The sequence below is a fragment of the Netta rufina genome (assembly GCF_964035555.1).
Source record: "Netta rufina genome assembly, chromosome: 13".
In the NCBI taxonomy this organism is placed as follows: domain Eukaryota; kingdom Metazoa; phylum Chordata; class Aves; order Anseriformes; family Anatidae; genus Netta; species Netta rufina.
The window spans coordinates 14091550-14152497 of NC_140136.1; the positions used below are offsets into that span (position 1 = coordinate 14091550).

The window sequence follows — 60948 nt, forward strand, 5'->3', positions numbered from 1 at the left end:
TTACAGCCTGCAGTGTTGACATCAAAATCTGTGATATTTATCTTCAGAGTGTTGGATTCTGAACTGCAGCATTACAGATACTGCCCCACAAGCTCTCTACTTTCATAACTGTTTTTTTTTTTTTTCGTAAGCAAATAATGACATTTTATATATTCCAAAGTAACTAGTAAGTAAACAAATCAGTTGAATTTGTCCACTAAAGGACAAGATCCTTATTCTTTTAGCGATATGTGGGGATCAACACATCCTCAAGCAGTGCAGAAGAAAATGTAAAGGCTGTCCTTGAACCTGAAGCCCTGCTGTCCATGACCCTTGCTTTTTTTGCTCTTCGGTGGAAAAACTTAGTGGGAAAAATTGAGTCATATTAATGTATATCTGTCTATCTGTCACACAATAATCAAGTGTCGTGGTTTTGTGAGTTTCAGAACCCAAAATTTCTTTGTAAACATGAAGTCCTTATATTAGATTACCAACTTAATATAACAAAAAGATTACCAGGTTTATATAAGGAAACATAAACAATGGCAACAACTAAAAGGTCATTATAATTAATTTTGTGATTATACACAATGGCAACAATTAAATGGTAAATTTATAATTATATTTTTACATGATTCATATATATTAATACATTTTATGTGTTGAATGTATTTTGTAAATGATTAACTGTGTTTTATAAAGTGTGTGACTTTTATACAAGGCACTAATTGAAATCCCTGTCTTTCTGAAGTGATTATTTATCTAGCTACAGTTGAAGTCTTTCTTTGTAGTTAAAGTAACATAGATATATTTGGCACCTTGACTGTAAACACGTTTGAAGCTTTCCCTCCACTCCAGTCATTGATGAAGGTCCAATTCACTTTATTAAGTAATTCTTTTCATGCACCAAAATTTGTTATTTTGAAGTACGAAGTTTTATTTCAATTATTGATTTCTAATAATGATTTTTCATTGCCAGAAGAAATTCTCTGTTGAACTGGAGAAGGCTAAAGAAAGTCTTTCAAGTCTTTTCAATATTCCTAGGCAAGATGTCTCTTTCAGAGCATTTCTGTGGTCTCTTGCTCTATTAAGCTATGTGATGACAAAGGTAAAAAGGCAGACATTGTTAAATGCATCAGCTCCTTCAGACCCCAAGTTATCTCTCACAGTGAGGCCAGCAAAATTCTTATATTGTTTCTGTATGTCAAATATGTCACGAACCACCAATTGCTGTGTTTACTAGAGTGGTGTTGAAAGTTCACAAATTGTAGACATTTTTTTTGCAGTTGTGAATGTCATCTCCTTGTGTTGTGACAATCTTCTCCTAGAAGACTGTCATTAAAATGTGAGGTATCTTGGAAATCTTGCACCTATTTAGCATGTGAAATTTGTAGCATCTTTTAAGAACAGCTACATAAAGTACAAGATAAATCACTGTAAGAAACATCCCTGAATATAGTGCACTTGGGACAAATCAGGCATCCTGTGATTATTGCTTCTCTTTCTTCACTTTGATTGTATGTAGTTCCTTTAAGTCACTACCCCAATGTAAATATTTCAGGGTCAAATCAACTTGTGTGGCACAGAGCTGAATAATATTGTCTTATCTTTCTACTGTATTTTTCATCCGTGTTCATAGACCAGCATGTAACTACATCATCCTGGAAAGAGCATCCTGGAAAGCTCTGTGCAAGGTATGAGCAGGTATGTGCTGCAGCTACAGCTCACGAAGATACAGCCTTTGGTTAACTGCTGTGGCGAACCGCTAGAGGCTGCTAAATAAACGCAGCCCACAGCCTCAGACTTTAAGGAAGACGGATGAGATCATGGGTGCAACTGAGGAAAAAAATATTACTAGAGCAGTTGCCTGAAAGACAATGCATTCTTCCCATTGGGACAGTAAGGGGTTACAGGAATAGAAGAAGAAAAAAAAAAGAAAAAGTGGAGATTTCCTTTTCTGATTTCTGGGTTATTTTATTTGCTAGCTATGAGCTTTAAAAGCTGAAGACAAGATCTTGCTGACTAATGCTATTTCTATTACTCATAGGCTACTCTGCTTAATTAAATTTGGGGAGAAAAAAAAAAAAGCCTGAATCCCTGAACTTAAAAAAAATATATATATATATATATATCAGAAAAACATCTAAAACAATGTAGACATGAGTTCTGTTAACCAGAATGGATCAGATAATAGGAGTAAGTTGCATGTACCAGAATCTAGAGACAGATACAATGGAAGAACAAAGAAAGTATCAGAGGCAAATGTGGGCTCTAAAATGGCCTCCCAAAACGGTGGTAATCTGAATATCCCGAAATACACATCAGCAAATTTAGTACCGTGGAGTCAAAAGAACGGTGAAGTCAGAAGCTTACTAGTAGCACAGTGCTGATTCATCTGGGGTGTTAAATGTTGCATCAGTTAAGCAACAATTGAGAAAGAAGCTGTTTCCTGGAGATTAACGGGTGATGGGGAAGGCTTAATGGCCTGAGGCCGCTTTTGTTATTAAAAGGTGGGATGGGGAAGAAAAATCCTGGCTGCATGGTATTTATTCATGAGCAAAGCTTGCTACCAAATAGGGACAGGATGTTCCTAAAATGACTATAGCAGTCGTCAGATTGGAGCCCCTTCTCAAAAACCTGAATTTCTTTATAGCAGACTAAAATTACGCTTAGAGCAACTCTTTAAAGGGTTTGTCTATGCACACTGCTATAAATAAATCTGTTTGGAAGTACCTAAGGAGGACAAGCAGAATGCATGTGCTTGTGCATCTGATATGTTGAAAAGATCTGTCTCCATACCATCAAGCTTTTGTGATATTCTGGGAAACAAACACTGACAATCTTGTCCAAGATCAGTTTCTTTCTCGTATTTTGATTTTTATAGAAAGTTTAAGGACAGTGCTGTTCTGTTCTACTTCTCCAGCTGTTACATGTGTGTGTTCTCACTCTAAAAAGATTTGAAAATGTAAGATTCAAAAAGTAATGTAAAGACTACACAGAGGCTAAATTGGTTGCTACGGATATTTAAAATAATACAGCTAGGTAGCTATGAATGCATGACTCATTAATGGAGAGTTGGCTTCTTACTGCTTAATCTCACTTTATTGCTTTGCCTCCTTCCCTACATGCATCTATAAAGTAACTTTTACGTCTTTAGACCAGTATGGAGGCATAGTCTGTAGGAGGCACTGATTAGGATGTGTGCCATAATATTCTAGTTAGGAAATCTTAAGGAAGTCTGTTCTTTATGTCACCTCTCATACTAACATATTTGTTTGAAGGACCCTATAGGGGCACAATTCCATGATCATTCTTCTGGGCAGCAGTACTTGCAAAAGCAGCAGCATTTCTAAACCCAGCCTGCCCCCCCAAAAAGAAAAAGGATGTGAAACTGCAACTTAATTTAACTAAAAGATAGTTTGGGAGTCGAAGTCTTAATAAAACAGTTTTATACTCGTGGTTACAAAGACAAAATCATCCTTTTTTTTTTTTTTTTAAACAGGTAATGAAAGGGATGTTGCATCACTGTAGAACAAAGTCAAGTTGGTGACCAAAAGGTGTTTTACTGGTGATTTAACAAGTTGCACTGGCTGAGCTTGAGTCTGACCACAGCAGGTATACAGAAATGGGATATGTGAAGCTGGGAAAGAAAAGAATGGGGAAACAAGAAGGACTTCCCACTTTTGCTGGTGGTAATTTCAAAAATTGCTTAGAAAAGTTTTGCTTGAAAAGGTACATGTCAAACTAAAACTTTCTGATCAGAGTTTAAGTTCAGAATTCGATTCAAGCTTGCAGATGGTTATGTGAGCCTGTTCAAACCATTAAAGTTTCAGATTTAGGTATGATATCTATCTTAAAGTTTCTCTTGCTAATATCATGCAATGAAACAATACATACAAAATGCAAATGCCCTCAGTCAAGTATGCAGTAATCTTACCATGTACACTAAGATGAAAAGTCACAGAGCAGCGTATCAGTTTAAGGAACTGCTAAGATCATATTAAACTGTAGCCCAGTATTCTCTTTGCAACGCTGCTGACACTTTTAAATATGCTATCACCTATAACCTGTTTGTGTCCTGTCATCTGGAGCACTTCTGAACAGCAGAAAAGATCATGTGAATGCTCCCCAGCACTGTACAGGAAAAATCATCTCAAATGTCTTAAAACACTTTTGTTGGCTGTTGAAAGTAAAGCAGATGACTTTGAAGGAAATTAGATGGGATGTACCTGTCCTGGTCAGACAACCCCATAGGACTGTACTTTCTTCTTTGGAAGCTCAGATAAGCAAATGGGATTTATTGGTTTTGGCTGACAAAACTGTTCAAAGTAATCTGTAGCAGGTCAGGAAACCTATGCCTTACTCTAAGGCTGAATAGATCTTCGAAATGCTTTTGGCAGGCCAAATATTAGTACATACTTCTGTATTAACTAGTAACAATTTGTGCTATGAAAAAGTGATTGGCTGTAGGTCCCACGAGAACTGGATTAAGTTGTGAATTGTGTTCACCTTCTGGATCATAGCTTGACTACCCTGATCTACATTAGTAGAACACATTCAAGCAGAGGATGCCACGTTACTCAGCTGTGAGGGTTAATCCACTGATGATGAAAGTTAAACTGAGCAAACAAATGGACATTTGCCATTTACCATATGTGATGCAGTGTTTCTATTAACAAACACTGCTACTACTGATTGTTCCTATGGACTATAAATTCTTTCCAGAACTACAACTCAAGATAAAAGACTTTTTTTTCTAAGAAGTTTAAATTCTCCTTTTTGCCTCCTTCCTCCTTGAGACAAGCTATTCAGCAGTGCTACTGCAGCAGAAGTACAATTGTCCTCTTGGCTTGGTTGTTTTGTGCATGCACTGCCTAAGAACACTTTCAAAGGTGACCTAATTCTGGGTGGGCTATAAACAAAAACACTTGTTTAAAACAGGAAAGAGAATATCCATGGCCTCTTCAAGGTTTGTGTCTATCACCCTTATATTATGAAAGTCTCATATGATTCCCACGTCATTTTATATGTATATAAACATACCTATTTTGTATTTAAAATTGGATATGTCTATTATCCTGTGGTTTTCTTTGTAGTGCATATGAAGTGTGAGACTTATTACTGTTTGAACATGCCTCCTATATTTTTTTAGATACAGCTACATGTTTTGATACACTTCTTCAAGGTAAAAAAAAAATAAAAAAATCAAAGCCAGAGACCATATAAACCTGGGGGGAAAAGTCTGATCATTGGGAGGTATTCAATTGTCATCTTCCCAAGACATTAAGGAGAATTGTTAGAATTAAGATGAGGGAAGCATGAGAAACAGAAGGCTAAACTGTGCACACAACTGTTGAACAGTTTTCTTCCGAACAAAAACAAGAATGTTTTTATGTCAAATGAGTCATTTAAGGTTGACTTTGCTAATCTGAAGGTGTCAGTAGAGTGGTCCAAAAACAGAAGTAGTCTAAGTGCAGCTTAATGTTACATGTTTATTTCATGCAAATTAATGCAAATTCATATTTAAATATGAAGCCATAGGAGAAAATCCATATTGAGGTTTTGGTTCAGATGATAGCACCTACTATTTGATTAGAAGGTGAGACAGTAACTGCAGAGCACTGGTGTAGGATACTATGCCACTACCATCTTTCAGTGAATTTCTCATGAGACATTATTTTTTTCATGAGGAAACAAATGCATTACCATACTGTGTTTACCTAAAGGCCTTCCCCATTAATTTCAGCTTTATAGGGCATAATTCTCTGCCCGCCTAAGCCAATGTGTGGTCTTGTAGAGGTTAAATGACAGTTATGTTCCATTAATATAATTCTGCTCTTCAGCAATGGGCAAAGGACAAAGTTTGGAATCTTCAAGATGATGATCATTATTATGAATAACCCTAAAATCTGCATTCATTGCATCTTCAGTGGTAGAATAAAGGCATCCAAATAGTGCATAGGAATAGGGAACAACGAGCAAGTGCAACAGTAACAATGCATTCTCTATTCAGATGGATCCAGAGTCCAGTAACTATAATATAGCTAATATATATATAAAAATAGCAATAAAGCTTTTCATTTTTTGCTTTACATTTCAACAGGAAATCACCCTTTTACTGTTCAGGATTGTGAAATGAATTGTTGTAAGGCCTGCTGAAGTCTTTTATCTTTTAACTTCTACTGAGTTTACTCAGCAGGAAGCAATAGTGGGATTCCAACACAACAAGCTAGCTCTGTGCAGAATGCTGCCCTCACAACCGACATCTGTCACATCACCCAAACTTCTTGAGAAACTGAGTTAATGGTAAGAAAAAAAAATATTTAGTAGGAATGTGAATTGTATCACATTTGGCATCTTTGAAGTCCATGGAAAATAATCAGTCATGATCCAACTTTGGACTAAAGCCTGCCATAGAGTTCCTTTACACTCTTAACTACAGCATATCTCTATCTGCTTCCAAAGGTCCTGTCAAGCAGATGCCTCTTGAATTGTGGCTAAAACAGAATTCTAGGTTCTTTCAAAGTAGCAACAGATATCCTAAGTTCCCAGATCTCACAGATGAAATTCTGCTAGTCACTCCTTTTGTTATAGCAAGGATACCAAAGTGAGGCATACTGACTATGACTGTGGTGGTGATCTAAGGTTGAGTTGAACACAACAGCTTTGTGTTGAGTACATAACAATAGCCCAATCTAAAAGGAAAACAATTATTAAGGGCTACATAAGGAGCAACTGTTGCAAAGGAATAACAACTTTGGAGTGATACTGCTTAAAGACGAAGGTATTGCTGGAAGGAAAGGAGGAAATGTACCCTAAAGAAGCATTTTTTGTGGAAGAAGTGTTTCTCTTCTAGGCAATCATTCTAAAGAAATAAATAAGTTTCTATGCACTGCTGGTAGAAAAGCCATGTTCAAATCAAATGTAAAAATATTAAGTACATAATGGCATTGTAGCAGGAGTGAATTTCACCCCGTTAAAACAGTTTTTCTTTGAAGTGTCATTTCCCTTCACTGGAGGGGAGGGACAGGCAGTACTGGCTATATGTCTTAATGTATTAAATATGTATTCAATTTATACTTGTAATTATAGTTGTAGTACTCGGATGGGAAAGTTGTGCTCTGTACATTTAATCTTTGTGTTTCTTTATGCTTAGCTTATATTTAGCATTTGCAGATGCTTGAGAGGAAATACAGAGAAATATAAACAAAAGGAAGATTTTAGGAAGCCAAAAAGGCTAAAAAGAGACAGATCCCTCAGTTCTCCCTAAGACTCTAATGGAGCGCAAAGGTGAGGAATGTAAACAAATATATAACAAAGACTCCATGTTTATGTGCATGTAGATATACGTACATATTTGTATATAATACAGGATTGTGCATTTTGGTGAGCTTGTTATCTAAATGTTAACATTACATTGCTTGAAGTAATGTTTTTTGATCTAGGAAATAGGTTAGAAAACTGAACCGTTGCTATATTTTGTCTTTCTGAAATTCAGTGTTGAAGCTATTTAAGTGTTTGAAACAAAAACTAGTTAGCTTTGCATGTCTTTTTTTATCCTTTTAGCTCTATAGAAGATACACATGATTCTGATTTTTTTTCCCTGCATATATGAAACATGCTCTTAAAATTACTGGTTTTTGTCTCAATAAACTGCTCAGTATTTCATCTCCATACTACTTTTTCTTGATACAATCTAAAAGTTGTTTCACCTTAAATAAATGAGAGCCCCAACTGAGGCTTTATAAGTTTGAGAACATTTCACTACATATCCTTTGCCTCAATATTTCTCATACATTGTGTAAACCACCACACCCAATGCTAAACGAAGGTCACTGTTTAAATGTGACAAGCTTGTAATCTAGCCTTGATTGCATTGTGGAAAGACAAGAAGACTGAAAAGCAAATCTGATATTCAATAACAGCACTTGGCAATGAATATTTGTTGCCCAAGAACGAGGAACCTGTGGGCCTGACTTGCAGAACTGTTGACTTTATTATCCCTTTTCCTGAAACACACTTAACTTTTTTGTTAGTGATCATATGATTTAACTGAGACTGTTTAATCTTGCCTGCTTAATCTGTGTGTTACCAGTCCCATAGAATTCTTCTAAGAAAGGGATGTTTTATATTCTACCTCTGAGAAAGAAAAAAACAACTGAGTACAACAACAAAAAACTTCCTGCCTTACACAGCATATTGTCCATACAACAATGAAGAAGTTGCTCTATGACTGTGTGTATATAGTGGTTTTGTAAATCCCTTTTGAGCCTAGACTCGAGAAAGGCAACTAATCCCAGTAAAAGGGTATTGCTTCATATGAAGTCTTTGCAGAGTATCTACCTCCACCCTCAATTGCCAAGGCTGTTTGCATACAGGGTTTTGGTTGTGCTGCTACAGATAAACTGCACAAATAAATGAAACTGGCTGATATTTTACACCTACTAGTCTCATTCCAGTATGTATATGCTCACAATCCCTTCCCTTGCCACTTCTCAGTAGTATATTGTGACTATATGTTGTAGAGTGCTGTTGCTTTGAGGCAGTGAAGATGCATCCCAAGATACATTGTATGCCTTTAGGCCTGCACAACATGATTATAACTGTTAAAGTATGAATCTTTCCCCATTACATTTGATCCTGTATCATGGTAACATATACTACAAGTTTCATCCTTAAGATAGCAAAGCAACTGTTTCCCAACTCTTAAGTTTCTGTAGCTGTCCACCTGTAAATATTCTAAGCTTTCAGAAATACTGAAGGAATCTTGCATTAAAATACTGTTGATTTTCTGTCAGTTCTTTTAGCTGTTGTGATTACGAAATACTTTCATGCCCATGAGCTGGAGGATGTTGATCAAGTTCCCACAGAACACAATTACTCACACCTATTCCACCTTACTGCTATGCTAGTAACTATCTTATTAATCATCATGCTATCCACCCAAGCATTAGAAGCTACTGTAATTTGTAGCGTGTCACAAGAACTCTAAGAAAGACAATGGTAACCTGACATCCCGGTCTTTGATATGGTGTTATTTTTTTCTTTACTGTCACACAAACTCTACTGCTAGCCCATTTGCAGTACAGAGTGGAAATAAATAAATATAATAAATATAATAAATATAATAAATATAATAATAATAATAATAATAATAATAATAATAATAATAATAATAATAAAGATGGTTTTATATCGTGAATCAGAAGGAAGGAGAAAGGAAGAATCAGTGAAACTACTGGAATGATTAATCAGTAAGCAGAGGTTTCTAATATGAATGTTTGTTGTGCTTTGATTGTTATCATACTGAAGAAGTGTTTAAAAATTGTTTCTATAAGTTTTCTATGTAATAAACAATCCTGAGATTCTTATAAATACTAAGCATCAGTCAGAAGTGGCAAATATTTTGATATTTAAATTACAGGTGAACCAGAAAAAGGAGGATGTAAGCGATCTAGCAATTACACCATGCTGCCTCAAAGGACAGAGAAGGAGGGTTGTTTACATATAATGAACCCTCATCCTGTCGGTTGGAACTGCCAGTCAGCCTGCCATTACTGTTAATACAGAATATACATCAGCCCAGAGGGATTTGAGAGGAACCCATCATTCATTTTCTTCTAGTCACAAAGCAGCCACCAACAGAAGAGCTGGATTCAAACTGATGAAAGGGTAGGAAACATATTATCAATGAGCATGGAATCCTTTTGAAAAATACATCTCCTGGTAAACGCTTCCCCAAAACCTTATGTGAACTATGTAACAAGAGCACACAGGCGACATGCAGTGGCTTAGCCAGCCAGCCAGCCAAGATCTTAAGATCTAGCTGTTTATGCTCTCTTGCTTCCAATTATCTCTTTGGTGTATAGGAGACTGCTCTTAAGGCTGCCCTGTGCAGGAAGTGCTAAGTATGTTCATAAAGGTGTGGCTTAGCTCCCTAGCAATTCCATGGTAACAGGGGCGTAGTAAACTAGCCTTAAGTAAAACAAACAGGCTTTGTGGAAATCAAAAGCTGAGAATGCAAGCTGTCTCTTTGATTAAAGCAGCTAATCTTTGATTGTAGGCGGTGGGCTCCACCTTGTTTCCCTGCACCCAGAAGGTTCACAGGGGTTGGATGCATCGAGTCTTGCACTTTCAATACTAATGCAAAGGAATGTTTTTTAAACTCACTTTTGTAAGATAAGTTGTGAGGAAAAATAGGTTAAATTTATACAACTACAAAAATACGGTTAAATGAAGGGAAAAGCCCTATATTATTTACTAAAAATCTCATCCTGTACAGAATGGCTCATCTGACAGTGAGAGGTACAGAACAGAACCCTGCGTACTAAACAAGATCTACACCCTCTTTTATTGAGTCTTTTTGCCTTGCTCCCCAGGAGAAAAGATGTGTTCTTACCAGGAGCTGACCAGCATAAGCTTAAATCTTACAGGTGAGGCATGTTGCTGACAAAAATTTGCTTTACGATGTTCCCTTCTACAGAAATCTACACAGCAAAAATACACTTTTGCCTACTGTAGATACATTCTCAGGCATGGATTCCTGCATAGATAGAAAGTAATTCAGAGATCTGAAGAGACAAGAAGATCTGATCTTCAGAGCCTTCCAATTTATGTCTGTGCAAAGTAGGTGTAAAATGCTACCCAACCTGTGACTCATCTGTAACAGTGATAGCCAGTCTGGCCACCTTTAGTGACAGCTGCAGGTGTTCAGTAGCAACTGGCCACAAAAACGCTTGATGTGCCTTAAGGCTATGGATTCATGATACTATAAGACATCGGTATCCTTGTTGTTTTCCTATTCCCATGAGTCACTGTTTTTGCCAGGATAACTATGTATGGGACCAACCTCTGAACAAAATGAAGGAATGGATTGATCTTAAGGAATGCACTGCAAAATTGAGGTTTTGTGTCATTCTGTTTGGTTTTAACTGAATCAGATCCGACTTTCTAGATCAGGATCAATATTTCAAAGCTGATTCAGAGTGTAGCCTCACAAATAGTAGTGCTAAAGGCTTAGAGAGGACAACAAGCCAATGGCAGCCTGTGAATGAAGAGCTGAGACTGGATGAGTAAAGTGTGCCTGAAATTGGTATTTATGTCAAACATCTTTTATTATAAAACCCACAGCTTAACAGTACAATTTGTCACATATTATGGCAGACCAACCAGCTCCTAACTATTCCCACTTCTTCAGTGAGGGCATGTTTGCTTATAGTGCATATTAGAATTTAATCTATCTGAAAAAATAGTGAAGGAGGAGGTCAGCCTCCTCTGCCTCCCTGTTCACACAAAGCAAAGCAATAGACCACAGAAAACAGCAGTTGAATGATGGTAAGTAAATGTTACTGCTTCACCCAGAGCATTATCAGCACATCGACTCTACTCACTGCGTAGCCACTCCCAGGTTGTGCCAGGCAAGTTTCTCTTGTGTGTGTTCTAGGGCTCTTTCCCTTTTCCTCACCGCAGTATAGTTCTGTGTAAAAAGGACAAAATCTTAATGTATGGTAACTATGTCACACTGATTGAAATAGTTACTCAAGAAAACTAAAGAACAACTGAACATAAGGTGATATTTCCTGTCAAACAAGGGTGTGTGCCACATTAACAGACTGCATTGGAAAGGAGGTGTGGTAGTATTGGCACTTATAAAACAGCTCTGCCATAGTACTTTATCACAACTCCAACGTATTGGGAAGGGAAAGGGCAGAACTCATAGCACCTGCTTGCCGTGTACTTACATATTATCTATGTTTATAAAGCAATTCTGTGGTTATTAAGTGATAAAATGGACTGAATTGCATCAGATGTCATCTTAAATTTAAAATTTCTGCAGTGTGACAAAGGGAAGAGTCTATTTAGAGCTATCCTTCATATATGTGTGCCTAAATACATACATACATACATACTCTTTTGTTACTGTTGCTTTTTACTTGAATACACTTACTGACCATGCAATATGTTTCATTCACAATGTTTCTTCTCAGAAATTCACATCACTCTAATATCAACCAGATGTATCAGTAAGGACACTACTATCTTACTTCCACTGTGTATTCTACAGGATATAAAATCCATGATCAAGCCAAAGGAGCAAAGGTATCTGCTCACCCATGCTCAACACAAAGACAGTCAAAACAAAAATGCAAAAGTTGTTTCAGAGACCTATTTCTCTGGGGAAATTGTTCTGTCCTTGTAATTGGGTGTAATAAGACATGGAGTATGTATGAAATCCCAGTGTCACTTCCTGAATATGTAATAATTGGTGGTGGAGTTGAATGAAATAAAGTAAGCATAATGAAGGTGAAAGATGAAGAAATTATTGAATGATAGGTCTCCTATCATGTTTACTTTGGATGCACATAATTGCATTTATCAGTTTATTATATAGAATTCATTGATGAAATGTTTTTAAAACTTAAGTGCTTCAACATCTGGTTAAGCTTTGCCTAAGTTTTGCATTTATATTTTACTTCTATTTGTACTATGGTGAGAAAAAGGTGTGTATTAGCATATCTTTTTGTGGAATACGTTTAATTAAATTATAATGAAGAAACAAATGTCAGAGCAGCTAAATCAAATGGGAATGAAACATTATAGGGACACACCCTCGTTTATCAGGGTTTTTAAGTCAACTGAGTTCTTGTGGTATAATCTGAATAAAAAGCCAAAGCTATACACCTTACTAATCTCTGCCAAGATACTTTCGTAAGGCTGGTATCAGTCAATAAAGCTTCAGAAAGTGTAACTTGCATGAAGTCATTGTTAGTTGTGTAATTTGGTCAGTTTTTCATTAAGCAATTTGGACTTTCAGGATACAGTCTTTTGTATTCTGTTGGTGATCAATTCTTTCATCACTGCGATCTTGCAGAATTGATAAGCAACTCTCAGTATGTGAGAGTAGTATATAGCATGCAGGTGTTTTGATGTAGGTAGTAACATTTACATTTCATACGTTGTCTAAATATATATATATATTTTTTTTTTTGCATGCAAGGTAATTAGAGTTGGATATACAAAGTTCCAGGTGGCTTTGGCTGTCCCACTTTGAAACATCAGTGATTTAATTTTTCAGTGAACTTCTGAGAACTTTCTAGACCTACAGTGTGATTGTATTTACATGAGGCGTATGGTGGGTTGAACACCAATTCGTTGAAGGAGTGACTATGAAAAATTTCTTTCAAAAAGTTAGAGGGCTACTGGATTTCCTGTCTTGCTTTTCCTATGGCTGGAACTCTTTGAGCTGATCCATGAAAAATAAAGCATAAAATACCCCCATGCTTAATGTTTAATGGAGACATCAGGTCATTCTTATTTTCTGTTAAGAGGAGCTAACAACTTGATCTTTTTGCAACAGGATATAGTTTGTCCTGTTGAAATCAAACACATGAAGTCATTAAATATTTTATTCCTTATAAAGATAATAGTATGATTCTGTTGTGTTGTATTTACATGGTAGTGAATGAAAGCAACTTTTTTGGCTTTTTTTTTTTTTTTTTGGCTTTTAGTCATTACAGTGAATTGAATTATCAGTGTATGTACTTACTCTTTTCACTAAAGTGTGGTGGTGGTGGTAGCAAGGAAGGCGATAGTGTATTTCTTGGCATTATAGCTGAAGTAACAAATGACTCATTATACTAAATTTAATCATTATAAAGCAGGGTTTTTTTTACTGTTAGTTACGTTGTCACACTGACAGACTTGTAAACTGCTGTATACTTTCAATGGACAAAGAGAGAATGGATTACCAGTGTGTTTTAATCTAAGACCAACCATCAGTTTGCTTAAGAACTGCCACAGAAATAATATATCCTGTTGAATTTCCATTTGCATATTGTACCTGAGACTATCAAAAATGTTACCAATTGCAATGAGAATTTATTTGGCAGATTTTAGGGACAATAAACCTCCACAGAAAGTGAATTTTCAGTCACAGGTAAGGTAGATTGAAAGGTTCAGGAAGTACTTGCATATTCATCTCATTAGGTAACAGAAATCATATCACATGGCTTGTCTAGTTTACCACAGCTTAAAGATCCTGTCTCAACTAGTTTCAGTGAATTATTTGAAAGCTTAGCAGAGAGATCAGATTGGCTACTAGGAAAAAGTTTCCTAGGAAAATGTTTCTCATCAGCAACGTAGTGCAGCATTGGAGCAGGTTATCTGTGGAGGTTTGGAATTGCTGTCCTTGGAGGTCTTAAAGTCTCACCAAGACAAATCATTGGCAGGCTCAGTCTGGTGTTGGCAGTAGTCCATCTCTGACCATGGTGTTGGACAAGAGGACTTAGAGAGCTGCCTAGCAGCTAGCATTTCAACAATTCTAATTCAAAAAAGCTGTTTAGAGATTTATTTAAAGAAGAGCATGATATCCAAAAATCTAAATTCACTGCATATTTCATAGAATCATAGAATCATAGAATATCCTGAGTTGGAAGGGACCCTTAAGGATCATCAAGTCCAACTCTTGACACCGCACAGGTCTACCCAAAAGTTCAGACCATGTGACTAAGTGCACAGTCCAATCTCTTCTTAAATTCAGACAGGCTCGGTGCAGTGACCACTTCCCTGGGGAGCCTGTTCCAGTGTGCAACCACCCTCTCTGTGAAGAACCCCCTCCTGACTTCCAGCCTAAATTCCCCTGCCTCAGCTTAACCCCGTTCCCGCGGGTCCTGTCACTGGTGTTAATGGAGAAAAGGTCTCCTGCCTCTCGACACCCCCTTACGAGGAAGTTGTAGACTGTGATGAGGTCTCCCCTCAGCCTCCTCTTCTCCAGGCTGAACAGGCCCAGTGACCTCAGCCGTTCCTCGTACGTCTTCCCCTCAAGGCCTTTCACCATCTTCGTAGCCCTCCTCTGGACACTTTCCAACAGTTTCATGTCCTTTTTATACTGTGGTTCTCAGAACTGCACACAGTACTCGAGGTGAGGCCGCACCAGCGCAGAGTAGAGCGGGACAATCACCTCCCTTGACCTAGTAGCGATGCCGTGCTTGATGCACCCCAGGACACGATTGGCCCTCCTGGCTGCCAGGGCACACTGCTGGCTCATATTCAACTTGCTGTCTACCACGACCCCCAGATCCCTCTCTTCTAGGCTGTTCTCCAGCGTCTCATCGCCCAGTCTGTACGTGCAGCCAGGGTTTCCCCGTCCCAGGTGCAGGACCTGGCACTTGCTCTTATTGAACTTCATGCAGTTGGTGATCGCCCAGCTCTCCAACCTATCCAGATCCCTCTGCAAGGCCTTTCCACCCCCATTCGAGTCCACAACTCCTCCAAGTTTTGAGCAAACTTGCTCAAAATACCTTCTATTCCTACATCCAGATCGTTTATAAAAATATTGAAAAGTACCGGCCCTAAAATGGAGCCTTGAGGGACCCCACTGGTGACCGCCCACCAGCCTGACGCAGCCCCATTTACCATAACCCTTTGGGCCCTGCCCGTTAGCCAATTGCTCACCCATTGTATGATGTTTTTATTATATTTGCTTAAATTGCTAACCTTAGTGTAAATCTAGAATATTAACGAAGGACACTAATGTGCATACACATTTGATCTGTCCATAAATTTCATAGAAAAATAAAGTCTTTTATCTTCAGAAGCTTGATACCTATGTTTTGGAGAACTTCTACTAAACAACATGCATCTATTCACTGGGATTCAGGGGGAGGAGCTGAGCATGTATAAAACTTTTGTAGGATTAAGACACCAGATTGATTGTCATCCCATAAAGGAGAGAAGCTATGTAACATAACAGTGAAAGCAACTTCATTTTTATTTATTTAGCCTAGTCACTGTTTTTATGTTTTAGTTTACCTTTGAGTCAGTAGAATTGGAATTCCAGCTGGTGCAGGATTCTGGGTGAACGATTTCCGTAGGGCTTGGTGGGGCTAGTATCTGCAGGGCAACAATCCATCGGAAACCACCTTTCTGAAGCAATTTTGCATATTGCCAAGCTTTTGTGAATATCCCAATGGAAATTATTTTGAGGCCTCTACACTGCATTATAATCATGACAAGACCTACCTGGCAGACCAAAAAATCAGATCTCTGAAAACATCTGGACAGCAATCAAAGAACACTGCTAAGCAGTTGTTCCCATGCCCTTTCCCACTCATTTGCTGTTAAAGAAAAGATGCCAAAAAATTCTTTATATATGCATTTATGTTTCAGTAGTTACAGTAAGCTCCTCCTTCAGAAGACATTGTCACAGTTGCTTATAGTTCAAAAACTGAATGGGTATGAAACCTAAGTGTCTTTTCACATTTACTTATAGATCACATGTTATTTTCTGTGCCAATTCATTTTGGAGAGGCAGAGGCATAGAGAAAAAAAAATGCTTCTATCCGTATTGTGCAGGTAAACAACAAGGCTCCGTACTTACTTAATTTAGCATCTCTGTTTCTCAGAAGCAGACCAGTTTTGGCTAGAAGAGACTGCTGGAGGTCATTTTGTCCTTTCCACACACCAGCATGGCCAATTTTGAAGTTAGACCCAACTTCAAAGTTAGTTCACATTGCTCAGGGTATTTCAAACTGTTTTACAAGATCATTGTCTTCCTTCTAACTGATGATTAAAGTACCAATAAGGAAGACTTTTTGGTATTCTACAAGTTTGGAACAGCAAATAATCTTTTAGTTTCTCTGAAAGATAATCAAAGTTTTGCTGTAGCTCTGAATGTGGTAAGGACATCGCTCTGGATCTTGTGTCCCCATTTTTCACACTCCTTTTATTGGCTATTACAAAAGGACTTCTGTGATCAGGACATTCAGTCAATGGTGTTTTTAATAATGCTGTAGTAAAAGGGAGTTTTGTTTTTGTTTTATCTTAGTGTGTCTTGATTTAGTGGTCTGTGGAGTATGTATAGGAAAAATTAAATTGGCACCACAGATTTATCCATTTCAAGCACAATGCATTTAATGAGCTTCTTCAGCATTCTCATGTGATCTAACTATAAGACAATTTTATTTTCCAGTTTTGTTTGATTAAAAAAAGAAGTGAACAAGATAATCACAATACTAAACTCAGATAACAATTAATGTTCATCTTTAGAACTTCTATTCTCCATCCAGTTAAATTTGCAAGACATTATTCTTGTATGGAGCCTACAAACAAACAAGAACCTCTGTAAACATGACTGCCAGGATTAAAGCTAAAGGTGAGCAATAAAGTCTTTATTTCAGCAAGATCTTGGTTACAAATTAACTTTGCTAATGCTCAGTGTACATGGGCTTATCCCACACAGTGTTTCAGGAAGTGGATCCTGGTGCTGTTCTCTGGAGACATGCGATGTCATTCCTTCGCATTTTTTAAATCCATAACATTGCAGGGACTGGTGTAATTAAGGATTGCATACAGAGAGATGAAAGTTTGTGGGTAGAAGGGGAATAGGAAGACAATTACAAAACCTGAAAATGTATCAAGGGTCTTTGGCATTGACATGAGTAGGATTTCATTAACTTGGCATGTTGTTATAAGTAAATTGTAATGCTCGACTCTTTCATATTAGATCCTGAAAGACAGGTGCAGGGGGATTGGCATCTTTGTGACAGCTCACAAAGGCCTGTGAGCATATCCGTCAGGCTGGACAAGAATATATCAAGTGTATGGTCCCTTATACAAATCTGATAATTATAATCAGAATTTTATATGTAATAGGTACATATTAGAGCTATGAAATGGCACCCTCATGAAGGTAGCTATATTTTAGCAACAGTGCCAGAAAATAAACTACTGAAAACATTTTGAATATGTAAATACATGTATGTTACAGAATAAAGTTGTCATCTGAAGTGTTTGGGAATTTGCCCTTTCTATAACGATGATGTATCTTCAGGACTACTTTTCAGGCAGCTGCACACGTGAGCAGCAGAGATGACAGCTGAAAGGCATTTAACAGCTATCTTGTAATGTTCAGTGAGCTACACCTCTGTACTGTGACTTCTCTGCAGTCCCTGCCAGGTAAATACTTGCAATTTGTGAACTCTTAAGAACTCTAGCATCTTCCTATGAGATGGTATCCTTGAACTGTAGGTTACTTTCATTGAAATAAATAGAAATAGTTTTGGTGATGCTGTTAGCATGTGAATTGGTGTTTGCTGAACTAAGTCCTTAGTAACTGCTGTTTCATAAGACTTTAAAAAGAGCATAAAAAAATAACCAATTAAAAAAAATTAGCATGTTAAAAGAATAAAGAAAATGGGATGTTAATATTTAAACCCTTCAGATATTCACAGTTAAATGTCCACCTCTGCAGTTTCCCCACGGTAGGCATCAGCAGTTAAAAAGCAGCACCCTTTTTCGGTCAGTGAAAATTATATTTCAACTCAGCACTGTTATTGAATTGCAAGTTTAAGATCTAATAAAATAAATATACATATGATCGATCTAATTTGCAATATTTGCCCTTCAAAAATCATGAGTAACTTATTAATTGTGGTAACAGGAATAAATAGTAAGGTGGTCAAAGCATTTTTTTTTATCTTTTTTATTGTTACTTCTGCTTGAAAATAGATTTGAATTTGACAGCGTCTCTAAAAATGTCTGGAGCCACGATGTTATAGATTTCCCTACTGCTGCCATCCAGCAGAAACGCTTAGAGGAGGGTTTTTGTGAACCAGACAGTGTTTTGCCAGTGCAGTCTCACCTGTGAGACAGAAAAGGGAGGAGGTACAGAGAAAAACTGCTCATCTGCACGGTAGTTAATGCCGGGGCGATAGTTCTTTACCGAGTACAGGACAGAAAATGCAGGGCTTCACATGCCTACTTTGGAAAACGTCCTAGATCCACTCTTTCTCAAAACCGAAAGTTATTTCACAAGTTATTTCACCTTTGAAACCTCGTGGAGAACAGGGCCTAAACCTGCCAGCTATCCCGCAGGTTACACCGCCCTCCTCTTACAGGTGAGCTCTGGCACCGCCGGCTCGGGCCGTGCACGGCGACCTCGGCAGATGCCATTAATTCGGAGCAGGTGAAGGCTTTCGTTTTGCGCCTTTCATACCCAAGGCTCTGTTTTCCTAACCGCACGTGCACACTCTTCAGATTTAAAAAGCAAAAAAAAAAAAAAAGAAGCCCCCAAACCCAAAAAGTCGGTGCGAGCAGGGGGCCGGTTCAAGCCCCCAGCGCCCCCGCCGAACCGAAAGCAGGTAGAGGGACACTTCCTGCGGGGTGGAGAAAGGGAGAGAAAGGGAGTTTGCCTCTCATCTCCCTCAAAAACCAATCAGGCCGGATCAGCCAGGCGTTGAGGCGCCCTCCGTCCCTCCTACACCTTTCCCAGAGACCCAATGGCCTTGTCCCTCCGGGAGATTGACTAGAGTCACATGAGCTGCACCAAGGGCAGGTAACTCAGGAGAGGAGAAGGGGAAGGGGAGGAAAAAAAAAAAAAAAAAAAGAAAAAAAAAAAAGGCCAAGCTCAGGCTGGGCTTCTGCCATGATGTCAGAGGGAAAGAACCCCACAGCTTGCTAATTTTACCTCCCAATCAGCCCCGGGAAGAAGGAGATCACCGGGAACAGGTAGAGATGCAAGTTTTCTCCATTTTAGTTATTTTTTTCATTTTTGTCTCAGAAACCCTACCTCCTAAGTAGCTCTTTCTTCTCCTTTTAATATTGTGACTCCTCGTTCTCTCCTTTCCCCTTTGATCACTTGGAGGTAGGGGGTGAACCTTTGCGGGATTTTTTTGTTGTTCCTTTTTTTTTTTTTTTGTCTGTTTGTGTGTCTTTTTTTCTTTTTTTTCCTCTTTTTTTTTGACCTCTGCTTTTGATTGTAGTTGTTTCCCCCCTGTGGTCATGACGGCTTCGCGCAGTGACTCTTTGGTGGTGTTGTTTGGGGCAACAGCTGGTGCATATGGGGCTAAACTGGGTTCGGATGAGAGGGAACTAATTCTCTTGGTGTGGCAAGTTGTGGATCTCCCCGGCAAGAAGGTATGGCTTCGACACCCGGTCCGAGGGCGCGTTCCCCGGGCGCAGCCTTTTTGTTTCTTTAAGTTATTTTCCTTCTGTTTGAAGGGCAGAAGCAACTTTGAAAGAAAGCCAGGCCTCTTCCCACCCCCTTCACCTCCTCGGCCCCCTTGGACCATCGGTGGCCCTAAACCTGAGGGCTCCTCGGGGCTCCTGGAGGTGCCCGGGGCAGGCTGGGGCTGGATGCCCCTCCTCAGCCGCCTCACGGCACACACTGGGCGCTCTTACTCTTATTTTATACAGAAAAATAGCCCCCTGTTTGAATAACTTTTCAGAGAATCTTAAATTCCTCTAATTTTGAGGCTGATCTGAAAAAAAGTTTTTTTGTTTTGTTTTTTTTTTACCTCCCTCCCAAAGCCCTCTCGTGAATAATAATCCCTCAGAAGTGAAGGGCTGTAACAAAACAAATGTGGCTATCAATTTCATGAACAGATTCGGGAAAGCGCCTTAACTTTTGGTGGTTTTCCTTTTTCAACGAAAAATTCCCCCGAAACTCAGCTCCAAGCCCAAACGGCGAGGCCTGAAGCCGCTCCTGTGGCCCTCAGCAGAGAGCACGGCTCTTCTGCGGCTCTCCCGGGTGGGAGGGAAGGAAACCTAGGCCAAGGGTCTCCATTTCTGAAACCTTTACCAAAAAATGCCTTTTTCTTGTTCATCACGATAGTCATTGAGGCAGTGATACTGCACCTTTCTGATTTTTTCTGCATTGTAAACGCGTTGTTAAACAGAGCTTGTTCTCGATTGCTCCTCACTTCTGTCCATCGTTTCTTCAATGTTTTTAGGTAGGGACACTGCACAAATCCCTGGTGAAAGCAGACAATTTGGAGTTAAGTGATCAATGTCGTGAAGTGAGTGGTTTAACACCAGAGGGACTGGGCAAAGCAGAGCCTCTGGACCGGGTTCTTCAACAGGTGAGGCATTGCTCTTTGCAACAGGGGCAATGTAGGGGGATCTGGGGGCAAGACTCAACTGTCCTATAAAAGAAATACACTTTCATTTTGTCTTTCACTGTGAAATCACTAGCAAGTTTTTGTGTTTAAAACTGACCAAAAAGAGACCTGAAGCATTTGAACTGTGAGCCCTGTAATACTGAAAGTTATGTATAGCACCAGAGTATGTGAGCTTGTGCTATGGCTCTTGAAAGTTTTGGCTTCTGATTATGTTGCTAGGCCTCCCTTTATTCCAAGTTTCTCTTACTCCAGACTTAAATATATATATAAATAAATAGGGTGATAAACATGATAAATGCAGTACTGATCAAACTTTCAAAATATAGGTGTCATGTTTTAATCCACAGGTTCTCTGCTAAAATGTGTATTAAAATATTAACCTTTGCTTGGTTGTTTTTCTTGAAATTAGTTGAATTCTTCAAAACTATGCTTACGTAAAACATCAGCTGTGTTTGTCATATATCATTCTTCCAAATGAGCTTAATTAGTTTAGTAGATTCAGTGGATAATGAAGTGATTGATTGTTTCTACAACTTTTGTATTATACTATTTGACTAATTTAGTATTGCACTAACAATAAATCTGTAAATTTATATGATTTTTGCACTTCAAGATGTCATAAATTACTTTAAAACTTCTAATGCAAGTACTGTGTATGTACTCAGTTCATGAAATTTTGCTTTATTTCTCTTTTATGCATGCAAAATGTGCTTGAGTGGAAAAATACAATAGTGCGTTTTTGTGGAACGTATAAAACTGGCTTTCCACACCTTGTCTGAATCACTTGTAGGTGTGTTTCAGCAAGAAACTTGCTTAGGCAGTAGAACAGGTTCATGTTGCTGTAACTTCTGGTGACACAGAGATAACTTGGCAGACTAGGTCCTAACCCTCTTTGATATTGAATGGTTAACATTTTACTCTGGAGTGGGTACCTTTAAAAACAGAAATACGTAACTCGTGTTTTAAAATCTCTCAATGTCAGCTGTGGATGGCATTTATTCTACTTGCACAAGTTTTGCTAGACTCTAAGACCAGAGGCTTTTTTTTTTTTTTTTTTTTTAATGCTTCAGAATAACCCCTGAGAAAATGTGCAGCTGCAGGTTTGATCTTGTCCCAGATCTTGCACTAAAGACATCTGGAACAGCTTAGCCTAGTACACTCTGTTTACCTTTATAACAGACACACTTTAATTACACTCAATACTTTATGAGAGATTGTATCTTATTGCTGTAAATTGCGCTGTAGGTGGGTCTGATTTAGCAAATAAAAGGAAATACTACCTTTGTGTGTAGGTGTGGTAGAGACTCTTGAAAAACAACAATTTTACCCTTTTTGTTTGGCATATCTATGCAACCAAATAATGATTTTGCTGTTAATTGTTGGATGCCAGTTGTGATGTGGCCAATTCTGTCATAGATGTGCTGGAACACCCTTTACCTAAGCTTGTCTCCCTGCGCCTCCATACTTCCTGATTCCATGGGAGTTGGGGAGAATTAATTCATCCTCTTACTTGCAATGTCAGCAAAAGGTAGAATTCTGTATTCTTTTACAGTAGACTCTTTTTCTGCATTTTTAAAGATAAATCCATTAAATGATTTAAGTGCATTGTATATTTTAAGGATGTCAGGTACTTATTGATACATACAGATTTTTTTTTTCCTCAGTAAAGTATTTTGATTAGCAAAAGTACTGGTGGGTGAAGTAGTTATTTGAAAAGGAAGTAGACGTGTACCTTGATTTGAGATAATGTTGTAGAGTATGTGAAATTAACTTTCCCCACCCTGCTTGGATTGTGGTAGAGAATCTGATGATGCAGCTGAAAATTGCTCACTTTAGCATTCATCTTAATCTTATAAATGAAAGTTTCAGTACCTGCTTCTGGCTTTTGCCTTGGGTTCTCAGTCTCTACATGTAGAGGGAAGTGAAAATCCCCAACCATAAAGCCGTCGTAAGTTTTACCTGTGCTTCAGAGGTCTCTTCCAACCTCAACCGTTCTTTGATTTTGATTTGGCAATTCATAACTGATACATGGCAGATCAGCAGCTGTGGGCCTGGAGTTTTTCCACTGACAGCAGAAAACCTCCTGTTACTTTTAAGTTCAATTTCTAGGAATGATAGTCTACCAAAAACCTATAGTCTGGATAAATCTTCACTATGCTTGTAACATAACACTTCAAATAATGTTGCATCATTTCAATTGTACTTCATATTCTCACAGCATTGCACCTCAGACGACTCATTGCTTGGGTTTGTCTCAAGTATTCTAAAGTATTCTGTTTTCCCCGATGTATTTTTGCTGCGTGATTTTATAAAGACAGGTTCTGAAGTACAGTGTCCCCTAAATAATCAAGCTTTTTTTGTTAGTGTATGTTTGTAGTGTATGTTTGGTACATTTTTCTACAAGGTTTTTCATACTGTATTTGTCTAGGCTAACAAGCATCTGATTCCACATGTTCTAGTTCATTTATGGGATCCGGCTGGATTTTCCTGTAGCTGATGTGCAATGTTTTGCTAGCTATGTTTTGGGTGGGGAGGAAAGATCCTGTACATGTACAAATATTAGGGAAATAACTACCACAAGTCATAAAGTGTATGCCTTTTGGAAGTAGTTTGCTTAATGTATTTAGTTCAAAATGGCAGTAATAACTTGTCTCTGTTGTAGGGCCATTAATGGTGAACATAAAACTGCTGACTGAGATGTGGTGTTGTAATTGAAGAATGCTACTGAGTAGAAAACATGTGAAGGCTTTTTTTTTTTTTTTTTTTTTTTTTTTTTTAAACAAAGCAAGCAGGAAATCTCAAGTTCAAGTGTATGTTTGGAACTGTTTTGAACCTGTGATGTAAGCCTCTAAGCATGCATTACCTGTAATACTTACTAAAGGGAACAGCATCCTGTATTTCTTCCTACAGCACTAGGACATCCTTGCTCTGTTTCTTTGGTCAGATCCTCAAATCATGGGACTGCCTTATTTAGCATGTGATTTAGAGTTTTCTTTTCCAGAGTTTCTTTTTCTTTTTAGAGCTTTATGCTTTCCCAGTTTCCAAACTTTTAAGGGAAAAAATGTTCTCAAGTTGCTGTCTGAAACCTTGCAGGAATGGAAGCTTGTTTTAAAAGAGCAAAACCAGAATGAACTTTACCTTTCTTTCATCCCCATTACACTGTCATTAAAAAGCTGACATCTTCATGTGCTTCTTTGATTATAGCCATAGGGATTCTTAAGCTAAAGATCTAATGCTAAGTTGAAAGTGTTGTGGATTTCTTAATCCTTCCCATACAGAAAACCTGGCTAAATCAGTATGATTTGCCTTAAGACATGTTGCTTTCCTTTTGCAAGGCAATATTTGCATGTCTCCCTGACAAAGGATGCAGTCTAAGAAGAGCTAATAACTTTGGAGAGGTGTCTGCAGTGTTTAGCTGTAATTACCATCCTTCTTTGAACGATGTACATGAAAAGGGAGAGGTTCTCATGAGAGCTGGGTCTGCTTTTGGACCTATTGAAGCACACAAATTTTGTCTGTGGAGTGACATATAAGTATGAAAAACCTGTTTGTAAGACTATCCTAGTCTTGCTGGTCTTTCATCAAACTTTACATTGGATGCGATACCTTAGTGATAAATTTAATTCATATTCTTCATAGGCTAACCTGGGCATGTTTTCCCTCTTGGCTAAACCATGCTCAAATTGAAAATACTGAGAGGTTGCCACTTCTTCAGGTGATAGCAAATTACCACTTCTCTAAAGCATGTTTGAATGCCTATTGATTGTTTATGTGAGCTGCAAGAGCAGTTTATTTCCTCAGGTATCAACAAATTCGGCAAGAAACAAGCTGATTAGATGAGCATTTGGAAAGAAAGGGGCGGGCAGGGAAGAGGTGGAAGAACCAGTGAATTCCTCTAACCTGATAAACCGGTTGCAACCTTTTTTTTTTTTAAAGAGAAACTTGTTCTGCAGCCTCCTCTTCACAAAGTGCTAGCAGAAAGTTTTCTTGGCTCTCCCTTTCCAGCTGTCACACCTTCATTTTGGGTAAATGACTTCTGAAATGTTTTTTTAATATACTTCTGAATTTTCAGACTGGAGGAAAAAAAGCCTAAAAACGCACGCTGATTTCTTTTTTTGTCTCGAGCTGTTAATCATAAGACAGATAAATACAACCCCCCAAAAATGTAGAATAGGGAAAAGGATGTTCAAATGTGTATTAGTGGCAATGCTGGGCTTTTTTCCTGGAGCAGAAAGCTAATTCTTACTGTTTTGTTACTTTTGTTACTGACTTAAGTTTCCCTAACTCAAGGGAAATAAGCAGCATGTAAATTATCTTTGGTCAAAGGCATTTCTTGAAACTGATCACAACCTGAATTTTATTTATTTATTGGGACTGTGGTTGGTCTTCCAGTCTGAGGTTGTTTGGTGACTATATCAGCCCAATATAACTCTTGGCAGAGTCTGTTTGGAGTTTTGGAGTCTGAGTTCTGAAGTTTTGGAGCAGGTGTTTGGCAAACCTTTGGCAAGTGTTGCTGAGCAGGCTGTTCTTTCCACAGCAAATATTTAGGGTGTAGTTTCACAAGATTTGGCTTCAGCAGCGAAGCCAGCTTCTTGCCCCTGCACCATGCTTTACCATTCTTTCTGTTGCCTCAGTAAAGTTCTTTGTGAAGCTGTGCTGTAAACAGGATCGCTGAAATGAGCAGGTAGGGTGGGAACTCATAAGCTGCTTCGCTGTCCAAGCTCACGTCCCATGAAACTACACCCTTTGGTTGTGTTTTCATGATCCAACATGTTTGATGGTGATACCAGCTTAAAGTATTTCTGCCCCCACATCATGCTCTCAAGCTGCAGATGCAAAAAAAAACCGAAAGCTTTTCAGTAGCACCTTTCACTAAGGTGGTGCTTACATGGACCTCCCTCCCCTGCTTTCTGCCAATACAAAGGTTTTGGGGGCTGCACATTAAACTGGAGCAAGGCCCAGTGCTGAGTTCAAAAAGAGCTCTGGTCTGGAGCAGTTGTGTTTGATGTGCAGCGAGGCAGATTAGGTGGTTAGCTGCTGAGGGCAGCCTTGGCACCAAGGTGTGGACATGCACTGCATTTGAAATGAGAGAAATGTTTTAAGGCAGCCTGGCTACCAAACAGCTTGTATTGTGAAACTGTGGCCTTGGTTTGGCACCAAGTAAGTGATGAGGATCCCCTGGCACACACAAGGTGGCCTTCAGGTTGTCAGGGCAGGTGAGACATAAACACCTCTTACAGGAGGGCTGAGAGGGCTGTGAGCTGTCTTATGCAGGGTTCTTATTATAAGCATCTAATAACTTCCCGTTTCCATTAATAAACCTAGCTTAACATTAGTTAAAATGTTTGATACCTAATATTGGATTATTGTCACCCTTTCTGGTAGGGAAGCAAGGGTGTGGTAACGCCTCCTGTAACTGCAGGATGTTGCAATATGGAATTTTTCTGTTTAGCAATGAAAATGGGTGGCAAACTCTCACTAAAAGCTCTAGTTGTAATTCTGTTGATGATAGCATAGGATTTTTTTTTTTTTAATCATTACAAATCCTCTATGCTACTCAGCTCCCCCTATGTAATGGTGATAACACACATCCATTCTCAAAAACTATAGAGTTAATACCAGAAACAGTCCCTCTGTTATATTACACATACTTATGTATAATATGAATGCATCTGTTTTGGGCAGCATTTATGTTCTGTTAGCTTTTATGGAAAAACAATATAACTGTAGTTTCTCTGAAGGCTGCAGTGCTTTCATCAGAACTCCTTAAGTATTTATTTAAACCTTGCTTTGTTCCTATATTTAGGTACATTTCTCTTTACAATCACTAGAGAATTAAAGGCATTTGTCTAAAGCTGCATATGACTTTCTCTGAAAGCATAAAAATGTGGTATTCCCATTTATCTGTGCTACTTATTTCTCCTCTTAATTTTAAGGGAAGTACTATATTCATTAGAAGTGAATAATTTGGCCCAGTGGTTTGAGGATGAGCTGGAGTAGGCTTTTTATGGTAGTGGATGCTGCTGCTTCTTCCAGTGAAGTTAAAACATTAGCATGAAGTCTCTTACTAAGGCTGGATGGACTAGCATACATAGAAAAATAAACGTTCCTATGACATGTTCAGAACAGCTTGAAAGCTTGAAATACCTGTCTTCATACAATGTGAGGTTGTGCAGTGTTTAAAGCTGTGTCGCTGACACATTGCAGTGTTCTCACTGCTATGCTGTTATACCTGAATACTTCAATTTCTCTTGAAATTGAACTTAAAATACTTTTTATATAAGTCACTGGAAGATGGTAAAACAAAGGGTAGAAGCCTTTTACTACAAAGATTGCTGCTGGTGAATACGTGATCCTCAAAGTTTTTGAACTTTTTTCTTATGACTTGCTGTAAATAGCTGCTGGAAAAAGTCCCTGGAAACGTGTTAATGAAGTGTTTTGGGGGTTTCAAAAGTGGCTAAGCAATAATGAGGAATTATAATAATTATGAGGAATAAAGGATTTGGATTCTACCATTTTAATAATAAAAATGCATGCGATGCCTCCACCAGTTCTTACATGTTAGCAGGGAAGCAGTTTACAAAATTTGGTGCAGACACAGTGTTGCCTGCAAACCTTCATTGTTTCTCTCTTCCTTTGGTAACAATTAATGTGATTCTTGTCACAGTTTTTGAAAGGGCTGCACAGTTCTTGCATCAGTGCGTTGGTTTGCTCAGAGTTTTAAAAACAAACAAAAAAAAAAACAAACAAGAAAAACAAAACACCCTTAAGTTATATGCAGAAGGTCTTGCACAGGTAAGTGCTGCCCAACGAGGACAACACCTCTGTCAACATGTTGCAGCACTTCTTTGCTGAACAGCCTGGTTTAAGAGTGACACACGGATGCTGACAGGAACTGATACTGCCAGCAAAGCAGTCTTGTGGCCAAAGCTATAAAAATGCTGATTGGAATTTGATTTATTTGTAACCAACAACTTAAATAATGCCAGCCCTGTTTCATTTTATGCTTCCTGTGGTTAAAATTGGAACTTCCGTATCTTTCAGTTAGAAATATAGTAATGTCTCTCTCCCCTACAATGGTATCTGTGGCATCCAAAGTTTATGAACATGAGTGGGTTTTCTATCCTTCAGTCTTTCTGGGGTACTGAACTTGTCTCTATTATCATTCTTACTGAGTTGAAACCAAAGCTAAGTAGTGGTGTTTTCGTTCTCTGGTTCTAATTCTAGAGAAATTTAAGCATGTTCTTTATTGTTTAAATGAATTGTATAGACGTTTGCAGTGTGTGAAAACAAATGTGTTTACATAAATTAAGACAAAATTACTTCCTTGACAAGTAACTCTGTTGCAGTGAATTCCACTAAAACTGAAGTAGAGCTAAGTTATGCAACCAGGAAAATAAAAGTGCAAAAAACATTGTGGAGGTTCTCCTTTGTAAGTAGATAACGTTGTGTGTTCCCGAATACCTAAAAGTTAGTTTAGGCGTCATTCGAGGTGAAGAGAATCACAAAACAGTGTATAATACATCAAATATCTTGAATGAAGTAACTATCAGACTGGGAGAAGATGCACAAGTTTGAGAACTGGAAAATACGTTACAGTTGCAAGAATGACTGAAACAATGAAAGAGTTTGGGAGTTTCCTTGCTTTTAGTGTGCTAGCCACTGTCACTCCTTACAGCACAAACTGTGACAGGATGAACTCTTGCTTATTGTAAAGCTCCTGAAAGGACACTAGGTAAACGTGCACGGCAGAAGAGAACTGCTGCTCCTATGATATACTTACAGAAACAAAAGAAACTATGAATCACCTCCCACTCCTCCCTTCAAATATCAGACACAAAGAATTGATCACAAGGAACCGTGTGATTTGCTTTACTTCATATTCTATGCAGCTCACATGATGCTTTGTCAGTCATAACGCTTTGAAAACAAGGCACTGCAGAAAAGAGAATGCAATTCTTTAAGAGGAAGCGACATCTAAATAATGCCCCTGATAGTGTTCTAGTTCTGTATTGGGCGGGTCTGAATCCCTTGGAAGGCCAAATGGAAGTTCTGATCCTACTCAGTAGTAGACTACTACAATTACAGATAATCATTTCACTTACTTTCATTTTTCCTTTTCTCAAACAACCAGTTCTTGATGTGTGGGGTTGCTGCTCTAATCTGTGACTTCAAATTTCAGAGTTTAAAGGCAAGTTGGCCTAGGGATCCACTTCTTTTTATTTCCACAAAAGCATGTTGAACAAGAAAGGGAAAACTCAGAGCACTTTTATGAAAGCTTGACTTTTCTGCTGATATGTGTAAGGGTATGAGCAAGGATCACTTGGATTCCATTATAAGATAAGATGCTTACTGGATCTCAAGTCCATTCAGGGTGGTCCGTGTTTATGGTATTTTACTGTATTCAGTTAAAGGAATGAGAGGGAATCTCATTCAAAGGAAACAGAAATGTGGATAGTATGTATACCGTCTTATAATTCCTGTTTCCCTGGACATTACTGCAAAAACAACCCGAAAAACAAAACCAAACAAAAAAAGGGGAGTGAGGGAAGAAGCTTTAATTTTTAAGGCATTGGCAGTTCTCCTACAACTGGTTAAGCTTGCACTACAAACAATGAGGTAGTGTTGAGTAAATAGAGCGGTACCATGCATTACAGTCAATAGAGCTGGTGCTAAAGATCACATTGCTAATGAAAGTTTGTCCTTGAAACAGAGGTAAGAGGGAGTGGGGGAGGTATAGAACGCAGAGAGAACTCATGCTTAAACTAAGATTTTAGGAAATATTACAGTCAGAGTATATGAATTAAAACCTAGAGTTAGGAAAGTCTGTTCAACCTTTTATTTCAGGCTGCAGTAACTTGCTCTGGGAGTTGAACTGATAGCAAACAGCCAATGAGGAGTGTGAGGCCATTGTAGTCCTACTTGAAATATAGGTAAAAGGTTGACAGAATATGGATTTTTTTTGCAAATATTCAAAGTTTCCTGTAAGAGTTATCTTTCGTTTAAAGACAGACTTGTGAATAACCTACACAAACAAATGTTTGATCTGTAAGATATGCATCTTTTTTGCATGTTGTTTGTTTTCGCTGCCTAATGGCCTCTTTCTTATAGGTTAATTGAAACTTGAAAACTGCTTACTTTTTCTCAGTGTTTCCTTGTTATTCAGTTCCCTGACACATAATGCAGTAGTAAAGTAAGTGTAGAAACTGTGCAGTTCCTATACTGCAGGAATGGGCTTCTTTTGTCTCAAACAAGGCTAACTTCTAGTAGCTTGTTTGTGGAGTTCCGTGCACATTTCAGCACTCTCTTATTAAAACAGATTGTGCTTTTGAAGATAAAAGCTGTGACCTGATTGCTGTGACATTTAGGTGGCCTGAACCATGGTCTTACTTTTTAGGCTTAATGCATTACCTGAATGAGATGCTGTAGATATGATAGCTGAAAAGCATGCAAATAATCTGGTGTTGCAAACTTCTATGTCAGAAATAATTAATCAAAAATGGTCATGAAATGCTGAAGTGACACGGCTTTGGACAGATCTTTGTCTTGACAGAAGGTTAGGTTTTCGTATTCTTTCCAAGGAAAAACTAAAACTTTTCAGCAGCTGTTTCTGTTGTAGTAGAGAGACCAGGCCCAATTAAAATGACTCAAAGAAATACATGTAAATAATGGAGCAACTCCACACTTAACACACTTTGTTGTTACTCAAAACTATAATAGTGTTTCCTATGCTCTACAGACTGGCAATGGACAAAGCATGACAACCATTGCTTTGTTTATGTCTTTCATATTCTACCTGTTGCTGAACCATGCTTGGGGGAAAAAAAAGCTTTCATGTAGAAAATTAATGGTAGGTTAGCCTCATCTAAGCTGAATTTTCAGCCCCTTCATGTATGGGGGGGGGGGGGGGGGGGGAGGGGGAAGACCTATTTTAAAGTACTCGTTGAATGGGAAGGATGTAATAAACTTGAGTACCTTCTGGTTTTCTCCCTTGAACCTTAACTGCCATTATAAGAACTATATATGAGCTGCACATCTCCCTTACCACTCTGTGGTGACCAGTATGATGGCAATGAGGAGGACAGTTATTTCCTGAAATTTCAACTTCCCCGCACCAAAGCAAAAGATAAAAAATGGATATCTTCGAATAGCTTTAAAAATATAGATCCTGTCTTTTTCTGTTCTGGTTGTTTTGAAGATTTGTAATGTTCGGAATTTTATGGCAGAACTCCACAGTCATATGATGTTTGAGACCGACTTGGCTATTTTTGTTGCTACCAAGCTTGTGCCATTTGTGGTTAACTAGTTTCTTTGTAAGATAAGAGTTTGTGTCTATGCAGTCACCTAATGTAGACGAAATTGTTTTGAGAGAACATCAGAAGCAGCAGGATACGTGGTACCTGGCTTGCTCTTGAAGCTTTCTGCAGGAAAGGATATAAAATGACAAGATAGTAGGTAGTGAGAAGTGTTGTATCCTGTAGCTCCTTGAGATCAAGGTGAGCAAATCTGTTCTTACACATTCAAATTCCAAAGGTGGATGGAAACTCTGCTGGATTGGTCACGTGTAAATATAATGGACTATCTCAGGTACACTTACTGTGGCCATTCTGATTGATTACTCCGTTATTAAATGTAGTTTGAGTACCTTTATACCGTTGGTGATGTGTAACTTGACTGATCATACTGAGCACTGTTATGCCATCTTTGGCATGCTGGAAATGAAACCCATGCCTTTGTCCAGGGTAGTTTTAACTCACTAAGTAATCTCAGGTATTAGTGTTCAGCAGAGCAAAAAATTGCTTTTCTTTTAATAGAAGAAATCAAACTGGCAATATTGTTTTCTAGCATTTTTAGTGAGTGGGCCTGAGCTGCCTGTGTCACTTGCGCAAGTTTCCTCTGCAGAGAAATAAGCCAAGGCACAACTTCTTTTTTGTGTTTGAATAGTGTCTAAGTACAGTACCTTTTCCTATGTTTCTAGGGGAGGAGGGGAAAAAAAAAATAAAGAAAAGAAAAACTTAGTGTAAGCCAACAAGCTCCAGTTTTTTTTTTTTCTTCCAGCAGTTTCAGTACAAGGTCACCATGTATCCATTATCAGCCATGTGGAATAGCAGCTAACAGGTCAACAAAGGCAAGGGCTTACTATAGGATTCTCTGTTTAAAAAGTTACCTAGAACAATAAAGGGTTATCATACTTGTAAATACTGCTGAAATGCAGTCTACACACTTCCCCAGTAGTATTGACATGCTTTAAATTCCACCATTGCATGGGTAAGGCTGGCATTATCACCAGGGTTTGAAGAGGGAAGGAGCAGAAAACTGCCCATGGAGAGTATTGTAAATACATGTGAAACTCTTGAAGGTGTAGGATCTGAGGCACAATGTCGAGGTGAAATTATTTTCCAAAGTTGCCATTGTTTGGGTATGTTGTGTGTGTGTCCAAACTTTGTATACCAAACCAATGATTTGTTACTCTTGAAATTTCTTATGCCTGTAAGTTTAAGGGAGGCTTCAGGGCTGCTGGATATTTGTTTTTCAGTGGTGCTCCAATCTTGCTTTTGTTTGGTGGCAGAAAATTTCTTTTCATCAAATTTGGTTGCATCTCAGCCCTGCCCTAAAGACACACACAAACCTCCATGTATACACTATGGTGGCCTTAGTGCAGCTGTGGAATGGGCAATACAAAGAGTGCAAAGAGATGGGAGAATCACAGAATGACTGCAGTTGGAAGGTACCTATGGATGGTTCCCAGTGCAACCCCTTAAAGCAGACGCAACTAGAGCAGGTTGCCCAGGGCCATGTCCAGTTGGGTCTTGCATATCTCCGGAGATGGAGACTCTGCAACTTCTCTGGGCAGCCTGTTTCAGTTTTCAGACACTTTCAATCCTTTTTTTCAGGAACAGCACCTCTGCAACTATATGCTTTTTTTTTTTTTGTCTGTTCTCTAGCAATGAATTGTAGAGGGCTGTCTGTAAAATCAGGCTCTGAGGCAAGACTTGAAATATCTTTGCCTGTTGAAGCAGAAGGTGTAGTAGAGCATCTTCAGAGCGGTGATGTGTGTTTTGGGTTGCCATTGGTGTTTTATGCTTCTCTTACTAGCAGAAAGACAGTTCATTGTTATGTGGTCTGTGCTGCGAGTGAGGAACAATCCATGCCAAAGCCTAAAAGACAAATAAAAAGCTCTAATGTAATGACTTTCAGTAATGTGTAATAAGTAATGATTTTTTTTGGACATAAATGAATTTGGATATCAAACGTGGTGGTAAATAGTATGGCTTTAGTTGAGGCATTTTGGGATGCTTATTGCAAAGTGCCAGTATGTAGTCTTAATATGCAAAGCATGTGGTTTCTTTGCTAGGAGAGCTACAATTAGGAAGCAACTTGAATACCTTCAACTGACAATTCGTTGATGGCAAAGTAGGGAGGGTATGTGTGGAAGTGAACTTGTGCTTCTGGATTGAGAAAAATGCTTTGTGTTGTCGCTACTGAAGTTGTTTCTGTAAAAATGCTATATGTGTGTGAGTCTGGGGATTTTAGTGTTAATGGCATGTTTTGGTAGACAAATTCCATTTGAGAATCTGTCTGATAGACTGAACTGTAGTTCTCAGAATTCATTATACTAATAAAATGAAAATGCAACAATTTTCAGGACCTAAAGCGAAGCCTTGAGAGGTATTGTGAACTAAAATTTAGAAACATTATAACTTGATAAATTTAGACTGCCTGAATTATTAGACATGCAAACACAAAAGTTCAGCTGATCTGATTTTTATATTATTACTTGTGTCACTCTGCATAATTCTGTACATAACCACATGCAGGTGCATACATCTGTATATAGGAGTCACCTATCTGTAATGGAGTCCTTGCTGTCCTACACTCCCTAGTAATTCATTGCTGGAGGAGGTCTCTTATGTAGGTAAAATAATTTGTTTGTGAAAGAGATCTAAAGTAGTTCTCTAGCTTCAGCTTTGCATAGAGATGCATGCTTATCAGAGTGGAAACTTATTCTTAATTCCTTCAAATGAATGGGGAGGGGGGTGTAACATGCTTAGCTAACTTTCCAGGTTTTAGCAAAAGGGAACAGCTCAAATGTGTGTACCTAAGATAGAAGTTTTTATTTCAAACAGTGTATTTTAAAAATCTGTGGATTATATCTTTGCTGTTTTTCTAGGACCATTGCATATTAGGCATGTGAATTTCTTAAGCTCCAGGGAGTATATTGGAATATATGAATTTAGGTGAGCCAAAATAACTTTTCTTCTAAGTAATTTCTGAAATTGTTCCTTTTAATAATGACCAAAAGATGTCACTCCTGCATAAGTTTTTTTTTTTTTTTAATTATACATTTTTTCTAGCAAAGCAGCAGTTAATCTCCTCTACAAATAGAAAGCCCTGACAGTAGGATGTATGTGTGTATAAAAACGGGTCTGCATGCCTGTTTTGCAAAGGACTGATCTAGAAGACATGGTTACAGGTTTTTTTGACAGGCTTTATACAGAATCACAAATGACCTGTTGGTCTCTGTCTTAATTTTTGCCTAGACCAGGTGTGATTTGCCTTCCCACAGTTAGCCAAAAGATGTCAAAACAAGCACTTTTTAAGAAGTTAATTTGGCAGAAACTTGATCTTGTATCCACGTGTAACCAAAATGTAACCTCTGGGTAATTCACTAGCATGTCTGTTGATATCACTGATCTGAACCCATGTCCCCACACAGCAAGCACCATGTAATACCTGTGTGGGGATATAGAGGCATGTCTAGCCTGAGCATGGCACAAAAGCTAAGCTACTTTCTGGAAGCTGTTTCTGTCCAGAGTTAAATTGCAAAGATTCCTTTAATTCTGAGGCTTTGTGAATGATTTTGTGTCTAGCCTGGTGCTGTTAGCTGTGACGGGTTAGCAGGGCTAACAGAAGCAAAACAGAGAAACTTTTGTGCCTTATTAACATAGGATCCAGTTCTGAAGAAGCACTAGGAGCAGGTCAGATGAGTAAGAAGCAGCCAAATTTTCTGTTATTTCTCAGAGGTGAACGAAAGAGAGAACCCCCCAGGGTATCTTGGGTTCAGATACAGCTTAGCTGACAGCATGGCAGGGTTCTGCAGCTGCCTGCTCCCTGCTTCACTGCCATGCCAGCCACAGCGCAGAGGCAGCAGCCTTTCTCAAGGATGAGAGCTATTTTTAGTTAGGGAAATGGGAATATCCAAATAGCCAGTGGTTTATTTTAGTGCTTCGTGCATCATAGCTATTGAAAGAGCTTACTGAGGAATCTTAAAGTTTCCCTGCCATCCCCAGCTTTGTTCAGTTAAGGCTACACGGAGAAGGGGGCCGTGTCGTTTCAGCCACTGGGGATTCATTTGCAGAAAACACAGCAGCTTGTGCTGGCTTTCCTCCAGCTTTGCTGCTGGCGAAACATGTCTCTTTGCTCTCTTTGTACTCTCAGCTACAAGCCCCAAATCCTGTAGAGCCAGTTTTTCAGACAGTGCTCTGACTCTCTCCTTCCCTCTCTCCACCTTTTCCCTAAGAACTGTTTTAGCTTTCAGGGAGGTAAACGTACAGAGCAGCCTGCTCAATTCTTTCTTCTTTGTTCAGTTTTTAATCTGTGTGGTGAATTATTGAACGTGTTCCTTTAAACGTGGAATGATTCATCAGAGCCCTAGCAGAGGCTGACCTGCTGGAATAAGCAGCACAGGGTGATGCCTCTGCACTGTGGCTCTTGCAAGCTAAATGAGAGCTGGCTGCAAGATGCAAAGAGTGGTAATTAACGCTGTATAACTCAGTTCCTATGAAATGACTAGATTAACAGGAGCCATAGGGTGTGTGAGCTTGGTGGAGGAAGCCTTAAGGTGGGGCAGCTTTGCATGCTAAAGTGGGGCAGCTCTATGGAGAACAGCATGAAGGTGAATGACGGGAGGTAAATAGCTGAGATGGGTTTTATTAGTGGAGTTAAGGAGACGTGGATGGAATTTATAAAGTGACAGACTTGTGGACAGGTTGCTGAATGTGTGAGACAGAAAACTGTAATGTAAATCTGGCACTGGTCTTAACTTGTCCTGAGCTTGCTATATGTTGGTGTATGACTGTTCTGGGTTGCCTTTTGAGGTGCTGCCTTGTATTTATGGTGGGGGGAAAAAAAAAAAAAAAGCTGAAGATGGCTTTTCAGCAGGAACTTGTAATCACTGAAGTTACATTTTAACACAGCTTTATGAATGCATGTGCACTGGTTGCTTTAACTCCTTCTGAACATATGTGATAGGCTGTACATGTATCTGCTGCCTGAAAGCCTTAGGGGTCTGGTGTAACCTATAGTAATGAGAGCTGGTCTCCAGCTATGCTTTTATACTTAACCTTTCCAGAATTAAAGACATCTCATGTAGATGAAAGAAGCCAGTTCAGACTAATCTGAAAAATCTCTTGTTCCTCCATGGCAGAGTTATGCCTGCTATTTTGCCTCGTGCTTTTTTCCTAGGTGAATTTTCCCTTTCACAATCCTCTGCCTCGTTCCTCTACGTGGTTAACCTGTGTGACAGTGAGGCTGGTTTGGATGGGAAGGGTTGCTCGTGACTCCTAACTATTCTTCCCACACTCCTTTTGGCCTATTTTGAGGAGCACACCCCAAAGTTTGGAAAAGATTATTTTCAAAATAGAAGTTTCTAAATAAGCATTCAGCAAGGCCTGCTAGTCCTACAGCATTTTTATCTGGGGCACTCTAAAATGTTAACATCTACTAATAAGAGATGATTGTTTTCACAAGTAGATTGTCCCATATTAGGAGTTTGCAATGTTGAAATTTATCACTAACACTTTTTACATATGCAGTGCAAATAATCTGGCTCAGTTAAAAATAAAAACAACTGCTGCCTCATGTTTTTTTTTAAACTTAGTACACCTCGAGTATTTGGTTTATCTGTGTACTTGTGTAATGTTACGCTTGATGTCTTCTCACCAGGGGCTTCTGAAAATAGTTGTGCTGTATACCTGTCTTTTCAGCTGTACATTGTATGGGAAATGATCTGAAGAAAATAATGTGAATATTTCAGTGCGGCAGTCTTGATTTTTTTTTTTTTTTTTTGCCAGTTTATCTGATGCCATTTGGCCTGAGCACTGCCTCTCTTGTTCAAACATTTTTTTCTACTTTTGTTTTCTAATTTGAAGGCTTTTCGAACTACAGTTGTTATGCTGTACAAATCAAATGAGGCTGCATGCATTTCCTGCTTCTCTCAAAATGTGTATGGGGGATTTCTTCTTGCATCTTATTAAAACAGCTCTCTAATTGCACTTTTGTTATGTGGGCTCTTCCACATCTTCAGAAGCACAGGGTACAAAGTTGAAGGTTTGTGGAGTGTTTTATTACTGCTCATCAGTAAGGCTCTGCTTCCTTTTGGCAAGAATCCCTGTACACCTTTGGGAGGCTAATTAATGCCTATTCCTATTTCCAATCCCTTCTTACAAATATTTGCTTTTTATTGTGCCCAGAAGTTAAAGCATGAAGGTGTTGCATTTAGGAAAAAGACAGTTCTCCTCCTGTCTGTTATGGTGAGAATATTTGTTGCTGCTCTGTGACTGTGGCAGGCCCTGTAACTGCTTTTCTGAAGTGGTTCATGTGGAATTTTCTTCTTTTTGTGGTGTTTACATATCAGCTGAGGTATTTGGAGCACTCTCAGATCTCAATTTTCTGATTTTTTTTTTTTTTTTTTTTTTTAAATTATTCTTAAACAATGACTTGCTTTATGGCCTCAGGTTCTCCAAGCCTTCAGCTTGTGGTAGGAACCTGAAGTAGCAACTGGGAGGAAACTGGCTTTCTGAATCTGCAAGAATGAGAAAATATAAATATACGTATATAATTATTTATTTTGGTGGGTTTGTGTGCTTTGATAGAGTGCAAAGAACTGCATTAAAAAGGATCGGGGAATATTTCACCCTTTTAAAAGTATCAAATACCTTCTGTTTCTATATAAAATGAAGTTTAATATAGTTTAATGTAATATGTATGCAAATTAAGCAACTCGCACAAGTTGCTGATGGAAGTGCCTCTCCTTATTCAGTGTTGCCCCCTCAGTTCTCTGTCTAGGGGGATTTAGGGACCACTACTACAGCATTACCCCAAGTGGCAGTGGAATGCTGTTAGCCTAAAGAAGGGCCAGAATTGGATTTGAGCAGTTACTTTGAATTAAAGCCTGGGTAGTCTTGTCTCTGCTGCTAATCCATGTCCAATACAACATTGCTCCCTTGTGAACCTTACCTTTGGGACATAAATGCTACAAGAGTCGTTCAGAGTTAAAGCTGTGTAGCTGTGGGAGCAGGTCATTAGGATGTTGCCTCTCTAAGCAGAGAATGTAACATGTTGCATGTGTTGATACTGGGGGAAAAAAACAAAACAAAACAAAAAACTCTATTTTTCCTCATATACAGGTTAAAAGGTAGAAATATATCTTTGGATTTGCAAATTTGTTCTAATTTGTTACGAGGAGACAAGGGGAGGTTATTTTTCAGTGGATGTCTACTGCATCATGTTGTTAATTGTTGCTTTGTTTGTGATCAGATGCTTTCCTGGGAGGGAGTAGCATCAAGAGAGAAGCTTAGAATAATTATATTTGTCTCCTTGAAAGTTAGCTAACAAGTTGCTATTTACTGATTTGAAAAGTGTAGCTACTATACTGTATTAGTGTTAAATTCTCTGCTTATAATAGTCAACTGCTATGGGCTAATAGAAGACTAGAAACTGTTGTCCAAGGATGGAAAACAACTTTGGGCAAGATACAGGTGGAGCCCTTTTCTCTTGAGAATTAACCTGTTGGGGATTATCTATCCTACAGGCAGGGAATAACTTTGTTTTAGCTAATGTTAGTAATGCTGTATCTCTGCAAAGACTTTCATTTTCCTAGATCTGACTTCATTATAATTTCACTTTTGAAGGCATCAGACCACAATTTGTTTGGCTTTTCTTGACATAAAGCTTCCAAAACATTAGTAAATGCAGATGGGTAGGTGTTTTTTTTTCCTTTTAGAAGTAGAAATCAAAATGAAATTTTAAGGACAGAACTGAAGTGAAAGGTGGCATAGGTGAAGAAAGACTATTGCACAATCGGTACTGTGGTTTATCTTGAAACGTTGTGTGTTTTTTATTTAAAATATTTCACAGCATTTTTTAGTAATTACTTCAGATTTTGAACCTTGCCATTACAATACCGTTGCCTTTCATACAAACTCATAATTCTGCCATTCTGTCCTAGTTCTTTTTGCCATACTGCTGGTCATCTTATATTTTATTCTGCAAAAGCATACCATTTCTGTGCCTGCCTTTTATCAGAAGCCCACATCTGTTATGAAGTGTCAATTTTTTCTCTTTACTAATTTTTTTTTAAATGGTAAATGTTCATTTTATGGCGTATGTGTATTAGTCAGTCAAATGTTTTTTTCTTCTCTAGTTTATTCAGCTGGTATCCAGTGATTTGAAAGTACTTGGAAGGAGTTCTTACACGCTCTGCAGTGATGGCCAGTTACTCATTCGACAAGTCCTCCACCCAGAAACATCTAAGAAGGTATGAGATCAGAACTGATGCAGAAGGAAGACGGTTTACCTGCGTTTGAGATGAGCAACACAATTCAACCTTGGCAACTGTAGTGCTCCAAGAACAGCTCTGTGCTTCTAAGGGGTGTGAAATGGAAGGCATCATCGGATATAGTCCCTGGCGATTGTTCTTGGAAGTCAGATGCAGTACTTGAGGACCCCCAAATAAGCATAATGAGGAAAATAAGGAAAGGCAGAACAAAGAACAACACAAGTTGTTTGAATTCAGTGTCGCAGGGAAAAGGTCTAACCTCAGCAGAGGTGGTAGAGAAGTGCTGCTTTGTTTAGGCTTAACTTAAGTCATTGGTTCTGTGCAGAGCTATGGGTTTGTACCAAAACCTAAAATTGGTAGAAGCCACGTGTCAGTGTCCTGCAGAGAGTAAACATGCAATGACTTGCCCTGGAGAATGGCAGTTGTTTCCCATCTGCATTTATTCAGCAGGAAGCAGTACTACAGCTCGTTTGTTACTCCCATATGAAGCAGCAATTTCCTCTCAAGCCTGTCTTGCACAGGGAGAAGAATCTTGCCTTTGTGCAGGGTGGTGGCTCCCGAGTTAGCCTGCTTGTCAGGGTCTGGAGGAAACCTGCAGGAATGGGAGCTGCTGACATTTAAGGAGTTGACGGATCAACTGTATTTTTTTTCTTTTCTATATAAGGGCGGTAGTCATGCTGAGTTTCTACAAATATTCATCTGGCATTTGGGTTGTGCTAAAATTTAGCTCTGTGGCTTTTAATAAAAGCAAATACTTATGTAGGGATGAAGCAAGAAAGGAAACAATAGTGTTTAGCATTCAAATGTGATAGTACTATTTTTTATTTGATTTTGTTTTTTAAATCGGGTCACATGCTGCCATCCTGCAATATGGGTTGTGGGTAACTCTTTGTCCTTCCCACTTGAAAAAAATGGACTGAAACAAACAAAATAGAGCAACCCTATAATACCATGAAAGCAGTAATTTTGGAAGACTATGGAATTTGAGCTATTAAAAAGGAAAAAAAAAAAAAAACAAAACTGGTCTATCATAGACAGATGATGATGACATGTAACTATGTAGTTCTTGAGATTGCCTCATTCAGTCCAAAAGTATTAATCAGAATTTAATTGAGGACCCCCAAATAATTTAAAAAATATTAATCAGAAGGAATGTATACAAAATCATTTTGCCTTCTTTGTAGAACTTCCTGCTATCAGACTGCTTCTATTCCTTTTATGATCTGCGCAAAGAATTTCACACATGCTACCCTAGTTCAGCCGCCGTGAAGGACCAGACTATCAAGACCATGGCAGAATGTATCCTTTTGCTGCAGCTTTTGCAACTGAAGCAGTTATGCTTATTTAGGTTTTACCCCTGTGATTGTTATGGGTTTTATTCTACTGAGCTATGATGTGAATTTTAAAAATCTCCTAGGTAAAATTGATCAAGTGAGTGTGTGTGTGGGGAGGGAGGGGTGCCTGTTTGTAATATTTTTCTATTTTGACTCTAATAATGAGAGCTAAACCATATGTAATAAATCCATTACAAAACAAGTGAAAAAAAAAAACCACAGCGTTTTTATTTATATTTGATCCTTAAAGGAAAGGCTTGGCTATCAGTGAGCTTCTTCAGGGTCAAGTAGCCTGCAAGTTTCCACTGTTTGCAGACAATTGTTCTCTGATCTAAACAAAACAAAACCCACCTCTACATCTAAATTTTAGGAGTATTGCTATGGCCCAGAATAATTTGGTTAAAGTTCAGTTATGTTTGAAGTGATAGGAACTTACTCTGTTTTTTTTTGTTGTTTTTTTTTTTTGAAATGTTAAAGCTGAAATGATGGTAAGCTATCAATAGTTTTCAGAATGTTGACTGTTAAAGTGAATATTAACTAGTTTATGAGCAGAGTTACAAATGCCTAATGGTCACGTGTCCCTGCTAAGACCAGTGTGATTTGATTACCAATTCCATGTTAATAACAGGGAAGCCTTATGGCTTGTTTACAAATGATTGTGCAAGTCTGTTATTTTCTATAATCACCTATTTAGATCTAGGCTTAGGGACAGATGAAACAGAGGAGGACTTTGGCGTGTGGCAAGTGAAAACAATGGTGGCTATCATTTTCAGCATGCTCTCTGAAAGTTGCAGTAAGTGACCTGTTTATTCAGAATGTTGAAATTTTTCCTTTCTGTGTGAATCGACAGTGATACTGTCATTCTTAAGTAATCTGTGACCCTGGTTATATTTCAATGTCTACTTTTGTTGCAGATCACATATTTACTGAGCCTGAAACTGTGAAATACAAATACGAAACAGGTCCATGGTAAGTGCTGTTGTTACAGTTCATTACAACCAAAGCTGAGCTTTGTCTACATCAAGGAAAGATTCCAAATCCTTCCTTCCATCTCTGTGAAACTAGGTTGATTCCTGAGAACAATTACAGCATGTTTGGAGGTCTGGTGCAGACAGACCGTAGCTGGTATATTGAATGCTGTACGTTTGTCTGTCTTAAAAGTCACTGCAAGTAAAACGCTCTTTGCTCACTAGCTTCTGTTTTGAATGGCAGTGAGGCTGTCTTATCTTACCCAATGGTGAAGAAATATTTGTGAACTTTCCCTAAGTCAACAGGGGTAATGGCTGGCACACCCTAAATGGAGCTGAACTACATTACATGGTGCTTTTGAAGAGTTGTCTAATATGCTGAATTGCAGACTGTCTCACAAGGCTGTGGTTGAAGCAAATGATTTTTTTTTTTTAAATTGTTTTGAGATCCTGCTTAAGGGATCTTTTTGTATTACACAAGTGGATCCCTTATGCTTCTGTGAAAGTCTTGATGTTAATTATTTGCTGTCTAGACAAAGTGTAGTTGGACATCTTTTTAAACAGATTCCTAGGTTTCTGCTTTGTGCAAGTGACAAAATGGAAGCTGTTGATTAGCAGACATGTTCCCTACCCAACTGCAGGTGTTTTGTCTTTTCAGTGTGCTCATTAAAATGGGCGTGTCTCTACCCTATCTTGATCAGTATTACAGTTTAGGAGACACTTTGATTTTAAACAGATTTCTTGCTGAGAACTTGGTCTTTAGATGGATGGAAACTATTCCTTACATGAAGTAGATTTCTCATATTCTACAGAGATAAGCTCAGCTTTTCCATGTTTTTTTTTCTTTTTTTTTTTTTTTTTTTCTTTTAATCTAAATTGACTTTGGATTTTGGGAGACAAGAAACAGAATAGTTCTTTATTTTCAAATACATTTCAGGAACTGGAGACTTGCACATCTGAAGCATAAGTAATGTATATTCATATTTAAGACTTCCTTGTAATCATCTGCATTAGATTAGATTAAATTTGGAAGTTCCTTATTTCTTCACTTTGAAACAACCTTCTTATTTTTCTTAAGGAACTGCTATGTGATGACAATACACTGCATCTTAGGTATTGTGTATATAAAGGAATTACCCCAGTTATTGTTCTTTACTGAAAGGAGTAGCAGAATTACAAGAGTCTCAACTACAAATATGCTCTGTTTTTTCAAGTTAAATGACTTGTAAATAGGAACTTGAAAATATAATGGAAAACCTAGATTAAAGCTTAATTTTGCTTTTTTTTTTTTTTTTTTTCTGTGCAGTAGTAAATCTGAAACAGTGGACAATGAGACAGTAATACGTGCCAGAGGTTTGCCATGGCAGTCTTCAGACCAAGATATTGCCCGATTTTTCAAAGGACTGAATATTGCTAAGTAAGAGAATAAGAATTTGTCTTGCCTTTATTGCTTGGTCTTTAACATCAAATGTGTTTAATATTTAGTGTGTGCATTCTCTCTCACACACATGCATGCACAAAAGTGCTTTCTTATATCTTTCCCACCTCCAGCACCTTCCCACCCCATGTTCATAACTGAATAGGTTTCACCAGCTTAACTGTGCGAGGAAGAATTGAGAATAAAGGCTCTCTGGCTCTTAGCTGTGCAAATCACAGTTCCTGGGTAAACTAAGGCTGGAGATGTGATGGCCTTACCTTACTTAAAAAATAAATAAATTTGTGTTAGAACCAATCAGTTGGATAGTAACATATTGAAAGATGATTCAAGCTTTGAGACTGTATCTGTCCCATGTTACTTTTAGGAAGATGTGCATGCAAAATACCGTACTACTTAGACAATGCTCTATCATACATACAATGACAACTGTACAAAAAGACCTCTATTATGCACTCCCACGCACCCTCCCCAGCTCCCCCAATTCAATCCTGCCAGCTTAGGAAAAATATATTCCTGTGTTTCTATTGTATGTTATTTCTAGCTTGCTAACATTGCATTTTAGGATGATATCAGCTCTTTTGATTCTTAGAACCTCAGATAAAAATTGATTTCTCTGTGAAATTTCTGTGTCAGAGAAGGTAGAAGATAATTGTTTTTGATCTACGAATGAGTAGACCAAGGCTTGAAGGGGTTTCAGAAGCCTGTTCTAAGTGTTTTGTTTGTTTGTTTGTTTGTTTTATACTAATATTTTCTAGAGTAATCTTGTTGCCTACTTGGAAGACTTAAAAGCCAAATAAATGTTGGAAGACTTAAAAGCCAAATAGATTCAGAAACTTCCAAGTGCTCTTCAGAAGAAATTTTCATTACTGTTTTCTGTGGGTGTGTGAAGTGATTCTAATGTAACATACCTGCCAATGTATATTCTAGGTATTCAATGCAGAGTAAATATGATTGATTTATTCCTGTAGGTGTATGAGGAAATTCAAACCTGAATCTGAGACGATAGGAAGGGGTTACAGAAATACACCTGCATAGAAGTTGAGAAAGTGACAAACAGCATGAGATCCAACATCTCACTTTTTATTTTATTGGGTTTATATTCCAGAGGTGGTGTGGCCCTTTGTCTGAATGCTCAAGGAAGGAGAAATGGTGAAGCATTAGTTCGGTTTGTCAATTCTGAACAGAGAGATTTGGCACTGGAAAGACATAAGCATCACATGGGTAGCAGATACATTGAGGTAAAAAGTAACGACTTGAAGCAAATCTTTGGAGAGCAAAGAGTATGGTTTTGAATGAGAACTGTGCATGCTCCTATATTGCTCTAAATAACAAAAATACTCATACATGAAATGGTTGAATATTGTAATTTTCATGTATGGATTTTTTTTTCTTTAAGGTTTACAAAGCAACAGGGGAAGAATTCTTAAAAATTGCAGGAGGTAAGTGATGCTGGAGTTCAGTATAATTATTCAAGTTCATAGGCACATTCTAGTTCTGATACCTCTCTGTTGTGGTTTAACCCAGCTGGCAGATAAACACCACACAGCCATTCGCTCACCATCCCACCTCCCTCTCTGGGATAGGGGAGAGAAATGGGAAAGTGAAGCTTGTGAGTTGAGATAAAGACAGTTTATTAAGACAGAAAAATATTATCACTAGTGTTATTATTATTAGTACTGCTACTAATAATACGTACAAACAAGTGATGCACAATGCAATTACTCACCACCTGCTGACCGATGCCCAGCCTAACCCCGAGCAGTCTGGCCCCCCCACCCTGGCTAGCCACCCCTATATATTGTTCAGTGGCATGCCATATGGTATGAAATACCCCTTTGGCCAGTTTGGGTCAGCTGTTCCGAGTCTGTCCCCTTCCAGCTCTTGCTGCACCCCCAGCCTGCCCGTTGGCAGGACAGAGTGAGAAGCTGAAACGTCCTTGGCTTGGTGTAAGCACTGCTCTGCAACAATTGAAACACCAGCATGTTATCAGCACTTTTCTCATCCTAAGCCAAAACATAGCACCCTACCAACTAATAGGAAGAAAATTAACTCTGTCCTAACTGAAGCCAGGACACTGTCTTGGCTGAGGACACAATTAATGAAGTAGCTTTTCCTGTTTTGCTTTCTAAGAATCTTTGACCCTGTGAAGTTTTGGTTTCATGTGGTTGCATTTGAGCTGTGATGTTTGTAGGCTGGGCTTGGTGTTTGGGAGGAAGGGGAACCTTTGCAGCAGAAGTGTCTGTATACCTCACTGATCTCTTCTTTGTTCCAATTTCATTAAAATGTGTAAGACTTTAAGGGTAAGGGGGTCTCACTTCAAAATAAATTACTGCGAGTTAATATTGTCTCAGGTATTGTGTGTGTTTGTTACTAGCTACTTACCTCCTGTGTTGCTCCTTAATGCTTTTCTGTTCCTCTGTCATACGGAATTGGCTGACCGTATGTTAATATCTTCCTACCAGGTACCTCCAATGAAGTTGCCCAGTTTTTATCTAAAGAGAATCAAGTTATCATCCGGATGAGAGGCCTTCCATTCACTGCTACTCAGGAGGATGTGTTGGGGTTCCTGGGGCCAGAGTGCCCGGTCACAGGAGGGAAAGAGGGACTTCTCTTTGTCAAGTATCCAGATGGCAGGCCCACAGGAGATGCATTTGTATTGTTCTCCTGTGAAGAATATGCACAGAATGCACTTAAAAAACACAAAGAAATTCTTGGAAAACGTTACATTGAACTCTTCCGGAGCACAGCAGCAGAAGTCCAGCAGGTTGTAACTATTGGCTGTGAAACTCAAAAGAGTTAAATATTTATTTAAATGATCATACACCCATTGTAGACAGTCATGCAAGTTGTCTGTATCAAAGATGTCAAGCTCCAGATAGGGCAACATGTGCTTACTGCTTGGCATGGAAAAGGGTACAGCATTGTTTTGTGTGTTTTTTTTTTTTTTTTTTTTCATTTACTGCCACTTTTTTTAACATTCCCCAGATCATGAAGTAAAAACCATTGGATAATTTTCTTCCACTTAAAGATTGACTGAAATCTGAAAAATAATTCTAAAAATGTACTAGATTAATAGTATTTCAGTAATACTGATTTGAAGTCTGTAGTATTGTCTTTAAAATCTGTTTCCCGTGCACAGAATTTAACATGAAATTCTAATCTGGCTACATCAAAAGAGCTTTTCCTACAGTTCTTTTGTTGGACACTAAGAATTACTAGGATGTATCTGATATTTGGTGAAGGGAAGTGATATATCTCTCTTCCTAAGATAATGTATTTCATTTTTTTCTCCTTTTCTTGACCAGTTCTTAATCATGATCATCTTCTTAAACTGGTAAACCACCGTTTCGTTTTGGCACCCGCAACTTGAACCCTTATAAAACATCACATACTAATTTTTTCTTTGTGACAGAATATTTCTATACTGATAATGCCAAAATCGTGGGAACCATTATGAGATTTCATCTGGCCTTTGCGTAAACATTGGCTATAAAGCTTGCATACAGTTACTGTTTGTTACTATCTGAAATGAGAAGCTTTTTCCATAAAAGTGATGGGGTATGGGAAAAAATATCCACATATGCAGACCTGCCATTTACCTATAGTACTGTTGCATGGAGAATACAACAGTCAAGAATCTGATAATGAATATTATGAAGACTAAGCAAAATGTCATGGTGAAACTTATTTTCTCCTCAATTTTGCTTTGCTGAAAAAATGAGGCAAAGTCCTCAAAGGAACAAAGCCACCGTGTTCACAGTGACCGGATCTTTGTTCTTGTTTTTGTTAGGGACACCTGGATAAAACCCATGCTCCTTCAATATGTCATTACTTCTTCCTCTAGGTCAGTTTTCTAAGGTGACACCCTAGTTTTTTACTGCTTGAGCAAGAGATGATTCTTAGGGAATTAAAGGCAACTTGTTTGTGTAAAGACAGCTTTCATCTATTTAAATTAACACAAAGTGATTGCAATATTCTATACGCAATGAGGGGAGATTTCTGGCCTGAAATGTGCTACAAGAATAGATTCTTGCAAAAAAGCTTCTATCAAGACAAACTCAATAGGCTTGATCGTTATTGACAATACTAAAACTTTATTATCTTTGCATTGGTGCCTCTTTCAGTGGAATGTGTTTATTTCTGATAATCACTGCTAAATATGTCTTTCAGCAATAAACCCCAACAGCAAGTTATGTTCCCTCTGTCACAAGGGGATGAGTCAAGAGAAAATAAAATGTTGAGACTAAGGTCTCCTGTAGCTTTTATTTTTTTATTTTTTTATTTTTTTCCAGAAGCCCTGTACTTCAGCATGATTGTTTTGATTAATTAAGGTGTTTGTTTATTAACCTATCAGGTCTATGAAAGAATTAGTCTTTTTACTTATTATTTATTTCAGATCTCAGTTCTTTTAAACTAGATGTTTTTAATTTACTGTAATTTAAGTATGAAGTGTAAGTGACAAGACTGGTGTATTAGTGTGAACGTTGTTTTCAGATGTTCCTTTTGGGATATGCTAAAATGTACTGTAATCCGCTTTTAACTTTATTGTAATAAGTTTAGAAAGGTCTGCTATTAGTGTCTAGCAAATTAAATTTATCAGACTTTTTTCCTTCAGAGTCTGAAACTTTCAAATGCCCAACAGGAAACTGTCCACAGTAATCTGGTTCAAGAAGGCATTTTCTCTGATATTGGAAATGGATTTATTTAAACATATGAAATACTATTGTGAGAACTGATTTGTGCTCAACCGGATGATGTGTAAATCTCTATCAGTGTCTTTTTTTATTCCCTACAGGTACTCAATCGATACATGTCAACACCTCTTATTCCCACCCTCCCAACTCCCATCATTCCTGTCATACCCCCACCATACACAATTGCCACGGGTAGCATACGTGACTGTGTCCGGCTCAGAGGCCTTCCTTACACTGCTGGCATTGACGACATCCTGGAATTTATGGGAGATGCCACAGCTGATATCAAGCCCCATGGCGTTCACATGGTCCTTAATCAACAGGTAACAGCATTTTGCACAGGAGAGCTGACTTTCCAGTTACTGAACCAAATTAGAAGTCATGGTAGCTTATTTGCTATGCTTTAGGTCTTCCGTAACCTTGACAAAATACTATCTTCTGCTTGACTTTTTCCTTTCTTCCTCAGCACTTCTCCCTACCTTCCCCGTACATGCTTGCTTTTCTTTCTATATCATCCGTATGCCTAAAATGGAGGAGGTTGAAGCCTGTGGCATGTTTTCTTTGACTAATAGCTTTGTCCTTGAGGCTGCCTTAAATATTCCCTTGTGTTTCAGTCAAATTCTGGAAATACACAAGATGGAAATGGCTCATGTAAGATGGCATATCTGCCCTGTTCAGGGTTTGTGCTCAATCACAGCTGTGTTCTATAAGCCCATTTGTGGAAAAATCTTTTTTTTTTTCTAACTTGATTAGAGACTTATCAGGGTTTAAAGGAAGCTGATAATTGAAGTTATGTTTTGGATATATTTTAATGATGTAACCATGAGAATTTCTTTTGTTCTTGTCATCTTGTGTTAAAAATATACTATTGGTCACAGAAACATTGAGGTATTATCCTTAAAGGAAACAAATGAAGGAGATCTACTACATCTCTACCCTCTGGAGATGCTTAAAATTCAAATGGAGAAGACCATGAGTGGTCTGATGTAACCTGAATGTGTTAGCTAGCTCTGCTTTGGTTTGGATAAGAGGCCTTCAAATTCTGTTTCCATACCAAATTATTCTACGTTTCCTTCTGGAAAAAGGAAGTAGTATTAAGTTAAGGGTGCTGGCTACACAAGTCTTGCCTTTGCTTCTAAAAATAATTGTTGACTTATGAGGAAGAACAATAATTTACTTCTCTAAGAACAAAATCTTAATACTTTCTGTGTTTCTTGTGCTCTTGTTCTAATAACACTTTGATTTAAGATTTTTCTTTTTCATAGGGACGACCATCAGGTGATGCTTTTATCCAAATGAAATCTGCTGACAAAGCCTTTATGGTGGCTCAAAAATGTCACAAAAAAATGATGAAGGACCGTTATGTGGAAGTATTCCAGTGTTCGGGAGAGGAGATGAACTTTGTTTTAATGGGTGGCACTTTAAATCGTAGTGGCTTATCCCCACCGCCATGTAAGTTACCATGTAAGTCTGCAATTCTTCTGCTCTCTGCTGCTAAAGGCTGATATGTGGTAGGTGCTGAAGCTTTGTGGCCTTTCACCTTTTGACTTGGGTTTTGCCATGATCAATAATCATTCATCTGTATACATGCTGAGATTGGAATTGTTCCCTTTGGGCAATAATGGGACTGATTGGAGCCATTTTTATTGTATTTTCGGTGGTGAATAGAGGGCAGCAAGGCCTTGCCAGTGAAATTGTTGCACACTTTGCTTTTTATGGGTGTACTGTTCTTCTGAGCTCTGCAGTAGACTCGCCTGTAGTGAAACCTACTTGGAATTAGAGGCATTTTTAAAAGGGGGAGAAATTTTATATTCTAGCTGCCAATGAGTGCTCCTGCTATCTTGCCTTAGAGCATTGAGAAGGTACTCTTTGGGCTTATTTTTGAAGGAAAGCACCCACTGGGATGATATGCTAGTTGGAAGGATTTTTAGTTTTTCTGTTTTTCTTTTTATTAAATTGTAGTGAACTTTATTGTGGAACTATAATGGAACTTCGCTGTACCATTCTAATTAGTCTCACTACCAAATCACAAAGCAGATAACAATGTGTATCTGCAAAATGGTAAAAAGCAGCCAAATATACTATTTAAAAACAATTTGACTGCACACTAAGCTTTGTGTTCTTATGCAAGTCAGGTATTTGTGTGTCAGATTGCCTCAGACTAGTGATGTAGTGTTTTTTTCCCTGTTGTGTTTCTTAAAAACTTTTGTTATATCCTAAAAATACTTTTTGAAGCTGCAGTAGGCTTACATATGAAAACTTGTGGTCAGCAGTTGTAGATGCCCACACATAGCCAATGTTATGGTTCTTTTGTCCCACAGAGTACAACTTCTGTTAGAAAGAAAAAAGGGGTGTGTTGGTGTGCACGCCTGCTTTCTCTATGCATATGGCTTTATGCTTTCTTTGAATAACTCTGAAGTCACCTGCTTTCCATGTACATATGGACATGGCTGCTCAGCTTGAGGAGTTGTGATTTCTTAGGAATTGCTCATTTCAAATGCACCAGTTGTCATTCATGGTAATACGCAGGGGTCTCCTGGAGAGGGGCTAGAGAGCAGTCACATTAGGATGAACAGTTCCTTTCCTACTGCAGAGATCTCCATTCTGATTTTTTTTTTTTTTTTGTTGCTGTTGTTGTTCTTGTGTCCTCGTTTGTTTTTAGGTCTCTCTCCACCAGCTTATGCTGCTTTCCAAACAGCAGCTGTGATCCCAGCAGAAGCAGCACTCTACCAGCCACAAGCCCTCTTGCCAGCCGCCAGGACTCCCCAGGCATCAGCTGCTGCTCCTCCAACTGTTACCTACTACCCAGCTCAGGCAGCTCAGCTTTATATGAATTACACAGCTTACTATCCCAGGTACCCTCTAGACTTAACTGCTTCTCTTGCCATTTCATCTCAGTGGAGTAAGCAACTGTGCATTTGGTCTGAAATTTGTACTTAAGGTGTAGACAATCTTAGGAATTTGTTGACATTAATCATCAGGGAAAGTAACCCTTTTGACTACTTTTCTGTGGCTTTATAATGAAGTTCAGCTTTTCTATAGGATTTGGTTGCATCTCGTGATAATGTTGGTGTATTGTTTAACAGCATTTTTGGCATTGGGGTGATATCAAGGCAATTCTATTTCTTGACCAAATGAGAAACTGTGTAAATACATGCCTCTGTCCTCCTCTTGGTTTGATCTTGTACTTACAGTACTGTTTCTATACTAATACTACGCTTAGTACCTCTGGTAAGTCTGCTAGATATCTTGTATCAGTGAGACCAAAGAACTTCTTCACATGTATAAGCAAAGCAGGTATCTCCACCTTTTCCCTTCCCACTGATATTATCAACATGGCTTACTGAAGTCTGGTGCTCAAGTCTGTGGGGGAAGAGTTTGTTCATTGTCATTTCCTAGGCTTGTGACACTAACCTGACTACATAGAAAATTGCTAGACAGGTCTCAACTGGAGATATTACTTCTTTTGTGGCCTAAAAGCACCAGATTTGGGCTCTTGGCTGCTTCTTTTACTATGATTTCCTCCTGCCTCCTGTCTGTATGATTTTATTAATGATCTTAGAACAAGTCATTTGTAGCTTCTAGTTTTCTCCTCCACAATGAAGTAACAAGTACCACTCTTAACCTCTTCGACTGCAAATGCTAGCTATTTTCCTCTACATCTCTTCCCCAAAAATTGTCAAATGCTGAAGAAAAATAAGGGAAGTCAGCAGAGCAGTCCATATCAAGGCTGTTTCCTCGTGTTTTTTTTTTTTTTTTTTTTTTTGTGCGCGCGCCTTTTTCGTCTTATTCTCAATTTTTTCAGTTTCATCTTTGCGTGTTCCAGCTACTAAAATCAGTTACTGGTTTTCATAACAATTTTGCCCCTGTTTCTCTTTCAGTCCTCCAGTATCTCCTACCACAGTTGGGTATATCGCAGCTCCTCCAGGAGCTGTAGCTGCTGCTGCCACTGCCACCCACACTCCAATTCTGCCCCAGCCTGGAGCATTAGTCCGTATGCAGGGCTTGCCATATAACACAGGAATGAAGGAGATTCTCAGTTTCTTCCAGGGATACCAGGTTAGTATGCAGTCTCTCTCCCTGATATTTTATTTGAATTTATTTGATCAGCAGATATCAAACTGAACAAGCCTATGCTCTTGGAAATTGATGAACATATTCACAGCAGACTGCAGTTTAGAATTAACATTTGCCTTCATGCTTATAATAAGCATGTCCAAATTTGAAAGCAGTGATCTAATGCGTGGATATAAGACGTGTTAAAGACTGCTGAGAACAAAGTTCTAGTACAGTAGGCTGCAGTGCAACTCACCACACCTACATTACAAAAGGAGAGACACTGGTGTCAGACACTCTTGCATGGACTATTTATTCTGGTTACAGGAAGGAACATTTTGCATTATGCTGTAACCTAAAGAAAAAAATGTATTCTCCAATCCATGGGATACTGATAGCAAGTATGTTAAGTGCTTATAGATAACTTTGGTCAGTATCTACTGATTTGATACTCTATCAGTAGGCAAACACATAGAAACTTATCTTCTAGAGGAACATTTAAAGAAAGAAAAGCACCATATTTGAATTCAGCAGCACATATTTGAATTCATGGATGGGTCTTTCCATGTCTTCCTTTCATCTCAGAAGATATTGTATCTATATCCATGTTTTGCCATCACATATTTGCTAAAAGGGAAGATAATTGAGTATGGTGTGTTCTGGTGAGTATTTAACCTCTTTGGATAACAGCATTTACATGAATACCGAATCTGTCCTAGTACTACTCAGAAGCCCTTATTTAGAATTTCTTGGTGGGTCTCAAACCACTCTTCAAGTGAAAAGAAGGCAATTTTTACATGAGTTTGTCCTTCAAACTTATGTAAGTTGGTTAACAGTGGTACTGCTGAAGGCTGAGATGCGGAATTTTTTTTTTTTTTTTTTTTCATGCAAAGAAGCAATTTTTTTCCCCCCAAACGTTGCAGCAGTAATGATCCATTTCTTAACCATTCACAGTTTACCTTTTTCTAACTGACTGCTTTTTGGTGGATGGATGTATGGATGGTGGTTGTATTAAAACCTTAAGTGTGGGGATAGCTTACTTCCTAAACTGAAATTCAGCTATAAGTGTAAGTGTGCTGTTGAAAAATGACTTGAGTCTGTCTATGCATGGAGCAGGTCAGTGACTTACAACATCTAGTAGCCCTGGCATCCACTAGATCTTCAATTTAGCGAAGCGGGACTCTGGGTCTGGTGTTGAATTAGAGCTTTTCCTTATTTTCTGAATTTAAAGAGTAGTTTCTAGCCTTTGTGTTAAGCAGTTAAATGTTTCAAATGAATGGAAATTTTACCACAGTGTGAAAGCTATTCATATTCTTCTGCTGCAACCTCTTGACATCATTAGTTACTGTTATTAAATTGGTCACCTCTTTGATTTCTTTAGAAGATGTTGTCCAAATGAGATCGGGTTCAATATCTTATAAAGGAGCCAAGGAATTATTTTGAATTGTTCTTGGAATCCCGCATGTGGTAATACTAGTTTTGTACTCCCTCATTCCTTTAGGGGAAAACAGAGGTGGTGACTTACTGTACTGGGACAATATTATGTCTCTGGAGGAATAACTAATCTTTTTTTTTTCTTTTTTCCCCCTTCCCTCTCTCCTCACATTATTTTTTTCATTTTCTGCTGCTGCCCAAGGATGCATTGCACGATGCTTCTGGTCATTTATAAAGTGAGCCCTTAATAATCATCAGTGGTTTTGGGCATGGTTTTAATTTCTGCATAACTAATTGATGTTGGTATTCAATGGGCTTGGGAAATAGATCGGAAAAGCTGAGATTAAAGGGTGATTTTTTTTTTTGTCTTTGTATGTCCTTGTCTGAAAGGAGTAAGTTTTAAGTTTTAGTTCCTGCTTTATGCTCTTCTGTGTTCTTCCTTCAGTCTTCATGGGCTCCATATATTGCATGTATTCACATGTTGTTATTTAAGTGAAAACACCTTTCATACCAGACCTGCCTCTTAAGAGAGAGAGTTTGCTTATTATGGCCTTCAACAAGCTAGTCTCAATATCAGTACATGCTTCTAATCTTAAATTATTTAAGAATCTGCAGATCAGCACTTTATCACTTACTTTAATTTTCATTTATTTTATCAGCACTAGGCTCTTGTTTAGTGATCCAGTAGCTTGTTTTCTTCTTGAAGTTATGCATTCTTATTTTTATTGTTAAAAATCCCTTCCAGTTTGTATGTGTTTAATGTATCTAGCATTAAACAACCTTGAAAAATCTGTGAAATTTTAATAGTAAATCTTGGAGATGGGTATTTTCCCCATCACCTTTCATAATGTTGTAGTGCACTGTAACATTCAAAATTGCTAATAATACTTTCTCATTTAGTATTTTTTCCATGTTAAACTGTTTTCTAGTTATATTGTAATGTAACTGGGTCAATTATTTGACTGACTGCGTAGCTAAAGGATACTCAGGGGTGGAGTGGGGGACAAAAAAAACCCACACAACCCTTAAAATCGAAAGGACATAACGGTAGCTGTTGCCCTGACGAGTCCTAAAACACCAGCTTCTCAGCAGGTTTGCTGGTCTTTGGGCATTAATTTGAAATAAGGGATTTATGGATGTTTACCAGAAACTTCCTTTATTGTTCGAAGGCTTTAATTGTGTAGACACTATTTTAAAGTTGAGGAAAAAAATAATCTGTCTTTCAGACCCTATTGGGAAAAGCTTGAGGAAAATGTGGGGCAGAATAGTAATAAGATGCAAAGGACTCATCAGTGTTGGTTTTGGCCATCACTCTGCACATCAGTAAGTGCAGCGAGAGAAATCAAGCACCTAAGGAAGGAACTAAGTGTTGGGTGATGGTTTTCTATGAAGTCATGTGTCAGAACAAAGCTGATCACCATATGGACATTATTTAAAGCCTTCTGAATTTGCTGAAGAAAAGGCTAGGCTGGAAACGTAAGGACTCCTTTGTGAAAGTATTTTTGTGTAGAACAGGCTTAAAATCAATATTTAAACCTGTAGTAGACCTAAGTGCCTTTTATCTTCGGCTAAAAAAAATAAAATATTTGCAGTATATTAATCCTCCAAGTCTTTGGAGACCCCAAATTCAAGGCTTGCTGGGGTGGGGAGCTGTGCTTAAAACAAGAATAAGGAGGTGTAGGGGAACGGATAGATCGCTAAGTTCCAAGAGCATTAACCTTTCTCCCTTGTATTAGAATAGCAGGCTTCATTGGTATGGACTTGTTTAAGGATTATTTTTTTTTTTCTCCCCCTATGAAACGCATGCTTGAACAAAGAGGTGTTCTCTTTCCAGTGGGTTCCTTTTGAAATCTCACACTTCACAGTCTGAGAGGGATACCCCATTGTCTGTGTACCAATTCTTAGTGTAGAACCTTCTGCCTAGGGAAGGGAAAAGAAAGAGGATGTGATAAAATAATAGTAAGTGGGAATTCTTTAAGTCAGCTGACAACACAGATGTGTTATGTTTACTCCCATGCAGCTGGAAGATAGAGTGTTACTTGTTTTACTTTGTTCCTAAAAGTCTTCCATCTGGAAATACTGTCTGTATGGAGAAGGCATCTGTGAGAATGGGACTAGCAATTTAACAGTTATACCTTCTGCCTGGTATTTCTTGCTATTTCTGCCAACTCTTTTGCCAAAGGTTGCAAACACCTAGCCATCAGATTGGATTCTTTATGTTCCAGACTTACTGTATCTAGATTTTTTTTTTCTAGATTTTTTTCCAAAGCCTTGGAAAAATGGCTGGGCTAAAAAAGTGTATGCAAGGAGAAAGTGTAGTATTCTACTTCTTTGTTAGCCAATGTATCCTTGGTTCTTATCTGAAAAAGCTTTGCACTACAGAAAGTATAGCAGATAGTCTTTCTGGGAGGTGCTACCATACTGGAAGTATTGGTTGGTCATCTCTAGGAAAAGAGGAGTTAGTGTTTTTTAATATACATCTGTCATTTAGTATAATTTTAGTCTGTTGTAATATATACTATTTAATATTAAAATAATGGTGGTATTTAATATACATGAGTTGAAAACTCTCTGCCATTTCAAATGTTAATACCTAGAAGGGTAGATAAAGAATCAGAGAATGGCTTGGGTTGGAAGGGACCTTAAGGATCATCTGTTTCCAACCCTCCTGCCATGGTAAGGGATGCCGCCCACTAGATCAGGTTGCCCAGGACCCCATCCAACCTGGTCTTGAACACCTCCAGGATTAGGGCATTTACAACTTCTCTGGGCAACTTGTTCTAGTGCCTTACCACCCTCCAAGTGAAGACTTTAATATTTTACATTTGTAAAGTAAATCACTGGCTCTATGAAGAAGCGCCATGTCCTTCAGGAAAGATTATTTTGCTTTAGCTGTGACACTGTATGTCTGTCAATAATGGTCTTGTCACTGTATGTCTTAAGCTATGAAAGTCACTACTGCCACAGGGGAGCTGACAAGGGAAAAATGTAGGAAATGGGGAAACAGTCTTTGCTATTCAGCAGCATCTCTCCTAGTCTGCTGCATTTTTTTTGGTCGTTATGTATGCATATTCCTTCTGGCATCTTGCTGTAGAATTAATTATTGACCCCAGGACCTTATTTGGTAACTGCTTACAAAGGTTCTGTTCTGTTTCTTTCTCCTAGGTTAGTTTCCCACACCTGGCTTCCATATGTAGCTTTCATCTTTCTTTATCTTGGCTCACATCTCTAAAAACCACTGAAAGGGGTCAGTATAGCACCAGGGCACATTCTGGTAACTCAGTGTTGATGTCCTTAGCATCTGAAGTTGACCTTTGTAATGGATCATTTTATTTAACAGTGGTATTCCGTGTATTCTTCCTTACTAGACTAAGCAAAAAAAAAAAAAAAAAGGGGGGGGGGGGGGGAAGGAAAGAAAATTTTCTTCTATTTGTCTCAATTTGTTTCTGCGTTCTCCTTAAGTAATTCTAGGAAATAGGTCACTCCTGTTCATCTTCTGTGAACATTTGAGAATATCCAGTTTAATAGGGTATGATGAAGAAAAATTTGGTAGACATGTATTTCATAGATAAAAGTAATGGCTTAAAAACTTAGTTTTGCTACTGTATCATTCCAGCAGACTACTAGATTTAACACTGCATTTGACATAGAATCACAGAACAATTTGGGTTGGAAGGGACCTTAAAGCCCATCCAGTTCCAACCCCCTGCCATGGGCAGGGACACCTCCCACCAGCCCAGGCTGCCCAAAGCCCCATCCAGCCTGGCCCTGAACACCTCCAGGGATGGGGCATCCACAGCTTCTCTGGGCAGCCAGTGCCTCACCACCCTTAAAGAATTTTTCTAATATCTGATCTAAATCTACCCTCTTCTAGTTTCAAGCCATTTCCCCTAGTCCTGTCACTGCACTCACTGACAGTCCCTCCCCAGCTTTCCTGTAGATCTCCTTTAGGTACAGGCTTCTGTAAGGTCTCCCCAGGGCATACTCTTCTCCAGGCTGAACAACCCTAACTCCCTCAATCTGTCCTTGTAGGAGGGGCGCCCCGGCCCTTTGATCATCTCTGTGGCTTCCTCTGGATTCACTCTAATAGGTCCCTGTCCTGGTGCTGGGGGCCCCAGAGCTGATAGCAGGGCTCCCGGTGAGGACTCACAAGAGCAGAGCAGAGGGGGACAATCCCCTCCCTCACCCTGCTGGCCACACTGCTGTTGGTATAGCCCAGAGTACGGGTGGCTTTCTGGGCTGCAAGCACACTTTGCTGGCTCATGTTGAGCTTCTCATCAACCAACACCCCCAGGTGCTTCTCCTCAGGGCTGCTCTCAATCCATTCTCTGCCCACCCTGTATTTATGCTTGGGACTGCCCTAACCCGGGTGCAGGACTTGGCCTTGTTGAGCTTCATGAGGTTTCACACAGGCACAACTCTGAGGTCAGGGTGGGAACCCTTCCCTCTGCTGTGTCGATGGCAACACACAGCTCGGTGTCACTGACAAACTTGCTGAGGGTGCACTCAGTCCCGCTGTCCTTGTCACTGACAAAGACAATAAACAGATGTATGAGTAAGAGCTTCTGAATCACAGAATCTTTCAGGCTCAAAAGGACCTCTTTGGATCATCTAGTCCAGCCCTCCAAGAGCTGTGAACTCAGGAGGGGAGGTGAGAAATCAGCAGGTCTGAGGAAAGAGGCTGTGTTTCAGCTCAGAGAAGCAAGGAAGATGGGAATAAGGTGATGATGAGGGTAGTGGAGGTAGGAACAGGGAGGTCTGCTTTTAATTTTATTTGAATTTAAATTAAAGGGGGAACTACTGCAGTGGATGGTAACTTCTTACCAGTTACTCGTCTGTTAAGGGTGGAACTTCGAAGTACAGTATGAAGCTGTGTGTTGTCTCAGGTCTCAGCAACTTTTATACCAGAAACAGACAGAATCTAGCTCGGTGAACTTGTAACTGGTCATATAGGGGGTTAAATCACTAGGTGGCGTTTTTCATATCTAAATGGAAACAATTGAGCCCACCACCAGAACAGTATCTCCGTTCTGAGCAATGGGATTGTAGAATCACCCTTGACTTTATACTGTTTATCCTGGGTCATTTGATTTTGTTTTGTTTCTATGGATTTATAAAAAGCAGACAGAACTGGAAGTATTCATGTTGGTGTATTTCCTCAGGCAAGGTAGGGTAGTTCCTATTTCATTCACAAGGAATAAGAATTCCCCCACTTTTATTTCCTATCTTGGTCTACAGTACTACTCTTTGTAATCCGTAAGTCTGAAGACTTTACTATCCTGCAACTTCTGTTTTAATTACATTTTGTCTCTTACTTTTTTTTTTTTTTTTCTTGTGATTGGAACTGACTTCTAGTTTTTATTATTATTATTCCTTTTTCTGTTTCTTTTTTAGGCCTAGGCCTAAGGTCCGACAACTTTGACATTTCTGTGCAGGGTAATTTTCCCACTTTCATGTTTTCCTCATTGCTTATGTGTTTGAACACTCTCCCTTACTAGAGACTATAGACCTTTACATACTGTACATCTATTGATAATCTAAAGTATGTACTATCTTGAGACATTCCTTCCAAAGAGTAAACTTACATTTTGTAGACTTGTTTCAAGGGCAGGTCTGGGAACTGATAAATCTAATATTTGCACGGTCTGGTTGCCCTGGCAGAGGTTATCTAGAAAATACTTCTTATATTTGTCTTTTACTTAATGGCATGGGTCTAGATGTGAAGGTGGCTAGAATCCAGTAGTAAAAATTCTGGGAGGTTCTTTTCTTTAATGTTCTCTGGGCTCTTGGTTGCTTCTCTGTGGAAGGTGTGTACTGTGATGGTGGTTTTGTTGTGGTTTTTCTTTTTTTATCTCCTTTTCAACTTCACTTTGGATGGATACAATGTGTCCTGTACACCCAAATATGATATAATTTTTCCCCAAGCTGGCAGGAGACTTCTTTGTACTATAGGAATATCAAAGAAGCCAGCATAGTATGTGTACATTGTATGCCAGAAGCATACAATGTACAATCCTCTAAAATGTTAATGCAAAACAGCCATTTTAGGGAGATGGGAGAACTGAAAGGATATTCTAGAGCTTGAGTCATACTAGACTTTTTGTCTTCTGGATTACAGGAACTGTTGCAGTAGCATGTGTTTGTAGCATGTGTGAATATGCTCAGTCCCTTTCTGGGATATGTCATTTTGGAGCAATAAGATATAGATAAAAAACAGTGTTTTGTATTCCTCACAATCTATTTTCTGACTGTAGATTTCATATTTGTAATAGGCCCTCCAATAGTATACATGATTACTGTTCAGATGCAGGGTCTCAAATTTTTGTTAGATCTAACCCACAAGTGAGAGGAGGGTTTTGTCTTGTTTCATTGGTGCAACTGTACTGTACAGTCACTGTTTTTATTTGAAATATTCTCCCACAAACCTGTCATGATGCAGTTATACGGTATAGTTTATTCCTTTTTCTATTCAGTATGGAAATAAGCTATATTAGTATAAATGCTTTTAAAAAATATTTCAAGTGCATTCATGCTGGGACATTGTTTTTCTTTATAGACTCTACCAGTATAGTTATAGTGCAAGTATTGTATGCAGCTGAAATGCATATCACTCTATGCTAGAGAAGATGCAGTTTATTTCCATGACTGCAAAAAAAAAAAAAAAATCTGAATGAGATCTGTACACTTCTTCTAATCCCCCACTTCAGTGTGCATGCTGGAAGATGGTCAGCTGTCCCAATGAGTCATTACTGGAAGCAAGATCATGCAAACTTAAGAGTTTTGTTAGCTGATACTAAAGAGTCATAAGTATAACAAAAAAAAAAAAAAAGGAATACTTCATGGTCTAAACTGTTTCCCTCCTTAAATAGGAGCTGCTCAAATACACAGTTCAGAATATTCCCCATGTGCCTTTACTGTAAATCTATTCCTACAACCAATTCAGTTGATGTATTTTATTCATCTTGCTTAAAAATGGTGTCTGTCAAACTCACTGTCTCCTGCCAGTTGTTGTAGCTGATGCTCTTAATTTTGGTTGCAAATGATGGTCTGTGTGGCTTGCTGTACCAGAACTGTTCCTTCTCTTGTTGATTTATCATATATCACACTTGTACTGTAGTATGCACCCGATGACTACAATGGCCTTATTCAGCTGAGCGATCAAGCAAGGAGTGTGTTACAAGCACCGAAAGAGTGGGTCTGTTTGTAACTCTTTGTAACTTCCGAAGAAGGTAAGATGCAACTGGCAGAAACTGGATCTCCAGTGGTGAATGGGAAGGGAAAGAAGGGCTTGTTGATGCAGAGCTTTCTTGGTGTTTGTTTTTTTTTTTTTTTCCCCCCCTTCTTAGCTTGCATTGGGATCCTTGCTTTAATCTTTCTGCTTTTGTCCTATTAAAAAATCAACTAACCTAAGCAAATAGGTCAATTGTGATCTGTAGTTGTTGGGATAGTGGTGGTGGAGGTAGTGTGATTGTCTGGTTTTGCTCAGATGGTGTGCTAGACTTCCAGAAGAGCTGATTAGTGTTTATTTTCATGTGAAGCTTTCAGTTCAGTATTTTACTTTTAACATGTCAGTGGAAGATGCGTTTTTC

The 60948-nt window shown here is 38.6% G+C and overlaps 1 protein-coding gene across 1 annotated transcript; it reads left to right on the top strand.

Moving 5' to 3' along the window:
- Positions 1-19758: 19758 nt before the first annotated feature.
- ESRP2 (epithelial splicing regulatory protein 2) lies at positions 19759-60566 on the top strand (the record flags this gene model as incomplete). The annotated part of the gene is made up of 15 exons (XM_084294904.1): positions 19759-19893; positions 20709-20837; positions 39301-39414; positions 40620-40734; positions 41464-41562; positions 41684-41738; positions 43044-43154; positions 44281-44413; positions 44572-44614; positions 45638-45939; positions 47971-48192; positions 49135-49321; positions 50532-50724; positions 51751-51928; positions 60477-60566. The coding sequence occupies 15 exons, from the start codon at positions 19759-19761 to the stop codon at positions 60564-60566; spliced, it is 2106 nt and encodes a 701-aa protein (XP_084151030.1).
- Positions 60567-60948: the final 382 nt, after the last annotated feature.